At 47.1% G+C, this 60085-nt stretch overlaps 3 protein-coding genes across 7 annotated transcripts; 2 read left to right on the top strand and 1 right to left on the bottom strand.

Moving 5' to 3' along the window:
* Positions 1-4248: 4248 nt before the first annotated feature.
* LOC115466626 (tetraspanin-4-like) lies at positions 4249-22070 on the top strand. 2 transcript variants are annotated; one of them, XM_030197993.1, is made up of 9 exons: positions 4251-4729; positions 10753-10833; positions 11306-11376; positions 17948-18139; positions 18556-18630; positions 20026-20127; positions 20811-20939; positions 21271-21354; positions 21675-22070. In XM_030197993.1, the coding sequence occupies exons 3-9, from the start codon at positions 11308-11310 to the stop codon at positions 21741-21743; spliced, it is 720 nt and encodes a 239-aa protein (XP_030053853.1). In that variant the 5' UTR covers positions 4251-4729; positions 10753-10833; positions 11306-11307; the 3' UTR covers positions 21744-22070. The 2 variants fall into 2 exon arrangements, with proteins under 2 accessions (XP_030053854.1, XP_030053853.1); XM_030197994.1 differs by lacking the exon at positions 10753-10833 and having other exon boundaries at positions 4249-4729.
* An 814-nt stretch (positions 22071-22884) lies between these two features.
* On the bottom strand, positions 22885-28353 carry AKT1S1 (AKT1 substrate 1). The gene is made up of 5 exons (XM_030197992.1): positions 28245-28353; positions 26441-26942; positions 26070-26144; positions 23661-23806; positions 22885-23281 (listed from the first exon to the last, which is right to left on the bottom strand). The coding sequence occupies exons 2-5, from the start codon at positions 26916-26918 to the stop codon at positions 23147-23149; spliced, it is 834 nt and encodes a 277-aa protein (XP_030053852.1). The 5' UTR covers positions 26919-26942; positions 28245-28353; the 3' UTR covers positions 22885-23146.
* Positions 28354-28750: 397 nt separating this feature from the next.
* Positions 28751-49382, top strand: TBC1D17 (TBC1 domain family member 17). Of its 4 annotated transcripts, none has more exons than XM_030197987.1 (17): positions 28751-28797; positions 29752-29850; positions 31155-31229; positions 31446-31566; positions 31817-32027; positions 33081-33192; positions 34663-34824; positions 34992-35123; positions 35369-35472; positions 35575-35669; positions 35862-35978; positions 36285-36385; positions 44100-44199; positions 44354-44451; positions 45842-45958; positions 46073-46159; positions 48410-49382. In XM_030197987.1, exons 1-17 carry the CDS (start codon positions 28756-28758, stop codon positions 48620-48622), a joined length of 1986 nt encoding a protein of 661 aa, XP_030053847.1. In that variant the 5' UTR covers positions 28751-28755; the 3' UTR covers positions 48623-49382. The 4 variants fall into 4 exon arrangements, with proteins under 4 accessions (XP_030053847.1, XP_030053849.1, XP_030053848.1 ...); XM_030197989.1 differs by having other exon boundaries at positions 28791-28868; XM_030197988.1 differs by lacking the exon at positions 28751-28797 and adding an exon at positions 28884-28943.
* The last annotated feature ends 10703 nt before the right edge of the window (positions 49383-60085 follow it).

Raw genomic sequence — 60085 nt, 5'->3', positions numbered from 1 at the left:
AGTCAGGGTGAGGAAAAAATTTTTAAAAATTAGATGCAAGACAAGAAAACTCCATGTGTGTGAGATAAGGGTAAGAGAGAATGAATACAATAATATATAGATATAATCATATTTCCTTTATTGTGCAGCTAGGCTAGTCCAAACCATTGTGTTATAGCCCTTGACCAGCAGGTGGAGGTGGAGATAAAAACAACTTATGGTTGCAAGGTGCAGCCTGGAACCAGTCGGTATTTCTCTACCTGCAGCAGATGGTGCAGGTTGGACTGGTGCAACGGCTCAGGATGCCTGACCCCCCCCCCCCCCCCAAGGTCCCAGGCTATGGCTGGGGGGGGGGGGGTCTCTGTGGTAGGGTAAGAGGATTGTTCTAGGGATAGGTCCATGCACGCTTCCCTGGTTTATTTAAAAAAACAACAACCCACAGGTTACTATTCCTGGTGAGGAACAATCATGTAACAAAAGACAAAAATATCAAAGAACAAAAACAGTATCTGAATTTAAGAGAACTTGGAACAAGTACAGAGGCTCTCTAAGGGCGTATTAGAGAGAGTTGATGGCATGGATGGGTAGGCTGTCTGGTCTTTATATGCCATTTTCAAATAATCTCCAAAAGGGTTGGGGTCTGCTGACAAAAGGCCTGGACATTATAGAAGACATGAATCCTTTTTGGCTTATGACCTGGCCCTTGGAAGGCAGTGCTTGAAATAAGGGGCTACCTGGAATCAGTAGTGGAGACCCTTTTGCAATCTTGGAAGCCCTCTACCACTACTACTACTACTATTTAGCATTTCTATAGCGCTACAAGGCGTACGCAGCGCTGCACAAACATAGAAGAAAGACAGTCCCTGCTCAAAGAGCTTACAATCTAATAGAAAAAAAAAATACATAAAGTAAGCAAATCAAATCAATTAATGTGAACGGGAAGGAAGAGAGGAGGGTAGGTGGAGGCGAGTGGTTACGAGTCAAAAGCAATGTTAAAGAGGTGGGCTTTCAGTCTAGATTTAAAGGTGGCCAAGGGTGGGGCAAGACGTAGGGGCTCAGGAAGTTTATTCCAGGCGTAGGGTGCAGCGAGACAGAAGGCGCGAAGTCTGAAGTTGGCAGTAGATAAGGATTTATTCATGGAGCGGAGTGCACAGGAAGGGGTGTAGGGAAGGACGAGTGTGGAGAGATACTGGGGAGCAGCAGAGTGAGTACATTTATAGGTTAGTAGAAGAAGTTTGAACAGGATGCGAAAACGGATAGGGAGCCAGTGAAGGGTCTTGAGGAGAGGGGTAGTATGAGTAAAGCGACCCTGGCGGAAGACGAGACGGGGAGCAGAGTTTAGAACCGACTGGAGAGGGGAGAGGTGACTAAGTGGGAGACCAGCAAGAAGCAGATTGCAGTAGTCTAAACAAGAGGTGACAAGGCTTATATCAGGGTTTGGAAGATCTTTAAGGCTTGGTGTGTGAGGTAGGATATCTCACCTTGGACAGCAGAGTTACTCTCTTTTTTTTCCAAGCTTGGTTCTCAACTCCTTGAAGATTCAGGGTTGCAGTTCTTGCGTTTGGGGTGATGTTCAGGGTAATTCTATTTTGAGAAGAGTCGAACATCTCCACTGCTAAGGGAGGTATTGCCGCAGTGGCACCTGAATTTGGTCTTGAGAGCCTTGGTTGGCCCTCCCATTGAGCCCTTCAAGCACATTTCGGTGAAAGATGTTTCCTTGAAGACTGCCTTTATGTGGCGATCTGTTTTTGCTGCAGGATTTCCAGGCTCTCTTGCAGGGATCTTTTCTGGTACTTTTGCTTTTTGTTTATTATACTGTTTTCTTTGCATGCACATTAAAGCAGTTTATATAAAAATAATATAATCTAAAAACAGTGATCCAGAAAGGAATGCCAACAATTAGATAACATCTAAGCTACCAGTAACAATCAAGCAGGTATCAAACACACAACACAAACATACATAATGCTCATCTGCAATCCCTGCTGCAGAAACCGTCTAAGCCTAAGTATTATAGGCCTATTGAAAAATAGGTTTTTTAAAATGGTCAAAAGTATGTCTCCAGCCGCTAGTATTGTGGGAGTGAGACCCATAGTGCAGAAAAAAAAAAATAGAAAGCACATGATCTAATCTATTAGTAATTTTCACAAGACTGTAGTTTTATTTACTATGTAAGCCGCATTGAACCTGCTAGATGTGGGAAAGTGCGGGGTACAAATGTCATAAATAAATAAATTAGTAAATTTAAAACAAATCGGTGCAAATTTTTCTTCACCCAACGCATAATTAAACTCTGGAATTCGTTGCCGGAGAACGTGGTGAAGGAGGTTAAAAAGGGGTTAGACGGTTTCCTAAGGGACAAGTCCATAAACCACTACTAAATGGACTTGGGAAAAATCCACAATTCCAGGAATAACGTATAGAATATACATTTGGGAAGTTTGCCAGGTGCCCTTGATTGGCCGCTGACATGGACCCTGGGCTCGATGGACCCTTGATGGAGCTGGGCTCGATGGACCCTTGGTCTTTTCCCAGTGTGGCATTACTTATGTATTTATTTAGTGAACAAAAGATTGTGTCGCTTCACATGGTTCCCTCCTTTTTGCTGAAGGTGGTCTCTGCATTATCTGTGAAACGTGGTTTCCTTACTGGTCTTCACTCCGTCATCAAAGACAAGTTCTGTTTATGTTTATTAAAACTAAATTGAACGCTGCAGAAAAGTCAAGAGAGACAGCAAGTACTGTCTTATCTTGGTCAACCTAGGAGTGGGCATCACTAAGAAGTGCTATTATGACTGTCAGTGCTAAAATGCCATCTGAAACCATAATCAGGACTTGAATAGGGCGTCGTGCTTAGAAGATCAGATTGCTTATTTGTGCTGTTTCACAGGCCATACAAAAGGAGAGTTGGCCTCTAAAGCATTAGTTTACTTAATGGATTGAGGCAACCTATGTTTTGACAAATAAAGTGGTTCTAGTCAGGCTTAGGATTCATTTAGGCAGAATATCAAGTGATTTCTCTGGAGGCAGCTTGGACCTCTGGACAATTAACAAGGAAGTTTAATTCACCTTATTTTCTTTCCTTGAATCCCTGGAAGGTTTTGGTTTGGGGATTGTCTGTGTAGAAGCTGTGTGTACTGTGGTCTCTGTTTATTTTTCTGCCTCCTTTCACATTCTGGGCTTTGTTTAGTTTCCTTGGTAGCATCAGTTTGTTGGTGTGTCCTGCAGAATTAATCTTGGTTTGGGGTAAAAGAATACTGACTGGCTCCAGGCTATATCTTATCTAGTATTGTGGGAGTGAGACCCATAGTGCAGAAAAAAAATAGAAAGCACATGATCTAACCTATTAGTAATTTTCAGAAGACTCTGTAGTTTTATTTACTATGTAAGCCGCATTGAACCTGCTAGATGTGGGAAAGTGCGGGGTACAAATGTCATAAATAAATAAAATCTTATACTGGTAATGCTTTCAGAAGCTGCCTCTGCCTCTACCCCCTCCCCCCCCCAAAAAAAATTAAAATCTGGTTGGGGGATATAACCCACTGGTTTGGACTGATCTAATGGGACTCAAAGTAAATTAACAGGTAAGATTAAATTTCAACATTGCCTGTATCATACAGTGTAGGGAAGAAAGACCATCCCTGGTATTTCTGTCTCACCGTATCACACACTACAGGGAATAACGACATCCCCAGGCATTTTCATCCCTTCTATTCTGATTATCACATACTATAGGCACTAAAGACCATCCCTGCTATCTCACTATATCACACATTGTAGGGAATAATAAAGTGTACCCCAGACATGACCATTCCAGGCATTTCTATCTCACTATATCACTGCAGGCAATATTGACCATCCCCAGACACTCGTATCTCTTCTGTCTCGCAAAGTGAGGTACTAAAGACCATCCCCGTGCATTCATCTTCCTTCTGGGTAGTAATAATAAAGACCCTATGCAAGAACTTATATCCTTTTGTTTTGTATCGTAGTGTCAAACCAGCTTGAACTGGTCTGCAAGAAAGTGGTACCATAGCATCAGCAGGGGAACTTTTCCCTCTTATTTTCCATCTGGAGCATTGAGGCTGTCAATTCCTTAAAAAGCAAGCCCAGCCCTAGGGACATTACTACTGCCCTTCTACAAACTTTCAGTTATGAGCCAAATTCACTTCCACATATTTTTCACATTACACAGCCCCTCTTCCCCTCCTCTTTGTCAGCTGCAGTCTCCTCCTCTCTCTTCAGGAAGCCCCCTCTCCAGTTGCATCCTGCTTCAATAACCCCTCCTAAAAGCAGGCGAACAGAGACCGTACTCTGAGCAACTTCCAGAGGTCTGGAGTGACTCCAGCCTGGGCAGAGAGGGAGGGACAAAATCCCAAACAACAGTGCATTGCTCCTGCCTTCTTAATGCACAGGGACCACCCATCTCACTGCATAAGTCAATAACACAGCCTGGCCGAAAAGCTGCATTTTGGAACTCGGACCCACACTTTCAAATAGCAATTCTTTACTGAACGCAGAGATCTGGGATCTGGAAGAGTGACGTATGCTCTACAATCCAGACCATCTTCTGGAACCTGGTGGTCTACACTCTGGACTACGGTGAACCGTGCTTTTGAACCTGCTTGTGTTCTGGAACCTGACAATTCACACTGTGGCCTACAGTGAGCAGTGCTGTAGAACCTGGAGTGTTGTCATTGATTTACCTTGGTTTTTGCAACATCCCCAAGTTTCTCCTACAGCTGCAAGAGGTGAGTAATTAACCACCACCCTCCCAACATCTGGCCCTTTTACTGATGCTAGTTCTGCATGGAGAAAGTCTCTGAACTAATATGAGGAAGCATTTCTTTCGTGAGAGATTAAACAAAACAGTGGTAGCGTTCATGCATGCATAGATGGATGTTACAAGTCCAGACATCCTAAAAGGTTTTCTTTATTTTCCAGTTTCACTGGGGAAAACATTGCTTTAATACAGTGCATCCTGCAAGTGGGTAGTGGTGAAGGCAAGGGAGAGGAGTTGTAATTGGGTAGTTTGAATGGGCCAAGAGGCACTGACATATGGCAAAGGCTACTGTGTCTGTCTTGTGACCTTGTACACAGAATAAAGCACCATCACGCCGTGTTAAAGCAGGAGCAAATGTTACTGTCTAAAATGTTGGCAGTTAAGCATGTAACATATTTCCATGCATTTTGCACATAAGTGTATTATCTGCCAACCTGCATGACCCCCTTGCAGTTAAGGCCTCCTTAGGGAACAGCACCTAACTGCTTTTTCCATTTATTTATTTAGATTTTGCTCATACCTTTTTCAGTAGTAGCTCAAGGTGAGTTACATTCAGGTACACTGGATATTTCTCTGTCCCAGGAGGGCTCACAATCTAAGTTTGTACCTGAGGCAATGGAGGGTTAAGTGACTTGCTGGGGGGGGGGGGGGGGGTGTATCTCAACGTGTAACTGCAGTGCATTCAGAGTACACAGAGCTTATAACACACCTAAATATATTGCAGTGAACGTGTACATTGCAGTGCACTCAGTATACAGAATGTATAACACTGAGAATGTACACAACACACCCAAATATTTCACAGTGAATGTGTACACTGCAGTGCACTCTACTAGCACTGAGAATGTACACAACCCAAACAAAATGTATCACAGGGAACATGCACTGCACTTAATGCACATGGTGTATAACACTGAGACTGCACATAACACATGCACAAAATGTATCTGTATATACATTAGTTCACATAGAGGCTTATTTTCAAAGCACTTAGCCTCCCAAAGTTCCATAGAAACCTATGGAACTTAGCCTCCCAAAATGCTTTGAAAATATGCCTCACAGTATACACAGTGTATAGCAAAACATATCAGAAAATGTATCACAGTGAGTGTGTACACTGCAGTGCATACAGTATACAGAGTGTATAGTACTGAGAATGTACATATCACAAAATGTATCTCAGTGATTTATACTCACTATAGCACCGACCATATACACAACACACAAAATGTATCTCGGTGAGTGTACACTGCAGTGCATTCAGTATACATAGAGCGTATAGCATTGAGAATGAGTATACAGCACTCAGCATATATATAACACTGCACACTGAGGTGAGGGGGGTAATTTTATAGTGGACCAAGGCTTCTATTCATATTAAAATTTGTGTAACAATGCATCCATACTATAGGCCTATCTAAACAGTGTGGAATTAAAAGAATAGGAACCAACAGAGCAGAGAGGAATACAGCACAGAAGTGTAGTGAAAAGTCAAAAGGTGCAGTCAGCGGGTAGAGTTTTGATAACACTCAATCTTAAGATAGCAGATCTAACAGACATGGTCTCAATGGAACTGGAAACTAGACTAGGTTCTGGTTCTGAATAAACTTTGTCTCCATATGTACTTGTGGCCTACCTCGCTTCTTTTGGCATTTTTCAGTAAAAACATTTTAAAAATTAAACACACATTTCAGGTGGATTTAGAAACACACAGATATAGGCCCTTTCCCTGTACCTGACACTAGCACAGACTGAGGGAGCTCCTTTCTCTCCACACTAGCACAGATTAAATTTAATGTGGACAAATGCAAAGTGATGCACATTGGGAAGAATAATCCGAATCATGGTAACCTTGGGAGTCAGCACTCCAGAAAAAAAATTTAGATGTCATTGTAGACAATTTGCTGAAATCTGCCCAGTGTGTGGCAGTGGCCAAAAAAGCAAACAAGATGCTAGGAATTATTAGAAAAGGGATGGTGAATAAGACCAAGAATATTATAATGCCCCTGTATTGCTCCATGGTGCGACCTCGCGTTGAGTACTGTGTTCAGTTCTGGACAGGGCTGCTGAGACAAAGCTGGGCCTGGGGCAAATGCCCCCTCCAGGCCCACCACACTTAGTTGTCCTGCTCTGCCTCCTGTCACTGTGCACAGCAAACTTCCCCAGGGCCCGGTGCTAGCATTGCAATGCTCTCCTGTTCCTGTGAGTGGCAGCGCCACACAGCAGGGTTCTTCCTTCCTGCTGCGTCCAAAGAGGCTGTTTGGACACGGCAGGAAGGAAGTACTCTGCAGCACTGCTGCGCCCAGGATCAGGAGAGCAATACTAGTGCCGGGTGGGCCCCCTTTGGAGGCCTGGCCCTGGGGAATTTTGCCACCCTCCCCTCTCGGCATCCCTGGTTCTGGATGCCGTATCACAAGATATATCAGAATTAGAAAAGGTAAAAAAAAAAAAAAAAAAAAGAGTGACCAAAATGATAAAGGAATGGAACTCCTCCTGTATAAGGAAAGGCTAAAGAGGTTACGGATCTTCAGCTTGGAAGAGAGACGGCTGGTGGGGGAGGGGGGGTGGATATGATCGAGGTCTATAAAATCCTGACTGGTGTAGAACGGGTAAAAGTGAATCGATTTTTTACTTTTAAAAAAAGTACAAAGACCACTCAATGAAATTACATGGCAATACCTAAAACAAATAGGAGGAAATATTTTTTCACTCAAAGAATAGTTAAGCTCTGGAACTGTTTGCCAGAGAAGGTGGCATCAGCGTTTTAAAAAAGTCTGGTCAAGTTCCTGGAGGAAAAGTCCATAGTCTGCTATTGAGACAGACATGGGGGAAGTCGCTGCTTGCCCCAGGATTGGTATCATGGAATGTTCCTACTAATTGGGTTTCTGTCAGGTACTTGTGACTTGGATTGGCCACTGTTGGAAACAGGATACTGGGTTAGATGGACCATTGGTTTGACCCAATATGGCTATTGTTATGTTCCTAACCCGCTGCTTCACACTGGCACAGACAGAGACCTCCTCCAGGGTGTGACACAGAAGGCTTTGCATTTGCCTCAAATTGTGGGATTTTGTTGAGCATTTTAGGCCCTGTATATAATGTCTCTTGTTGCACAGAAATCCTGGGACTGTGCACTGCGCATGCTGCACTGACTGGATTACCCTGAGAGCATTCACCTCATTGTGCACAGGTTATTTATTTTCTTGTAATGCTGCTTGTGCTGAGCATCTCCCCTTTCCAGCGCTCATTGCTCATTGGTTATGTTACCCTCTATCCTTATTGCCCCTGCTTTCCCCTCCCTACTCCTTGTTTCTCTTTTCAGCAGTTGCTTGCCAGTTTTCCTCAGGTTTTTATCCTCCCGTTCTCTTTTCCCAGCTTCATCAGTTCCTATATTTAAGGTTATTATTTTTGCTTTTCCCCTGTATGGTCCTCTCTCCTTCCTTACGAGTCCCTGCATTTGTATATTGCTCTGCCTCTCCCTGTCCTGCCTTTTGGGGCATGAAGGAGGTAGATATGCAGGGCGGTGTCTGGAAAACAGGATGCAGGGTGCCTAGGCCAGGAAGGGAAGGCTGCACAGAGCTATTGTGTTCCTGAAGGTGTAGCATGTTTCTGCCTGTTCTGTACTGGGGAGTCTCACCATACTATGTGTCATAGCCTGTAACTGGGACACCCTTAGAGAGAAGGATAGCTAATGTCTGGAGTCCTCTAAACAATGTCACGAGACCCCTTGAGGGAAGGGGTGACAGTTTTCAAGATAGACTAAATAGAAAGCTAGTATCCAGTGGTCCCCTAAACAGTATTATGAGATTGGGGAGACACCTCCCAGGAGACCCTAAACAGAAAGGGAGCTAGTGCTTATGATTCTCTAAACAGTGTCACAAGACCCCTTGAGAGAAAAAGAGATCCTAAATAGAGAGCTAGTACCCAGCAGTCTCCTAAAAGTGCTACGAGACCCCTAGAGAGGTGAGACATGTTAATATGGATTGGATCTTGAATATCCACTGGAATAGTGGTAAGCCAGGTTACAGGACTTTGGTCAGCAGAGAAACCTTGACTAGGCCTGATAACCCACTAATGGTATAACAATTGAGAACCTGCAAACGCAGGACTATATGATGAAGTCTTAATAAAACCTGAAACAAATTACAAATTGAATATGGCATATATGATGATAAAAGAATAGATAAAAATGGTTTGTAAAATCTAGCTTGTATCTGTATAACATGGCACGCAGGTCATAAGATTATATAAAAAAGGTTATGAAACTGCATGTTTCTATAAAAGATAAAAACAAGATGTTCAGGGTGACAGGAAAGATGTGAAGTTTTGAAATAGCACAAGCAAGAGATGTGTACCGGAAAAGACAGTTGGGTACAAATAGATGGACACCTGGGCGGAAAGGAGATATTTCAAAATAACTAGAACAGGAAAGACGTTGGTACAAGATGTTGCAAAAAAGTACAAATGACCATCTGCCGGAAAAGTGAAAAAAAAATTGGTACAGAGATATTGGCCAATAAGAATGAAGAAATAGGTACTGCCATAGGCATCTATTGAGATCTATGCCTATAAAAGAGCAAACATTTAGACAGAAAAGTTAGAAGCTTCTTCAACTCTTGACCGACCGCAGAGCTCTGTACATTTGAACCCAGATGTATGTATTGAACTGAAGACATTCTCTTGGTAAGAATAAATAAGATATTATTCATGAAAACTATCTTTGTCTTTATTATATGCACTCTTTCCTTATCCTCTGCTAAACACAAATAAGCCACACACACTGAACCACAGACTAGATTAAAACATATATGTATATATATGTGGGAACATAAATGGCCCAGAGTACACCTAGATCCAGAAAGACAGAAAGCAGTGGTCATGGGGATCAGGTTTGAATTACGGCAGCTGATGCCTCCCCAGAACAAACCCCCATGGGACGGGGTAACCCTGAAGGTTAGGGAAACAATTCAAACCCTTTTGGATGAGCTAACGCTCTTTGTGACTCCGTGTAGAGGAGTCAATAAGGGGTCTAAAAGAGGTCCAATTAAACAGACAGCTCCCAGGAGCCCCCAAACAGAAGGACAGGTAGTGTCCAGAGTCCATTAAACAGTGTCACGAGACCCCCTAGACTGAGGAACCTGCTGATGAGAAAGGGACATAGTACCCAGGGGCCCCTGCAGGGAAGGGGAGAGGCTATCTCTACCCCATTTTTGTGCCTTTTAATTATTTGAGAATCTCTTCCCTGTTGTTTCTTTAGACTCTGCTGCTCAGGAAGTGAGATCCATAATTGAATTATTTTTAACCTGTGCTGAAGAAATGGACTGTATTCTGAGGAAGGAAGTACTTACCTCCCCTCACACCCCAGCAATATTGCCAGTCTCCACACACCCATTTCATAAGCACACTCGTGCAGCCCTAGTGACCCACAACTATACACACCCTCCACACCAGAGAGACCAACAGCTACACCAACTGAAACTACAGATATACACACGTCCAGAAACCCACAGATACACATTATCTAAAACCCATCATGGCTACATACACATACACACACACACACCCCGCTACAAACACCCAGAGACCTATAGATACAGAAATAGAGACTCACAACTACACACACATACACTGACCCACAAATATACAAGGACACAAATACACAGCTGTCCTATCTTGTTCTCTGTCTGAGAGCTGGGAGGAAGGTGAGGACAGGCCTGTGAGAGCTTTGAGCTTATGAGAAGGAACAGAGTGAGGAGATGGTTATTCTAGGCTGGAGGAGAAGGGTTCTCAGCAGTCTGACAAAGGTTTCAGAGGCCTGAAACTACATGCAGCTTCTTCTGAGGTGTTGTCTCTTACCTCATGGCATGGTGCCAACCCTTGTAGACCTGCAGTTGCTCTTGTGGCTTGCTATCACCCTTCATAAGATAGAATCGCCTGTAATTACCCACTTATCGAATGAATTTTGGGGTTTCTTCTCTTCCCCTTTCACAGCCCTGGAGCTGGACACTTCCAGAGATTCAAGGAGTGCAGACTGGGAAGAGACGCAGCAGACGGGCTAGCAGGAGACGAGAAGTAAATTTAAAGGATATCTGTCATCGCTGTGTCCAGTGAGACCTCAGCATTACACTGGCTGATGCCTGTTCAACTTTACTTTTTCTATCATATTGTTATAACTAGCAGGAGTATAACACCTGGCCTGTGTAATCTTCATAGGACTTCCACTGCCCACACTTTGTGCAGTCACTTTGCTCAACATGTTTTTTAAATGCTGGCCAGAGCAATTAAATAAAAACTTTAGAGTGTCTGGCTAAAGCCAGCTGCACTGCCACTATCCAAAGTTAGATCAGCTTTTTTTCTGTTCTACCTTTAGCTAGATAGTTATCTGGGAAATGGCCTGAATGTTGCCACTCTCCTAGTCCAGTGCATTATCTGTGCTGTAAGAGATGTACAGTACATGCAGCTTGTCCTTTCCAGAAGTGGGCTCTACAAGGGGCTGTGAGAATAATTATTGTGCTGCAGATGAATCTTTTTTTTCTCCTCCTAGAGATGGGTATAAGCCGTGGTTGCCTCCTTTGCATCAAGATCAAGATGTTTATCTTTAATCTCATCTTCTGGGTGAGTTCAGGGAAAACATCATCATTGCATGGGGTGTAAGACTTGAGAGATGACTTGCATAGCAAAAACAGTGTCATTACTGCAAGCAGGGTAAAAAAAAAAAAAAAAGGTAAAATTATGTATAATCATACCTGATAATTTTCTTTCCATTTATCATAGCTGATCAATCCATAGACTGGTGGGTTGTGTCCATCTACCAGCAGGTGGAGATAGAGAGCAAACTTTTGCCTCCCTATATGTGGTCATGTGCTGCCGGAAACTCCTCAGTATGTCGATATCAAAGCTCCATCCGCAGGACTCAGCACTTAGAGAATTACACCCACGAAGGGACACTCTGCCCAGCTCACCACCGCCGAAACGGGGGAGGGGAATTAACCCAGCTCATCCCCACACAAGTGGGGGAGGGGAATCCGTCCAGCTCATCCCCGCGGAGCGGGGGAGGGACACCACACCCGCCGATGCGGGGGGATCTGGCTTATCCTGCAACCGCAACCGCGGGAGGAGCTGACTGACCCTAACACCGCCGAAGCGGGAGGGGTACAAAGCTGCCCTACAGCCGCACGAAGCGGGAGGGAGTGCCGGCAGAATTTTAAGTCTCAATCCAGCCCCGTAAAACGGAGGGGAGAGGAATGCAGCAGCTCACTGTAACACAAACTCGTCTTAACTCTTGAAGAATCCAAGTGAAAAAACTTGAACACGAAGTCTTTCTGAAGTAACTGAAGACTAAACTTGAACCTGAAATGCAACCAGAATAAAAACAGTACAGATATCTGGGAGGGGCTATGGATTGATCAGCTATGATTAATGGAAAGAAAATTATCAGGTATGATTATACATAATTTTACCTTCCATATCATCAAGCTGATCAATCCATAGACTGGTGGGATGTACCGAAGCAGTACTCACCCAGGGCGGGACATTGAAATCCCTGACCTCAACACTGAAGCTCCAAACCGGGCCTCCGCCCGTGCAGCCACAGTCAAACGGTAATGCTTGGAGAATGTATGAGCCGAAGCCCAAGTTGCCGCCTTGCATATCTCTTCCAAGGAGACGGATCCGGCCTCTGCCATCGAGGCCGCCTGAGCTCTCGTGGAGTGAGCCTTCAGCTGGATAGGCGGCACCTTCCCCGCGGCCACATAAGCCGCTGCAATGGCTTCCTTGACCCATCTTGCCACTGTAGGCTTAGCAGCCTGCAGACCCTTACGAGGACCTGCAAACAGGACAAACAGATGATCCGATTTCCGGAAATCATTGGTCACTTCCAAGTATCTGATGATGACTCGTCTCACATCCAGATATTTAAGAGCAGAGTACTCCTCTGGGTAGTCCTCCCTACGAAAGGAAGGGAGACAGAGCTGCTGATTCACATGGAAGCGAGAAACAATCTTGGGCAGGAAGGAAGGCACTGTGCGAATAGTCACTCCTGCCTCAGTGAACTGCAGAAAAAGCTCTCGACATGAGAGCGCCTGGAGCTCGGAAACTCTTCTGGCTGAAGTGATAGCCACCAAAAAGACTGCTTTCAACGTCAGGTCTTTCAGAGATGCCCTCGACAAGGGTTCAAAAGGCGGCTTCTGCAATGCTCTTAGTACCAGGTTGAGATTCCACGCAGGCACCACTGAGTGCAGAGGAGGGCGCAGGTGATTAACTCCCTTGAGAAAGCGCACCACATCTGGCTGCGAAGCCAGGGAAGCACCCTTCAGGCGGCCCCTGAAGCAAGCCAGAGCCGCTACCTGGACTTTAAGGGAACTGAGCGACAGGCCTTTCTCCAGACCTTCTTGCAGGAACGCCAACACTGAAGAAATTGGAGCAGTGAAGGGAGAAAGTGAGCCTGCTTCACACCACGCTGCAAAGATACGCCAAACCCTGGCGTAAGCAGTAGAAGTAGAGCGCTTCCTCGCTCTCAGCATAGTGGCGATGACCTTGTCTGAGAAGCCCTTCTTCCTCAGACGCTGCCGCTCAATAGCCAGGCCGTAAGACCAAAGGGGGAGGGATCCTCCATCACCACGGACCCTGATGTAACAGGCCCTGCTCCACTGGCAGCCGCAGAGGATCGTCGACTGAGAGCCTGATCAAGTCCGCATACCAGGGACGCCTGGGCCAATCCGGACCCACCAGGATTACCCTGCCGGGATGCTTTGCCACCCGGTCTAGCACCCTGCCCAACATGGGCCAGGGCGGGAACACATAGAGAAGCTCTTGTGTCGGCCACTGTTGGAGAAGAGCATCTACTCCCAGGGATCGAGGGTCCCGTCCTCTGCTGAAAAAGCGCGGCACTTGGCAATTGGCCGATGACGCCATCAGATCTAGGCTCGGCTGGCCCCAGCGCTTCGTGATGTCCAAGAACGCCTGAGCAGATAGCTGCCACTCTCCGGGCTCCAAGGTATGGCGACTGAGAAAGTCCGCCTTGACATTCATGACTCCGGCAATGTGGGCCGCTGAAAGCTGCTCCAGGTTCGCTTCCGCCCACTGGCAAAGATTCATAGCCTCCTTGGCTAGAGGGGCGCTCTTGGTACCTCCCTGGCGGTTGACATAGGCCACAGCCGTGGCATTGTCCGACAGGACCCGTACAGGCTTCAACACCAGTACCGGGAAGAACTCCAAAAGCGCCAACCGAATGGCTCTGAGTTCCAGGAGGTTGATAGACCACTTTGCCTCTGCAGGAGACCAGAGCCCCTGCGCTGTCCTTCCCAAGCAGTGGGCTCCCCAGCCCGACAACGAGGCGTCCGTCGTGACGACAATCCACTCTGGGGTCACCAGAGGCATTCCCGCAGACAACTTGTCTGTCTGCATCCACCAGCTCAGCGCCTTGCGCACTGCTGGGTCCAAGGGAAGGCGCACAGCATAATCCTCCGACATCGGAGTCCAGCGCTGCAGCAAAGAGTGTTGTAGTGGTCTCATATGAGCCCTGGCCCAGGGCACAACTTCCATCGTGGCCGTCATAGAGCCCAACAGCTGCACATAGTCCCAAGCCCGAAGGGGAGAGGCTACTAGGAACTGGTCCACCTGAGCCTGAAGTTTGACAATCCGATTGTCTGGCAGGAACACTCTGCCCACTTGGGTGTCGAATCGAACTCCCAGGTACTCCAGGGACTGAGTCGGGCGCAGCTGGCTCTTCTCCCAGTTGATGATCCATCCCAGGGAGCTCAAAAGAGCAACTACCCGGTCCACAGCTTTGCCGCACTCTGCATAAGAGGGGGCTCGGATCAACCAGTCGTCCAGATAAGGATGGACTTGTACCCCTTCCTTTCGTAGGAAGGCCGCGATGACCACCATTACTTTGGAAAAGGTCCGCGGAGCAGTAGCCAACCCGAAAGGGAGGGCTCTGAACTGGAAGTGTCGTCCCAGGACTGCAAAACGCAGAAAGCGTTGATGAGGAGGCCAGATGGGAATATGCAGGTACGCTTCCTTGATGTCCAAGGATGCCAGGAACTCTCCTGCCTTCACTGCCGCTATAACAGAGCGGAGAGTCTCCATGCGAAAGTGCCGCACTTTCAAGGCCCGATTGACCCCTTTGAGGTCGAGGATAGGCCGGACAGAACCTCCTTTCTTTGGTACCACAAAGTAAATGGAGTAACGTCCCTTGCCAAGCTGACTTTCTGGCACCGGAACGACCGCGCCCAGGCAGATCAGATTGTCCAAGGTCTGCTGCACTGCCACAGCTTTGACCGGAGACTTGCAGGGAGAGAGTACAAACCCGTCTTTTAAGGGTCGGCAGAACTCTAGTTTGTAGCCGTCTCTGATGACTTCCAGCACCCACGCGTCTGAAGTTATTGTGGTCCACTCGCCCAGAAACGAGGACAGCCGTCCTCCAATCTGCACTGGGGCGTGGACCAAGACCCCGTCATTGGGTATGAGACCCTGGGGGAGGACCGGAGGGAGCACCTCCGGGACGGCGGTCTCTGCGAAAGGAATGCTGCTTGGGGGAGAAATTCCTCTTGAAGGAAGAGGGGGCAGAGGAACCCGACTTGCCCGGGCGGTACCGACGGGCTTCCTGCAACCGTCCTCTGGAGGTACCGGGACGAGTACTAGCCCGAGCCCTGACCTCTGGTAATTTCTTGCCCTTAGACGTGCCGAGATCGGTCACGATTTTGTCCAGCTCGACCCCAAAGAGCAGCTTGCCTTTAAAAGGCAACCTAGCCAGGCGGGATTTAGAGGCGTGGTCAGCAGACCAATGTTTCAGCCAAAGCCACCGCCGCGCAGAGATTGTCTGAGCCATGCCTTTCGCTGAGTCCCTCAAGACATCATACAGCAAGTCTGCCAAATAGGCTAAGCCCAATTCCAGGGCCGGCCAATCAACCCTCAAGGAATGATCCGAGGGGGAAGCCCGCTGCACCATAGTCAGGCACGCCCTGGCCACATAGGAGCCGCAAACTGAGGCCTGCAAACTTAAAGCAGCCGCCTCAAAGGACGACCTTAAGGCCGCCTCCAATCTTCTGTCTTGGGCGTCCTTTAGGGCCGTGCCACCTTCCACCGGCAACGCCGTTTTCTTAGTCACCGCAGTGATTAAAGAATCCACGGTAGGCCACAGATAGGCCTCAAGTTCACTCACAGCCAAAGGATAGAGGCGGGACATAGCCCTAGCCACTTTAAGGCTCGCTTCTGGGACATCCCATTGAGCCGAAATTAAGGTGTGCATGGCATCATGCACGTGGAAGGTTCTAGGCGGGCGCTTCGTCCCCAGCATAATGGCAGAGCCAACAGGGGCTGAGGGAGAGACGTCCTCCGGAGAGGAAATCTTCAAAGTGTCCATGGCCTGTAACAACAGGTTGGGCAAATCCTCTGGGCTAAAAAGCCGCGCTGCAGAGGGGTCATCCGCTCCATCCGAGCGGGGATCCGTCTCCTCCAAGGAATCCGCAAAGGACCGTTGGGAGACCTCAGACACGCTGCCCTCATCTACATCGGAGGAGACAAATTCCTCCAAGGCCTGGGAATCAACCCGAGGGCGTTTACCTCTGGGAACCTCAACCTCTTTACCAGACGAGGGAGCAGGGGCAGCGTTGTGCATGAGGAAGGCCTGATGCAGCAGCAAAACAAATTCGGGGGAGAAACCCCCCAGACTGTGCACTTCCGCAGCCTGGGCAACAGCCCTAGACGCACCCTCAACCGGCGCTCGCAATAGCGGGGGAGAGACAAATGGCGTCCGGCGCGAAACTCCGCGAAGGAGCCGCGCGGGAAGAACGGCTCTTAACTTTAGCCGCTTCTGTGCCGTCGCCCAAATTAAGGGCGTTCATGGCATTAATGTCTCCAACCTCAAGGGCGGCCCAAGAAGAACCCGTCCGAGCCGCGTGGCCGGCCAAGATGGCGGAGGCGAGGAGCGGGGGATGGGCGTTTATGGCGGGAAAAACCGCCACGCCGGAGGAAGGACCGGGACATTCATCGGTCACGAAACTGTCACCCAACAAGGGCGAATCAGGCTTTAAGACCCCCGCATCCCCTCTAGAAGCGCTCAAGCGACCCGGGGAGCGACCCTTTGCGCCCTCGCCCTCCGACGCCATATGCCACGAGGAGAAGAATCGGGGAACCCCCTGCCCGCTATAAAAAGGTAAAAATTACCTGCTGTCCGCTCCGAGTTGTAACGACCTGGTGTCCCAGTGAGTAGCTGCAATAGACGCTTAAATAAACGTCGAAATAAACGCCTTTAAGGACGTTCAAAATTTTTTTTTTTTTTTTTTTAACGGAGCCAGCGGGAGGGGGGAGAAAAGGAGGGACCTGGCACCACCAGGTTTGCACTTGCTCAAAAGAGCCCTCAACCCCAGGCACTCAACAAAACCTAAAAAATTAGGCTTGGAGGCCTAGCCAGAGCTGCTGCTGTGTGTGACCACCACCTGCTGAGATAGAGAACATACTGAGGAGTTTCCGGCAGCACATGACCACATATAGGGAGGCAAAAGTTTGCTCTCTATCTCCACCTGCTGGTAGATGGACACAACCCACCAGTCTATGGATTGATCAGCTTGATGATATGGAAAAAGTAATTACCACATGATGCACAGAGGCCACAAGGAGCGAAATATAGAAAATGATGGCAGATAAAGGGACACATCATTATTACATGATGTTCAGAGGCACCAAGGATCTTCTATATTGTAAGGATTAAGTCATCATATGGGCTCCAGAGGAATTTGTTGCCAAAAAATGTGGTAAAAGCAGTTGTTAGCAGGGTTTAAAAAAGGTGTGGCTAATTTCCTAAAGCCGTAAGCCATTATTAAGATGAACTAGGGGAAAATGCACTGCATAGTTCTAGGATAAGCAGCATAAAATCTGTTTTACTCCTTTGGGATCTTGCCAGGTACTCGTGACCTGGATCGGCCACGGTTGGAAACAGGATACTGGGCTTGCTGGACCTTTGGTTATGTCCCAAAATGGTGATGCTTGTTTTTATGCTGTACAGAGGTTGTCTCTAATGGACGTTATGATCATACAGTGTACAGAGACCCTGGGGATCTACCAATTCATTATTGTAGCTGGACAGGTGTGGAGTTCTGGAAGCTGGTTCTCAATGCTTTATAGCTGTGTGAGTGTAGTCTCCTGGTGTCACTTCTCTCTCTCTCTCTTTCTCTGTCTTTTACAGTTGGGTGGCTGTGGTATCCTGGGTGTTGGAATTTGGCTGGCTGTCACTCAGGGGAAGTTTGCAACACTGTCCTACTCTTTCCCCTCTCTCTCTGCTGCCAGTCTGTTCATGGTGATAGGCTCCATGATCATGGTGATAGGTTTCATCGGTTGCCTGGGAGCTGTCACTGAAAATCGCTGTCTCCTGCTAACCGTAAGAAACATGAGCGAAGATCTGCCTGTTCCACAGCAAACATGTTTTTGATAAAGCAAAGTCATGTATTCAGATGCCCCTTATGTATATTGTAAATTGTATTTCACCCCTTAAAGGACACTAATGTTTGTAGACTATCTGCCCCCGACTGTCTCGGAAGTGAAGTGTCAATGACCCCCCTCCCTCATAGTTCCTGGATCTATTGTAATAATTTTCTATAAGGGGGGGTGCAGGAGTGCTCTTTCTTTTATGAATGTATTTTTCTTAAAACATTTATCGGTGCAGGTTGTGACATTGTAATAATTTTCTTTAGCAGGACTCTATTTTATGAATGTATTTTTATAATTTTGTTCAGAGCAGATTATGTAATATTTAACAATTTGTATTAAAATGTTTATAAATATATTATCTTGCAGTTCTTCATCCTCCTCCTCCTCATCTTCCTTCTAGAGATTATTGGGATGCTTATGGTCATCATATACAGGGATGAGGTAAGTGTGAGTCCTGGGGAGGGGGGTGTTAGGGAATGGCTGAACCTCACCGCATCCTAACAATGTGGAACATCCGAGATGTCCCGCTAGTGTTTTAGAACAGGATCTGCAGATGTAGACATCCAGGAAAAGACGTGAACGTGGCCAGAACCTCCATTTCACAAGTATCAACATACCAAATATCAGTGGCGACGGCAGAGCAACATCAACATGTTGGTATTTCAGAACAGACATTTAGCCATTTCACAAATAAACATGTTCGTGTTGCCAAAGCTGTCACAGAGCCTGGTACCCTTTGCCAATATTGTTTTGAGGGGGTAGTGGGGGGATTTAAGGGGCGACCTCTCCTAATACCTCCAGTGGAGCACGGCACAAATACTTTCCTAAAACCTAGATGTCCCGAGGAGCAGATGCAAATCCCAATGTTGAAGATTTTGGACAATATACGCTGCTAGTCACTTTCAGTGCTTGAAATTATATTTTATATTTCAAAGGAGAAAAAGGACTCCACAGACTTCTTTGTTGCAAAACTTAATGCAAACATTTAGTCCAAAAACCTCCTCCTTCCTAATTTTTGTTCTTTGTTTTATTCCTTTTATTAGTAATTTTTTGATAATTTTGCTAAAAACTTTCACTACTGGTTTTACTAGCAAAAGTCCCAACTTTTACTCGTTGTGCAGCAACATAAATTGAAAAGTAATTGCAGTAAACAAATGACTTAACTTTTCAATCTTTAATTTTCAGTATTCCACTTTTCCATCGTTCATTCTGAACTAGCTTTACTTCACTCAATGGGGCCACCCCATTTCACTTAATATAGCTTCTTCAGGAGTTGCCAGTTTAGCGATATCCAAAATTCAGAGCAATTATGCATTGAATAGAATTTCAGGAGTCTCTTACTCTATTTCTGGTATTCTTCAGGGATTGAGTCTATTTGCCTCTTTTCTGGACATACATGTGTATCCCCTTTTGAAATACGCAATTCAACTTAACTTTTTGTTGTTTTTTTTAGCTCACCCCAGACTTGTCCAAAACATGCCAGACCACACCTCCATGCTACATGCACATTTTTTCAGGACGTGTATATTCCAGCTTTCTAAAATTTGTGTTTAGATGTTTGCAACCTATATACCTTAATGCCGGTTTATACACATAGGACTTCTGAAATAAGCATCACAATGTACAGAACAAAACACAGTGTGTGGTAGAAGGAGGGCCTCAGTACTGGAATAGCAGGGGTGCTGCAGGGCAGGAGTGAGGTGCATTGGCAGAGCTGTATGCCACAGGGCAGGAGTGTAGTGTAGAAGCGGTGCTGCGTGTTAGACTCAGTAGTAGGATAACAGTAGGGAGTTGGGTGCTTTTGATACTGCCGTTATACTGTTTTTCTTTCCTCAGCTTGATAGTTACGCCCAGGAAGACCTGAAGAAGGGGCTGAGGCTGTTTGGGAAGGAGGGAAACACAGAGCTGACTAACGCTTGGAACATTGTACAAACGATGGTAAATGCTCCCTCTTAATCCTGAGGACGGGCAGTGCTCTTGCACCATTTCCTGTAGTGCCCTCTGCTGGAAGAGGCTGGGACTGCAGGATTTGGAAGTTCCTCCTAAACTCAGTGCTCCTACACATTCCTTACAGCACCCCCAGCTGGGGTAGGCTGGGACCACAGTTGTTAGAAATTTTGAAGGAATGTAATACTGGATCAGAGTGAAGGTCCATCAAGCCGAGTATCCTACTCCTACCCAGTGCCCCTGCCCTATTATCTAGAGCACTACTTGCAAGGACGGGGCTGGGAGTACTGGAGCTGTGAATGCCCCCACCCTCTTGCTCCTGGTCTATTCTCTACAGCACGTCCTGCTGGAATAGGAGAGGACTTCAGGGGCTGTGAACCGCTCTCCTACAATGCTCCTGGTCTATTCACTACAGCACCTTCCGCTGGGAGAGGTTGGGTCTACATGTGCTGATAGTTCATAAGAACACAGGCAAGGCCACTCTGGGTCAGGCGAATGGTCCATCCAGTCCTATTCAGATCTATTGCTCTTGCATTATTCCCAACAGCGCCTCCTGCTGGGAAATGCTGGGACTGCAGGAGGTGGACATTGCTACAGAAGACAATGCTGACTTGTTTAAATCTGTTCTTGGCCCTGTCTGATCCCATGCCCATGTGTGTGTCTTATCTATACAGTTTCGGTGCTGTGGGGTGAAGAATTACACAGATTGGTTTCAGCTGAAGAATGAGACGGAGGTGCCAGATTCCTGTTGCCAGGAGTACAGCCCCACATGCCAAACTGATCCCAGCACCTGGTGGAGAGACGTGAGCAGCGAGGGTGGGGAGGTGCCCGGAGGGTGGGAGGAGGATGTGTGTGAGCAAGTAATGGGACTGTAGGGGAGGAATTAAGAACACAGGTGGGGGTGGGGATTTGTGTGTATCTCTGTGAGGGGGTGAGGAGACTGTAGGGGAGGGATTAGGAGCACTGGTGGGGGGGATTTGTGTGTGTCTCTGTGAGGGGGTGATGAGACTGTAGGGGAAGAATTAGGAGCACTGGTGGGAGGATTTGTGTGTCTGTGTGGTGGAGGGTCTCTCTTGTGTGTATGTGGGACAGTGGATAAGTGACAAATGCATATTGCGACTCTTTCTCTTCTAGCCCTGCTATAAGAAGGTGAAGTACCGACTTGCACAGAATATTTCGGCCCTTGGAGCCTTTGCGATTTGTATTGTTGTTATTCAGGTGAGCAATACACTGCTAGACACTGAGCTCTGTCTTTGCTCCCTCCATAATCCCCATCTGACGCCAGTCTGCCAGTTTCCGTACGTTACAGTATGGAAAAGCCTCCCTCTTCCACCACTGAGGATCCTCTTTGCCCATCTCAGGCTTTACCCTTCACTCCCCCTCCAACTGAAGGTCCTCTCTGCCCATCCCAGGCTTTACCCATCTCTCTATTCCGCCCCCTCTCCAATCGCTGAGAGTCCCCTGTGCCTTTTTTCAAGCATTGTGTGCGCTCAGAATGGGTACACGGCTGTTTTGACGTTTTCTTTCTCTTGCTGCAGGTTCTTGGTCTCATCTTCTCTATGTTTATGTATTGTCAAGTTCTCAGAGCTGAGAAATATTACGACTGAAGTGCCCAATGAGGACAGAACAGCTGAGACTGTCCCACTGCCTGCTACACCTGAGACTCCTGCTGCCTCCTGTATCGCAGACCGAGACTGGCCAAGCAATTCACACCAGCTTGTTGCATTAGAGAGCGCTCTGCTTTCTCCACACAAGCGACTGCCTCCAGCCTGTGAGACTGAGCAGAGGCAGCAAGGAGTCCTCGTGTACACATCCTCCAGCATGCATTCCTGTGTCTGACTATACTCTATCAATACGGTTTATTTTATGTAATGCCTTTCCTGTAAAACATTACAAGGCGGTTTTCAACAAAATACATCCTTAGTACATATTTTGCTTCCAGTGTGCAAAGTTTTTTTTCTTTTTGAAAGATATTTAGAAATTAAAAGGGTGGGATTTGAACCTGCAGCCCTGAGCTCTGACAGAGAACTTGTGCCAGGCTGTGTGCCCAGAGGCAGAGAAAGAAGTGTTTTAGAACCATTTAACCCAAGAAGAGCTGCCTCTAAGGGATAAATCCAGAAACTAAAAAAGAATGCAAGCAAAAATCCAGCCTCCCACCGTCCTGTCACATATGACAGCACAAAGTGCACTTAATCAACAGGTGGCTTTATTAACCAAGAAGCCAAAGGCCACATGTGGGACCCAGGGCCACAGGCTACAAGGGGAAAAGCCTCCTCTGAAATCTTCTGTTTGTACAATAGAAAATTATCCCTCCTCCTGTGCCTCAGGCAGTGACCCCACTCTCACTATGGACAGCGAGATCAGAGTTGGCAGCCATTTCAGAGACTGCTGGGTAGTTAAGGGTGGCCCTGCCGGGACTGCTGGTGACAGGGGTGCTGTTGGGTGAGATAGGGGGTTGAGAAGGGGTGGGTTGGGGGAACTAGGAGTAGCCTGACAGGACACACTGGTGAAGGTTAGGAGGTGCAGGGTCCTCCCAGCCCACTTACTGTCAAGACCTGACCCACTGTCACCCTCCTTCCTGGGGGGAGAGGTGTCGAGGGATTCTGCTTTGTGCAAGCAGGACATGCCATGATTAAAATCAGGACCAAAGGGAAAAAGTGCTTTTGATAAATCAACACCTGACTTAGAGCTGTAGAGACCCTGCTTTCACTTAAAGAGGGTGGGGTAAGAGGGATTTGTTTTCTTTTAAAATTTTAAAGTTCACAGGATGTAGTGAAACTGCCACTGGGGAAGCAGGGTCCTCATAAAACAACACACCCCCTCCCCTCCCCAGTGGGGATTTCTTCAATGCAGAAGGGGAGGGGGAGATCTCAGACATGCTCCATTTTTCCCCCTCTCCCAGAAGAGCTTCCTGAGTTTGTCGGTGGGGGGAGGGGGGTGTCTCTTTTCCTTTTCCAGCGGGTTGGGAGTCTGTAGTGTTCACAGGGCCCTGGGCGAGCAAGGGTTCATCTCAATATTTGCGATATGATTTCTGGAAGTCACCAGTGTTCAGCCGGGGTCGGGGCAGGTCTCCGAAGAGCTGACTGTGATCGGCAGCCAAAGCCCGCATGCTAGCAGCGATCCGGTCCAGGTCTGGAGAGGGCAACTGAAATAGGGAGGGGAGCGGGAGGACAGCATTACTATGGTGTTGGATTAAAGGGAACAGTATCTTCTCCCCCTCCCACCAGAACAAATAATATAGATCACAGGAAATGGGTGGTAGCAACATAACATCTATTCCCCCCCCCCCCCAGCTGCCAGTACAATAATATAGATAATAAGAAATGAAGTGGCCAGCAAGATAGCATCCACTCCCCCGCCAGAAAGCGGCTAGGTGGCACCCCCATCATTAAGACATCTTTTCTCTCCTCCTAAGATCCAGTGGGTTCTCATCAGCAGGTGGCAGGAGACACAATGAGCAGGAAGGGTTATAAGAGGGTTATAAGAGGGTGATATACCCTGCACAGTTCTCCCCTTCTCCTTACCCTGCCTCCTTCCTCATCTGAGGTCCGGCTGTGCTGCCTCCCTTTATACTCCCAGAGCGGCACTGTGACAGGCAGAGACTTGGCATACTGTTGCAAGGACCTCTGAAAGGGAGGTTGGCCTGGTACATCTTCACTCAAGCTTCCATCTGAAAGAAGAAAGCAGGGGCCAGGTGTAAATAGAAGACAGAACCGCTTACGCTAAAACAATTGGATAGATCACGCGGTTAAAAGGTGGGAAGTCTGAGGTCCGGCAAGAAGGGAAAGAATCACAATATTAACTAAAAAAGCGGATGCAGAGCCCACCTCTCTAAATGAATTCCAGTAAGAATGGGAAAGAATTGCAACAGAAACTCAAACAGCAGATTCAGAGCACACCTCTGTATGTGAAGACGGGAAAGAATCTTAATAGAAACTGAAACAGCGGATGCAGAGCATGCCTCTCTAAGTGAAGACTGGGAAGAACGGGAGTGAATCTCTGGAAACAGGAATGAATCTCAATATCAACAGGAGTGAATCTCAATAGAAACTCAAACAGCAGATGCAGAACATGCCTCTCTAAGGTCAGGACCACCTGTGCAGAACAGAAGAATGCCACCTGTTCAGACAGAGATGGGGTGAACTGGATCGCCCTTACTATCCAGGAAATGAAGGGCCTTTTCACCTCTATGGAAAAACTGCAGATAGGCAGTGATTACAGTGGAAATCCACCAGAACGGAAGATGGGCACCATTGATGTTGCTAAAATTGCACTAGGACACAATTATTCTGTCAATAACTGTCCTAATATTTGTCTAGAAAGTGTTAATAAACTGCCTCCAATTTCATGACCCCTACTCTACACCCCATTTCACCACTGGTTAAAAATTCCTGGATTATAGGTAAGATTAGGGTCTCATCAACTGACTGATCTGGATTCACATTCCAGGATCCTGCAGAAGGCTCCAATTCAACAAACCCCTTAATCAGATGGGGGGCGGGGGGATGATTCCTTCTATAGGGGAGACCAGTGAACCCTAAAAGACCTGGTTTTCAGGCCAAACTCGGAAAGATGTACAAGTTATTCAAGCGGTTTCTGTGTGGTGTGAGAGGCAGATCCAGGATTTACACTCACACCAGATGGCAAACCTGTTTTTAAGCAGGGATGTGCAACGTGCAGCCGGTCTGACCAGAGGATGCGACTCTCTTCAGATTTTTAGCAAAAAAGGTGTGTAGGGCTTGGACATGTCCAGTGAGTATCTACTGGATTTTCCATTCCCACCTGGAATCTTGCTACTGTCTGGGATTCTACGTGGAATCTTACTACTCTCTGGGCTTAGTTATATGGAATCTTGCTACTCTTTGGCATTCTGCCTCAGGTACAACCTTAGCTTGTAAACCCTTCAGGGACAGAAAAATACATACTGCAACTGAATGTACATCATGTCGATAGCTTTCAAGCTTGCATGTAGTACATAGGAAATTAAAAATACGTGTTGGGCTGTCCACCTGGTTTCTGAAACCCTTTAGACCATCCAGAAGTTAATGTGCAACTTCTCCAGGAGGAAGGTAGGGTTATGGGTGCAAAACCCTTGTAAGTGATCTTCCGAACTCACAAACGAAATTTGAAAGACTGAGATCGTACACCACATGCTCTGGCTCAGGAGTGTAAGGTTCATTCCTGTCGCATTTTAAGATACTGCCCCTGAGAGAAATATTAGTGGATAAGATACCAGAGTGGGAGATTTGGATTTGATGTTAAAATTACCCATTTTCCAATCTCAAGTTAATATTCGGATACGGTAGTTGTTCCCCCTCCCCAGAGAAGTTACAATGTAAATTCTGGATTAACTGGATTAATCTGAAAATGTATCATCTGCCTTTTTGTCCAAGTGATCAGACACCAATGCACACACTTTGTTTACTGGGGGTCCATTTACTTAGATGAGATGCTGATGCACTTAAATGACACTCTAAACTTGTACCTGACACCATGGAGAGTGAACTGGGTTGTTCCAAGCTGTGTCAATGGTACAGGTGGGATTTGAACCCTTGCTTCCTCGGCACTTAGCTCACTGTGAGTTCTTTTTTCTGCATGCCTCTGACAGATTAAGGCTCCTTAAGTATCAGAATTCAGACTAGACTGGGCCTGAGATAATACAGGGAACCAGTGAAGACTTTGTCAAACTGGTCTGCTCCTGGTTAAGATTTGAGATGCAGAATTTTGGACAAGTTGTGGCTTGTGAATGGTTTTTCAGGCTAGATGACCTGCGATTATTATAATTCGGATTATACCAAAGCTCACATATCAAGCTTCAACTTTGCTCTCTGACTGTTCACTCTTGCCAGCAGAGGTTCTAATCTCAGTTCTGCAGCTGATGAGACTTTCTGCACATGCGAGGGTTCTCGGAGACGCAAATCTAGTCAACTCACCATCTGTGCTCTCTTCAGACTCAAAGAAAGGAGGGTACTCGGCTCCAGGAGAATCCTCGTCCATCACAAAGAGACCTGCAGGGAAAAGCCACAGTCAGAACTTGAAGGCAGGAGCCTAGTGAGATCCCCCAGGGATGCAAAGAGAGGCAGCAGCCCAGTGACACAGCTGCAGGGGCATGTTGGATACAAGAACTCAGAGGAGGCTAGTGGCGGAAGGATGCTGGAGGTGAAGTCTGGGTATTTAGGTCAAAGTGTGGCACTGGAGATGTAGTAGGAAGGGCATAGTGGTCCTAGAGATGGAGGGAGGGCCTAGAGCTTTATAGATAGAATCTGGGGCTGTAGTGGGTTGGGGCACAGTAGTTGAGACCCACCAGTGGTATCACTTGGGTTCTCCTGCTCTATGGTGCGATCCAGGCTCAGGCTGTTCTCATTGTCATCCTGCTCCTCTTCTTCCTCTTCTTGTGGCTGCAGCGGTGGACTGCTGTCAGGAGCCCAGAGTGGAGGATGCTGCTTGACTCGCTCGTTGTCCTCACTGGCATAGATGGAGGGATAACTCTTTGAGTAGGAGTCCTGGCCCGTGGCTGGTCCCTCATTGCCACTGAAGGTGCTCATGGGCGTGGGCCGGGCAAACGCTGTGGCCTTGTGCATGACTGTAATATCCTCTATGTAGCGCTGCACAGCATCCAAGAGAGCGCCTCTGCCATGGGATGTGTACAAGAAGCCCGACTGGAAGTGAGGCTTGTAGGCAGTGATTAGCACCACATCATGGCCCGTTTGCAGGCGGTACTGCTCTGCCGCGCTGATCAGTGCCTCCCAGCTCTCCTTGTGATTATCCGCCATGTCTGTCATTGTGGTTGCTGATGGTCTCCAGGCCTGGAGAGGGAAGAAAAGAAGAATTTGGAGCTCCGATACTGGCAGATGAAGCTTGGGTTCAAATCCCACCCCTGCCACATAGCAAGCGACAAGAGTCTGTAATCTGCTGCGACTTCAGTTTAAGTAGAGTCCTTGTTCAGTGTGTGGAACCTTCTTAAAATACACCCTGCCCCCTAAAGGATGAGCTTATCTCACGGCACAAACCTTTATAGATATTTAATTGATTTAAAAATAATCATGCACCCAGGACAACACCTTTTCTGCAGCAAGAGGGGCGAATATCAGTAAACCTCCATGGTGGCGTGCTGGGATTTTGACATGTCCTCTGCAAAATTAACAGTAAGAGCCCATGTACACAAAGAGCCATGTACAAAAGAGCCATAAAAACAACGCATGACTTGGCAGCCTTCCGGAAAGTACTAAAGACTAACTTGTTTAAGGATACCTATCATAAGGATCCTTCTCAAACGAACTGACATCAAAACATTTACTAGAACAAGTTAACACTGAACTCTTCTTTTAATATTGGTTTCTTTATCATACTGTCATTATGGGACGTTATATACTGCCCTCGTTCTTAAATAATTGAAATGAATTGTATATCTATTTTCTTCTAAATGGTATTATATTTTCTGTTCCTGAAATTTTACAACATTCTGTAATTCTCAGTCCGGAAATAGTGATCACCATTACGGCCTATTGTAAGCCACACTTAGACTGCAAAAAGGTGGGAAAATGTGGGATACAAATGTAGCTAATAATAATAAAATATTAACTATTATACAATTGTGCAGTGACTAAGGAACACAGCTCCAAATAAGAAAAAGACCTGAGGTTGGGGGTGGGAAGGGAAGGGAAGGGAAGGATCAGCATCTTTAACCCCCCCCCCCCCCCCCCCCCCCCCGAGTAGTAGCAGGAGCTAGAGAATCTGCAAGCGTGGGGAGGGCAAAGGGGGGCTGTCCAGGGTGCTTATTATAACAAGATTTCCAGAAAAGAAGCAGAGAGAATGGGACGTGTGGCAGGGCTCTCTGCAGTCTAGGGTAATTGGAAGGATTGGCAGGTTATCCCTGGATGGGGAATAGTAGATAATAACAGGGATTCTCAGGGATAGGGGGAGGGGAGTGGTGGGTAATAATAGGGATTATCAGGAATAGGGGGGAGTGGTGGGTAATAACAGACATTATCAGGGATAGGGAGGGGAATGGTGGGTAATAATTCAGGAATGGGGAGGGGAAGGAGTGGCGACTGTTCACTAGATTCCGAGGATTGGGGGTGGGGGGGGACTCTCCGGTCGCTCTTTACCTGCGGAGCCTTCTCGCTATTCTGGCCTCTCTCGCTCCCCTCCAGCGTTCTGGTGACGTCACCGGCTGATCTCTGACAACGTCATTCCCTCTGCCCACAGTGAGGCTTGGAGGAGGAGGAGGAGCGCACGATCAAACTGCCCCGCACAAAGATGGCGTCCGGGAGACTCTAAGGTAAAGTGGCGATTCTTTATTAGCCTGGGGAGCGAGAGACGGGAACTGGAGGGGAGACAGAGCAGCAACACTCCTGCTTGTTGTCAGCGGCTCTGTGTCCTTGAACCCGGACTCCGCCAGACTAATGCCAATGGTTGCCCCTTACAATGATGGCGGAGCCTGGGGCGGACCGAGGAAGAGGTCACGGGGCGAGCCTTAGAATGGGGCGTGGCCTGTTCGCGCAGCGGCGGGACCAAAGAGGTTAGATTGAGAACCTCCTTGGGCGGGAAAAGGAGGATTTAGAGGCGTAGCCAGTTGGGCGTCAATGAACACGGGCCGAAGCGGAAGTTGGCGTTGCTATGACAGAGCGTGTGACCTGTGACCTTCTCAGGCGGCAGCTGGTGCGGAAGTGACGTTGAGGGGCGGGCCTGCTGTGTGGTATTTTTTTTGGGTGATGGAGGCTTGTGAGAAGGTGAGGGAAGAGAGAGAGGAGAAGACTGGGGGCTGGACCTGGGGACAGATGGAGGAGGGGGTAGAGATCCTCGAGGCAAGAATCAGGGCAGGGGGAGCGTGGAGAGGGAAGGGATGCTGGAGGTAGGACTAAAAGAGGGGCCAGACCCGAGAGGTAGGGAAAGGAGAGTCTCGGGAAGGAGGGAGGTGACAGGTGGTTGAAGGCGGGGAAGCTGGAGGCAGGAGTGAGGGCTGGAGGGAAAAGGAGTCAGAAATGAGGGCCCTGGAGTGGCAGGGGAGGGGGTCAGAAATGAGGGCCCTGGAGTAGCAGGAGGGAAAAGTGTATCTTTCTGCTCTGATTCAGAGAACTTTCTAGCTATAAAACTGTAGAAATAAAAGCAACCCCCCCCCTCCCCCCCAGCTTGGGATTCACTGAGCACTGGATTGTGTTGGGAAGAGGTAGATGGTTTGTGGCTGAGTACTAGGTGTGGTTTGTGTAGAGATTTGTGTGCCACTCAGATATATATGTATCAGGGGGTGGGATAGTAAATTCTTAATAAACTTGGTGGATATTTGGAAAAAGTTTGGAAGTTGTAAACTCCCAGAATCTGGTGTCCACTGTTAGGGAAGGGAAATGGGACTTGATATACTGCCTTTCTGTGGTTTTTGCAACTACATTCAAAGCAGTTTATATTCAGGTACTTATTTTGTACCAGGGGCAATGGAGGGTTAAGTGACTTGCCCAGAGTCACAAGGAGCTGCAGTGGGAATCAAACTCAGTTCCCCAGGATCAAAGTCCACTGTACTAACCACTAGGCTACTCCTCCACTTTAGGGTTCATTCCCTTGAGCTGCCTAACTGCTGCCAGATCATTTTTTCACCAAATAATGTTTTTATTTTTCCAGGTGGTTTTTGAGAAGGATGGAGTGTTCCTCCACACCAGTGCAAAGAGACAACAGGACCAGGACTCGCTGATCCCTGGAGTTATCCGCATTATTGAGAAGGTAGGAACTCCCTGATGTCTCCTACTCTTCTGGCCTGACAGTAACCGTTCCAGTTTAATAATGTGTTCAACCTGAGACTAAAACCCAGGTGGTTTATATTCGGGCCTGATCTTGGATTTCTGTAATTGTTTAAGATGGCAGATGCCATAGTTTCAAGCGTTTGGGAGTTTCATGAAAGATGAGTTTAATCAGCACAGATGGGCACCCTGGACTCCTGAGAAGACATTAACCAGTATTGTTGCAGTAGCTCAGACTCCGAACCAGCTCTGGCCCTACGCATACTTTTTTCTCTGGTTTTCAGGAGCACAGCTCAGTGTCTGGTACTAGGTCACAGCCATGTGTTCTGCACTCTGGCAAATATATTTAGTGAAGGATCTGGTGTGGCTCAGTTTTAGCAGAGAGAGAGAAGCATCAAGCAAATCTGATTTCTGTGGGTGGCTCGAGACTAGGCCCCATCTGTGCTCTCTTCAGACTCAAAGAAAGGAGGGTACTCTGCTCCAGGAGAATCCTCGTCCATCACAAAGAGACCTGCAGGGAAAAGCCACAGTCAGAACTTGAAGGCAGGAGCCTAGTGAGATCCCTCAGGGATGCAAAGAGAGGCAGCAGCCCAGTGACACAGCTGCAGGGGCATGTTGGATACAAGAACTCAGAGGAGGCTAGTAGCTGCATGTGATTTATTTGGATTTCATCACAGCTTTTGACAGTGTGTGCACAGAACACGTGCAAATAACCGGAGCAGTCCAGGGCTAGTTTAGATAAACGGGGCAACTCTGAGGAGAGAGCAGAGATTAGTGGAGCGTCTTGGGGATCAGCCCTGGGATACGTTTTATTCAATAACATTGTCAGCATAGGGTTAGAAGGAAACATTTTTCCTTTTTCTGGATGACTCTCGAGAGCATAAATGGAATTAGAAGTAAAAGAAATACCTAGAATAGGGAATCATGATCGGAGGAGCAATGTCTTAAAACACCTTTTTATACAAAAGGTGGGAAATGTTTAAATGGATGAAGGAGACTGAAATAACTGACTTCTAGGAGGCATGGGGTAAAAATAGAGGAGATTTTAACTAAATAAAATAGAATTAACGCTTAAACCTTTCTGGTAGGCTGTGGCCAGGTTGCTGCAGCAGGTGGTGTACTGGGTTTCATCTAGAGGGGCCACCAGGTTTTAAGTCTGCATGTTTGGGTAATAGCTGTGCTGGAGGCTCATGGGATTGTGAAGGGACATGGAAGGGAGGGGATGCTAGAGATTTTGGATGGGGCTTGTTAATGCTGCTGGTTTCCTCACTGTTCATCTATTCTCAGACCTCAGATGTGGTCGTACAGTGGATGCCAGTGAATGAGATCGGTGATGCACCCCAGATTGTCTACTCCAAAAAGGTGACTGCACGGACCTGCAAATACCACTGCTTTAAACTAATCCTAGTCAGGTTTACCTGTGTCTCTCCCTTCCTTCCTGACAAAATGTCTGTCCTTAGTCTCTCTATACTGAGTGTTGCTGCATCTCCTTGTCCCTTTCTGTCAGTCTTTGTCCCCAAAAGCCCTTTATGCTGAGTGGTACTATTTTGATAACTTTTTTTGCTTTTGCGTCTGCAGGAGTCCCCTGGGAATGTGGTGTGCCGTGCAGAGGAAGACCTGTATGACCCAGGCTATGAACCAGACTGGGCTGTGATCAGCACTGTGGGGACGAGAGCCCGTGCTTCGGAGGAGATCCCAGGTAGCTACAGTCCAGAAGTGGCTGTTGGGTTTCAGTGAGGAATGTTATGTAACATGGTGGTGTTGGTGCAGATGTTATTTTGGGTAGGGTAAAAGTTTGACAAGTCATCTGGTTGCAGCAGAAATTGAACAGAAGTAGAAGGAGCTAGTATGCAGGAAACTTCCTGTCCCATCAGTGGCACCTTTCTTCGCTCTTTGGGATCCGTAATGTATTTTGTGGGTGTCCTATCTGTGTACATCTTGTGTTGCAGCCCCAGCAGTGAAGGCTGGGCCCCGCGGAAAGTGGGCCTTCTCCCTCAGCTTGTCGGAGCTGAAGTCCATCCGGAAGAATAAGCCAGGCCTCGGCTGGTCCTATCTCATTTTCATGACCAAGGATGGAGTATCCATTCAGGCCCTGCACTTTCACCACGGTGGCACAAGAGCTCTTTTGAAGGCCCTGTCCAAATATGTGATCCTGGCCACGTGAGTGTGAAAAGAGGGAGGGAGCACCCTGGAGCAGTGGTTCCCCTATGAAGTTGCAGCAAAAGAGCTGCTCCTCATCCCTCTGGACCTCCACTGAGACTAATGCCTAGTAGAGGCAGCCAGCACGAGGCCTGTGAGTCTGTGAATGTTCACAAGACACTCTGTTCTTTCCTGTTGATTGGTTCTGAGGTCTGTGAGCGCACATGGACACACAGGCTTCTGTTGTGACGAGGGCCACCATAGCAGTTGTTGCTGTTAGCATACGTTATGGAAGGAGGAAGTGGATGAGAGAGAAGGGGAGGTCTGCTATTTTATTTTCATTATCACCCATGGTTGTATGAATTTTAAGGTGTTTTAAAATGGGATTACACTGGATAAGTTTGGGAAGCACCGGGCTAGAGGGTTACAGGTACTTCTGATTTCCAAAAATACTAGGACTAGGGGCATGCAATGAAGCTACAAAGTAGTAAATTTAAAACTATTGAAGAGAACTTTTTGTCACTCAACATGTAATTAAACTCTGGAATTCGTTGTCAGAGAATGTTGTAAAGGCGGTTAGCTTGGCAGAGTTTAAAAAAGGTTTGGATGGCTTCCTAAAGGAAAAGTCCAAAGACCATTATTAAATTGGACTTGGGGAAAATCCACTATTTCTGGGATAAGCAGTATAAAATGTTTTGTACTTTTTTGGGGAGCTTGCCAGGTATTTGTGACCTGGATTGGCCACTGTTACAGGATGCTGGGCTTGATGGACCTTTGGTCTGTCCCAGTATGACAATACTTATGTACTTATGTAGAGCAGGCAGTAGGTAGGTCAGGAAGAGCTAGGGAAGAGAGCAGGGAGGGAGTGGTCACAACCAAGAGAGGAGGTATGGGGGGGGGGCAGGGAGGGAGCGAGTGGTCACAACTGGGAAGGAGGATAGGGAGGGAGCAGTCACAGTCATGAGGCAGAGGCACACATATTGCTGGGACAGCTAAAGTAGTTCCTTTGCTGCTCTTTGGGCTGGTATTGGTGGTCATTCTGGTGAGACTGAGCATCTGTTTCTCTTGCCACAGCTCTCCCAAAGACTCCCGCCTGTACTTGGTTTACTCGCATGATTCCTATGCTCTTTCTCATTCTTTTGATGAACTCCAGCTCTTTGATGATAATTCTTCCCACCTTGTGTCGGTAAGTGCACCTGTGTTTTGTGTGAACCTGTTTTTCTGGCCTGGTGCCGGTGAATGCACGGGAGTTTTGAACGGCTTCTGGCCTGCTGCTGGTGAATGTATGTCTGTGCTGGTGAATGTACGTCTGAGGATGACAATCTGGGCAGAACTAGTACAGAAACGTGTTATTCTGCGTGGGGACCAGGAGGTGGCTAGAAGAGAGAGAGTGTAAAGGTATTTGGATCAGAAGAGGAAGCCTCGGCCTGTGGGGGGTAGGGGGCTGCTGCAGTGTGTCCCTAGGGAGGGGGATTGAGCTGCGGCTTGCTGAGGATAGGAAGTAAAGGTGGGGTGAGGTCGAGAGCTGGGGGTTGTCTTGCTATACCATGTGCCTGGAATAGACTTCCTGAGCCGGTATGTCAAGCTCCATCTCTGGCTGTCTTCAAATCTAAGCTAAAAGCCCACCTTTTTGATGCTTCTTTTAACTCCTAACCCTTACATCTGTTTTAGCATTCCTGCCTTGTATATTCTTTATTTGTCCTGTTTTAGATTGTAAGCTCTGTCGAGCAGGTACTATCCCTTATGTGTTCAGTGTACATCGCTGCATACGTCTAGTAGCTCTATATAGAAGTAGTAGTAGACAAGCTGGGGGAAACTGTGGAGAATAAAGCCAGATGTGGGTGGGTGGGCGAGAGAGCTGAAGATATTCCCTGTGCGAAAGGATGGAAAGGTAGCTGGACTATTGAGCCTATGGGTGAACAGTTGGGAGACTGAATTTAGGGGAGAAGCTTGAGACCAGGACCCTGGGGAGAGGGTATTATCAGGTATTTATCAGGTATTAAACTAAGCATTATTCAGACCATGATTATATTCTGCTGTTCTGACAAATGTGTTTGAATTTAAGTATTTATGTGCAGAATCCTCTCTCTTCGCCCCCCCCCCCCCCCCCAAGGTTATATGGACACGCGTGTCTTTGGCCACATTGCATCTTGGCTCTGTCTTTAATAGAGGAGTAGCCTAGTGGTTAGTGCAGCTCCTTGTGACTCGGGGCAAGTCACTTAACCCTCCATTGCCCCAGGTACAAATAAGTACCCGTATATACTATGTAATCCAAGACAATATATCAAGTCCCATTCCGTTGCTACTATTTGAGCTTCTAGATGGACTGTTGCTATTGGAGGAGTAGCCTAGTGGTTAGTGCAGCAGACTTTGACCCTGGGGAACTGGGTTTGATTCCCACCACAGTCACTTAACCCAGGTACAAATAAGTACCTGTATATACTATGTAAACCACTTTGAATGTAGTAGCAAAACCCACAGAAAGACAGTATATCAAGTCCCAATCCCTTTCCCTTTAATCCAGTTTCTTTTTCTATTTTTTTCTCATACACACACTCACACATACACGGTTTGCATGTTTTCTCTCACCGTTATTTCAGTCTCTATTGTAAGTAATCTCCGGGTGTCTATTTTTCCTATCTGCTTGTGGTTGCAGCGCTTCTTACAAGACCCATATTCTGCCACTTTTGGAAGCTTCTCTAAGGTCACCAACTTCTTCCGAGGAGCTCTCAAGCCTCATGATGGGTCCCAGCAGAGGCCTCTGTCGGAGATGGCCATGGGGCTGGAGGATGAGCCCGGGTTTGAGGTCATCACCTGTGTAAGTATGATCAGAGGATTGGAGGGAACGGGGTGAGCAGGCTGGTGCATAGTGTACTGGTGTATAATCTGCTGTTGAGATGCGGGGTGTGTCCTGCTGTCATGTTATGATGGTGGAAATTTTAGTTTTCATCCCTGTTGTAACACTTTTATTAACGGGCGCTGCAGCAGGCCAACCTGGGCGACAGACCGAGTGTTCAGCGTCAGCTGGCAGTGACTGAGCAGGAATGGGAAAAACATGTGGATGCAGATGGCAGAGTCAGTGGTGTGGAGGACCTGAAGAAACGCATATTTACTGGGGTAAGTGTACATCTCCTCTCTACGCTTCAAAGTCTCTCTTCTTTGCACACCATGGCAGTAAGCCTGTGTCTTTTCTCCTTCGTGCTTTCAGTGAACAGGGCCTGTTCTCTTCCTTGCAGGGAGCTCCTGGGATTGTTTTTTCTCTCTTCTGTTACTTGTCATTTCCTGTCAGGCTGACTGTACTTGAGGGGTAGGTTTACTTTTTAACTGCTTGACCCAGAGCTGTCACCTTGCCTCCGTGACAGGGTTTGAGTCCTGGGCTGCGGAAGGATGTGTGGAAGTTTTTGCTGGGCTATTACCCCTGGGAGAGCACATCCGAAGAGCGCAAGGTACTGCTGAGAAGGAAGACGTGAGTACCGACTAATTTTCCTTATGTGGAACCTCTGAGGCTGTGTCTGTCCTTGCCGTGGTGCGGGGGGCAAGAGGTACTCACCCATGTATCTCTCCTCAGGGATGAATATTTCCGCATGAAGCTACAGTGGAAATCGGTGTCTGAAGATCAGGAGAAGAGGAACTCGTTGCTTCGAGGATACCGTAGCCTCATAGGTGAGTGAATGAGGAAGGAGCAGGCTTGGGGGTTACTGTCAGTGCAGCCTCGTAGATAAACTCTCAGGCCTGCAACTTTCTAATCGGTTCATTTCTGTGCAGCTTCATAAGTGAGGGCGGGAGGAGGCTGGGGGTGTGCAGCACAGTTTTCAGTTTTCTCATTGTCCTTGCCCCTTGGATTTTTTTTTTCAGAGAGAGACGTTAGCCGGACTGATCGTAATAACAAGTTCTACGAGGGAAGTAGTAATCCGGGCCTTGTGCTTCTCAATGATGTACTTACGACTTACTGCATGTTTAACTTTGATCTGGGTGAGTTATCCTTGATCTCGTTCTTCCAGTATCTGTGCTGTGTGGTGGTGATTGGTCCGGGGGTCTCCAGTGTCTGCGCTGTGTAATAACTAGCTCTCCTGGTTGTAATGGATGTTATATGTACATTTCACTCTATCTCTCTCTGTCTCTGTGTCTATCTATCTCTCTCTATCTCTATGTTCCTTCTGAGCCTGGCAGTCTGTCCCTCAAGTTCTTGTCCATATAACCTGGTGTGCTAGCGCTTGGGTCTGCCTCCTGCAAGCCCCCACCTCTCTCTTGGTTCTGACACCATGTCTTTGATTGCAGGGTACGTGCAGGGAATGAGTGACCTGCTCTCGCCCATCCTCTACGTGATGCAGAATGAGGTGGATGCTTTCTGGTGCTTCTGTGCCTTCATGGAACTGGTGGTGAGTGAACGGGAAGGACGGGCGGATGGGGCACATTGCTCTCAGAGTGGGACTCTGTTTGGAGGGCATTAGTATAGTCCCCTGCCTCTGCGCCTTCAGACTTGCATCTGAATGCAACCTCCCACCCACCAGCCGGGGTCCTACATGCATCTGGGCAGGTATTCCCCTGATGGTTTCTGGGGACACTGTAAGTCTCTTCCCCCACCCCCCCAAAAAGATTCTGAGGTTCACAAAATGTGATGTTCCATTACGTAGCTTCTCGCTATTCCAGAACCTGTGGGTAATAAGTGCAAGGCCTTGTGGAAGGGAGTCCTTGCTGGGAAAGACATGGGTCCCAGGGGCTCAGCAAGCTCACATATCATCTCCATCCCGCTGCAGTGGGTCCTTGTGAAATTTCAAGGTACCAATCTACTACATTTCTTTGAAGGGGTGAACAAACATGTGGATAAAGGTGAGCCGGTTGATATTGTGTATCTTGATTTTTAGAAGGCATTTGACAAAGTACCTCATGAAAGACTCCAGAGGAAATTGGAGAGTCATGGGATAGGAGGTAGTGTTCTATTGTGGATTAAAAACTGGTTGAAAGGTAGAAAACAGAGAGTAGGGTTAAATGGTCAGTATTCTCAATGGAGAAGGGTAGTTAATGGGGTTCCCCAGGGCTCTGTGCTAGGCCGCTGCTTTTTAACATATTTATAAATGACCTAGAGATGGGAGTAACTAGTGAGGTAATTAAATTTCCTTAGCGTCCCTCCGGACCGGACCAGGATTGGACTGATGGGTTGTGCACGCCTACCAGCAGGTGGAGACTGAGAAAGTTCTAAGACTAGAGAGCCCTGGCCATGTGACCCTAGCCCCAGTATTTTCTCAGTCTCCCAGCAGGTAGGAAGCGAGCCCATTAGTCTCTCTCTTTATCTTTCTCTTTTAGAGGTTAATAATAAAAACAACATTGCTACCTCTTCTTCTGTGCCTAGGAATTCTCTGTTAGACACTGGTCAGGTAGGGACTTCTTTTCCTTTCTTTCTTTTACAGCCTCTGGGGGTGTCAAACTCGGATGTCTCCGGGTCCCTCCCCCCTTCCTCCCCATCTCCCATACGTAGCTGGGAAGGACTACCCTTTGTTTAGAAAGGTGTATGTCTTTGGGAGAGGCAGCCACTATAGAAAGTTAAATCTTATAAGCATTTTAAGGAGCAAGCTATATCCCCCGGCTTCTAACGAGCAGACAGCTCTGTGTTGTTCTATTACTCTTCAGCGGAGTTTTCCACATTACTTTAACGAGCAGGCAACTCTGGTTGCTGTTTTGGGTGTCTATATTATCTAGCTGGTTAAAAAAAAAAAAGAGGCAGCAGTAATTTGGAGTTTAGGTATAAAAAAAAAAAAGACAACTTGTCCCCACTGACTGAATGAGCAGACAGCTCCGTTTGATTGCATGGGAATGCTGTGAGTCAGCTGTGTAAAAAAAAAAAAAGAGTAAGCTGCAGCTTTTTGTTTTCAGCCCTCTTTTAGAGTTGAGCTGTATTTTATTTAGCACTGCCGTTTGTGTTCTTCCCTTAGCGGTTTGTTCGGCGGAGCAGGGCTTTAAAAAAAAAAAAAAAAAAAGAGTTTGGCGCGAATCGGGTACGCGCATTACAGTCATGTCCGAGAAGCTGAGACGCTGCGCTGTAGGCCAGCGTCGGGGGATCTCCTCTTCCGGCTCCTGTAAATATTGTGCGCCGCTGGGGGGTGCATCGGGACCTTCTCTTTCGCCGTCTTCGGGCTGTTTGGGGCTGATCTTCCTCAGGAGTCGCCTATGTTCTTTAGGGGGGGTCATTTCTTTGCTTTTTATGTTTTTAATGTTGAGTAGCTGGTTGCTGTAGCCTAATAGTCAGCACTACAGTCTCTGAAGCTGCTACTACTACTGTTTATAATTTCTAAAGCGCTACTAGAAAAATGCAGCACTGTACACTTGAACATGAAGAGACAGTCCTTGCTCCTCAGATCTTACAATCTCATTAGGACAGACAGAACAAACAAGAGATAAGGAGATTTTAAAGTGAGCAGGTTAAAATAAGGGTTCTGAACAGAGTGAAAAAGGGTTAGGAGTTAAAAGCAGCATCAAAAGGTGGGCTACAGAACTGGGTGCAGGTCCCAGTTTTAGCAATTTATTTCTCTCTGGGACTCCTGTATGTCTGTGTCCCACTATATATACATCACTTGGCCAGCCTGTTTGATGTTTGTTTCTTTATAATCTCGGGTGGCGTTTGTCTGTGGGCTAGGAGCCAACTTTTCAAAATTATTGGGGGTGCTAAGTCCAATGGAAATGACCCCTCCCTGGACATATACATGAGTTTTTCTCAATATTGGGGGTGCTCAAGCACCTACAGAGTCGGCTCCAATGTCTGTGGGAAGGTAGTTCACAGTTGTGTTTTTTTTTTTTTTTGTTATAGCATTTTTCGAAAGGTTGCTTTCCATACCAGGATATTTCCTATATGTTAGCTATACGTTTGTTCTTCCACAGGCATGGGGCCAGTAAGGATGTTATCATAGGTACATGCCATTGTCACCTGTTTAACTTTGTGTCATGAAATCATAGTTGCAGGCTACTCTTACATGACAGTCATCTTCTTATTTCCTCTGTCCAGGAGTTCTTGCGGTTTTATTTTTAGATGGTTATGCTTTTCATTTTGCCTCCTTTCTCTATCGCTCTCACGGCAAGGCATGTGAAGTAGGGGTCTCCCTACATAGACTCTTGGATCTTAGACCATTTTCTCTCTTGATTCTTCCGAATGCAATTTTAATTTCTAGTTCCTAAGAATGGATCTCCCTTCCTCCTATTTGGAATCTCACTACTATCAAGCGTACTCTCAATGTCTCAAATCTTTATCACAAGAACCTAGTTCCTAAGAAGGAATTTTCCTTCCTCCTATTTCAATTCTAAATGCTGTCAAGAGCGCTCTCAAAGTCTCAAGTCTTTCATGAAAGCCTTCGATCCATAGTGAAGCTTCGTTCAGCACATTTTTTGATTCAAACGTTTCTGCATATTTCTCTTAGGAGAGTTTCTGAGAAGGATAGAGCCCGGTGTGAAGGAAGCTAAGCAGGGTCCGCCCGGGCTGGGTCCTGGAAGGGTGACCAGCTCACAATGCGCAATAATGTTCCTTCTCAACACTGTTTTCCAGTCTCTAAAAGTTCATCATAGTTATGCTACCCCTCAGAAAAGGGGAGATTCTTCTTCACTCATGGCGAGTCAGCTAGCTATTTAAAAAAAAAAAAAAAAACCTCTTGTCGACAAGTCAGCAAGTCGCAGACCGAGAAGTGCAATTTTTATGGTTCTCAGGATGCCTAGTACTGGTGGCCAAGAGTCGTCTAAATATTTCACAGTCTCCACAATATTTTGGGGTTACGTGCGACATAGTTGCAAGGCTTTTTCCCTGGGCAATTGCCTTTTGCAGTCTCATGAGCTGCACTCCTGTGCTCTTTATCTTTTTGAGTGTTCTGAAGCATTTGCAGCTTCCCTTTTGTTTTTTTCCTCAAGACTGCTGCTCTTCTTTTCGGCATTAGTTGAGTAGGACATTCCTCCAGGCATTTGGTTGTTACTTCCAGGACTACCGTGTGGTCTGTTTACTTTGCAACTTAATTTTTTCCTTCTTGGCATTCGGTTTGCTTTCAGGATTACCATGTGCTCTCTTTACATTGCAACTAGGGGACTGTCAGTCGCTCTCGGAGCAAGGAGGTATCCCTGAGGGCTAGTGTTTTATTCTGAGCACTCTGTCTTTGGTCAGCATTGTTGCCATGTTATGTTAGTCCGGAATGCTCTTTCTGTACTCTCATAGGACTGTTATCATCTTAGGTTACTTCAAAGACTCAATCCTGCTCTCTGGCAGGACTGTTTCTAGCTTATGTTCTTTCAGAATGGTCTTCGGTCTCCTGGTAGGTCTGTTGCCTTCTTAGGCTACATATTGAGGCCCCTGGTAGGTCTCTGGTCTTGTGTATTGAAGGTACATCCTTTCCTCGGACAGTTCTACTATCTGGTAATTCTGTTTCTTTACAGGGCTTGCATGTGCCCCCCCTTTACACGATTGACATATATGTCATTTTATTTTTGCATGTTTTCACTTTTCTCTGTAAGCTGCCTAAGGGGTAATCTAGTGAACAGTGCAGTGAGATGTCATCGGGGAGGCCCAGCTTCGGTTCTCACTCTGACTCTAGTCGTCCTGCCTCCTAGGTGGGTTCACATCCGCACTGATGTTTGGTTTATTTCATGGCTGATGTCTGTTTTATTCAAGGGGAGTCACCATTGCCAATTCCAGGCTCCGCTCATTTTCCCTTGCCTCACCCTATGCCTGGAACAGTCTTCCTGAATCCCTACGCCAAGCCCCCTCCCTACCCATCTTCAAATCCTTGCTTAAAGCTCACCTCTTCAATGCTGCATTCGGAACCTAACCTTTCGAACATATAGGTTGCCCCAATCTGTCTGACCTATGTGATTAACTGTACATTTGTCTTTTTAGATTGTAAGCTCTTCGAGCAGGGACCGTCCTTCCATGTTAAACTGTACAGCGCTGCATAACCCTAGTAGCGCTTTAGAAATGTTAAGTAGTAGTATTTGTATGGATCTACCATCTGACCAGCCCTGTAGCATGCCATCCCCTTCTGGCATGGTGGCCTTCTCTTCAGGTCGGGCATTTCTCTTAGATATTTGGATCTCAGGGGCATAACCCTTATGTTTTTTTTTTTCCTTGCAGATATACCAGGCTGCCTTTTAGGTTGTCATCTTGACTTTTTATGGAGCCGGGGGTGGGGGGGGTTCTGTTTTCTCTAGAGGACCTTCTCTCTTCCCCAGTCCGGCCTCTTTGTTTCTCTCTTGCTTAGGCTGGTGCATGCTCTCAGTCTGGGACAGGTATTCAGCCTTGCTAAGCAGGATGGCATCTTTTGTAGTTGCAGTATTCTCTTCTCAGCTTTTAGCCTCTGTGCCTTAGTGACATTGTCAGAGGGACAGGGTGGTGTTGTTCTTCGTACGATAATTCAAAATCATCTTGTTTAAGGTTTCTTTCTCCTTTCAGACACTGTTAGTAGCCATGGCTTCAGCTAGCAGGGTCAGAACTGCAAGTTTCTCTCATACAGGTTTTTTTTTTTTTTTCCAAACAGCTAGTACGTCTAGGTAAGAAGTACTTCTTCACCTGGGTATTTCTTTTTCACTCTACTGTAGTTTCCCATTTTTCATCTTTTCCAATCACTTTTTTCTTACTGGTCTGGACTCTTCTACTGGCGTTCAAGATCACAGGAAATTATATGCTTTATATATGCTTTACATATTAAAACAGATCTTATATATTTAGAGAGCTGTTACAAGCTATTTGGTCCTTCCTTTTGGTACTTCTAGTCAAGATAAGGTTGCCGTTGTTTCGGCCTCACTATATCTCGACGGATTAAGGAATTCATACCTTCTATTTGTCTACTCACTGGGGGACCATTTCCTGAGAGTGTTATAACATATGCTCCATCTTGAGAAGCGGGGTTCTTTCCTTCGCACAGCGATTTTTGGTGCACTAGGTGCACATTTTGTACGGTGCCATTTTGAGCTTAGCTTCATTCTCTTTTGATTGATATACACTCTACATGTTCATTGTCGCCAGGAGGTGATCTATGCAACTCGGAGATGCTTAGGGGTTTGAAAGGGTCCCTCCCTTAAGGTTACTGCTTTGGTACTTCCCATCAGTCCAATCCTGGTCCGGTCCGGAGGGACGCTAAGGAAGGAGAAATTAGATCTTACCTGCTAATTTGCTTTCCTTTAGTCCCTCCGGACCGGACCAGGCCCCTCCCATATTTTGTCACTTTTTCAACGGGGTATTAAAAAAAAAAAAAAAGACGCTTGTACATTTATAGGACTTTAAGTGGACCATGCCACGTCTCTGGTCGGAGTTGCTGGTGGGTTCAGTTGCTGGAATATATATGTATGTATATATTTATATATCTATATATGTATAGAACTTTGAGGTCCTTAGCACTTCTGTGCTGAGAGTTGCTGGTGAGTTCTAATTCAAGTGAGCCATACCACTTCTCTGGTAGGAGTTGCTGGTGAGCTTTCCTACAAAAGGGGACACACCACTTCTCTGGTGAGAGTTGCTGGGGTAAGCCATGCTAGTATATATATGTGAACCTTTAGGTAAGCCATGCTAGTATATATATGTGGAACTTTAAGTGAGCCATACCACTTCTCTGGTGAGAGTTGCTGGTGAGCTATAAGACAAGTGAGCCATACCACTTCTCTGGTGAGAGTTGCTGGTGAGCTATAAGACAAGTGAGCCATACCACTTCTCTGGTGAGAGTTGCTGGTGAGCTATAAGACAAGTGAGCCATACCACTTCTCTGGTGAGAGTTGCTGGTGAGCTATAAGACAAGTGAGCCATACCACTTCTCTGGTGAGAGTTGCTGGTGAGCTCTAATACAAATCGGGCCATACCACTTCTCTGGTAAGAGTTGTTGGTGAGCTCTGATACTTGGCCTTGCCGGGTGCTTTGTGGCTGCTAGGATTCCATGTGGCACAGAAGTCTCGTATTTCTTTCTTTCCTGCTTTTAGTCAAATACTGAGGCTAGGGTCACATGGCCAGGGCTCTCTAGTCTTAGAATTTTCTCAGTCTCCACCTGCTGGTAGGCGTGCACAACCCATCAGTCCAATCCTGGTCCGGTCCGGAGGGACTAAAGGAAAGCAAATTAGCAGGTAAGATCTAATTTCTCCTTGCTGATGACACAAAGTTATTCAAAGTTGTTAAATTGCGGGAGGATTGTGAAAAATTTCAAGAGGACCTTACGAGACTGGGCGACTAAATGGCTGATGACATTTAATGTGAGCAGGTGCAAAGTGATGCATGTGGGGAAAGAGGAACCTGAATTATAGCTACGTCATGCAAGGTTCCACGTTAGGAGTCACGGACCGAGAAAGGGATCAAGATGTCGTCATTGCTGATAACGTTGAAACCTTCTTCTCAGTGTGTTGCTGCGGCTAAGAAAGCAAATAGAATGTTAGGTATTATTAAAGGAATGGAAAACAAAAATGAAGATGTTGTAATGCCTTTGTATCGCTCCATGGTGTGACCGCACCTCGAATATTGTGTTCAATTCTGGTTGCAGTATCTCAAAAAAGATATAGTGGAATTAGAAAAGGTGCAGAGAAGAGCGACGAAAATGATAAAGGGGATGCGACGACTTCCCTATGAGGAAAGGCAAAAGCGGCTAGGGCTCTTCAGCTTGGAGAAAAGGCGACTGAGGAGAGGTATGATAGAGGTCTATAAAATGAGTGGAATTGAACGGGTAGATGTGAAGCGTCTGTTCACACTTTCCAAAAATACTAGGACTAGGGGGCATGTGATGAAGCTACAATGTAGTAAATTTAAAACGAATCTGAGAAACTTTTTCTTCACTGAACGTGTAATTAAACTCTGGCATTCGTTGCCAGAGAATGTGGTAAAGGCGGTTAGCTTAGCGGAGTTTAAAAAAAGGTTTGGATGGCTTCCTAAAGGAAAAGTCCATAGACAGTTATTAAATGGACTAGGGGAAAATCCACTATTTCTGAGAGAAGCAGTATAAAATGTTTTCTACTTTTTTGGGGATCTTGCCAGGTATTTGTGATCTGGATTTGCCACTGTTGGAAACAGGATGCTGGGCTTGATGGACCTTTGGTCTTTCCCAGTATGGCAATACTTATGTACTTATGTAGATTTTTTTTTTTGTTTTCTTTCAGCACCATAACTTTGAGGAGAGCCAGGAAGGAATGAAGAGGCAGCTGCTTCAGCTGGGCCTGCTGCTCCACGTGCTGGACCCTGCACTGTGCGACTTCCTGGGTACATGTGTTTATCTTGCTGTAACTTGCAGCCTCTCCCACATTAATCTGCCACCAAGCTTCACCGTGTTTCCTGCCACGTGCTGGCCTTGCTATTATACTGCCCTATGTCCATCTCAGCATACTGACCACACGTGTCCTCGATCTCTCCACAGATGCCAAGGAGTCCGGCACGCTGTGCTTCTGCTTCCGATGGCTCCTCATCTGGTTTAAGCGGGAGTTCTCCTTCCCAGATGTGCTACAGCTGTGGGAGGTAAAGCCTTCGGCCTCGCTTTCTTGGAGTTCTCTGCCAGCAGGGGCATAGTCAGCTTGTGACATGGTGTGGAGGGGAACACGCAAGACCTAGAGACTCTAGTGTATTGGAACTTGGTATACTGTGTAGCCAAAATTAGGTCTTGGTGGCTTACAATATAACTAGTCATTAAGCCCGTAACAACGTGCTAGTTTTTGTTTTCCTATGGCCTCCCCTTCCCTCCCTGCTGCCTCCTCCTCCGATTTCCACGCCCATGTCCAAGTCCTCCTCCCTATTGGACTGTACTGCTGGTGGAGGCGGGGCTTGGACTTCTACACTCTCAGCGTTCCGACTCTACTGCACATTTGCAGGTGAGCCGGTCACTTGCCGTTTATATGTTTGATAATTTAAAACCCCTCCAAAAAAACATTAACATAAAACATACAGAAGTAATAGGAAAGCTTATATCGCACACGTAAAAGGAAAATCACACAGGACTGTACTATGCTGCACCTTTGAAACACACAAACCTGCAAATAGGACATCTCTGGGGAAAAAAATGGGCTTTTAACAATCCCTTGGGCTTAATGAAGGTTGGTTCCATCCTAAATCCTTAAACGGGTGCTTTGACCTGCCAAGTTGATGATGGTCTCAGAATACTGTAGTTAGTGGATACTCTGTAAAGAAGTGTTAAAGTGGCAGAATTAGAGACAGAATGAGAGAGTTCTATAGAATGGAAAGTAGTTTTTAAAACAGTCTGCCTGGCAGCCCTGGTAAAACCAGCCTGGTATGTGAGTGAAAATATAACAAAAGAGAGGGAACGAAGTACAAACTAAAGTCCAAACAAAAAAAACAGCACCACGGGCCTTTAAAAATGGAACACAGTTCTTTAATGAATGAGCCTTGACAAAAAGACCCGACACGGGCCGTGTTTCGGTGACTAGCACCTGCGTCAGGGGTCACAGTGATGACGTGGAAAACTTGGGGAATAACTCGAATATATTCCTCTACAATATATTATTCCTTACCCCACGTCTCATATAGTAAAAGCTACAAAGCACCAAGGCACTTTCACTTTCTGTATCCAAATGGATACTTTCACTTTCTGTATCCAAATGGATACAGAAAGTGAAAGTGCCTTGGTGCTTTGTAGCTTTTACTATATGAGACGTGGGGTAAGGAATAATATATTGTAGAGGAATATATTCGAGTTATTCCCCAAGTTTTCCACGTCATCACTGTGACCCCTGACGCAGGTGCTAGTCACCGAAACACGGCCCGTGTCGGGTCTTTTTGTCAAGGCTCATTCATTAAAGAACTGTGTTCCATTTTTAAAGGCCCCTATGTGAGTAAAAATACACATGTTGTTGTCCCTGCGACCAACACTTTTTTTTTTGTATTGCATCGGTAGGTCCTGTGGACAGGTCTCCCTGGACCTAACTTTCACCTGCTGGTAGCTTGCGGCATCCTGGACTCTGAACGAGAAGCCCTGATGAGTTCCGATTATGGATTTAATGAGATCTTGAAGGTAGGGGGTAACTCGTCTTCCAGTTTCCTGTTTTCTCTTTGATCTGCTTTTCTGGCATTGCCCGATTTTACTTCTCCTTGTCGTGCTGAGTTTGCTTCTTTTCTGTTTGTGCAGCATATTAACGAGCTGACCATGAGGATGAGTGTGGAGGACGTTTTGTGCCGTGCTGAAGCTCTGCATCAGCAGCTGACGGCTTGTCAGGTAGGTGACTTGTGTTGGCATCTCCTCAGTTTCATTGTGGATCTTTCGGTCACTTTGCTGTGCATTCAGGTGGGAGCTGAGTTTAGCAGAGCAGGTGGGACTGCAGCTGAGAAGAAATAGGAGTGGCAGCAGAGGGTCAGAGTTTGTTGTCATTCTCTTCTGTGCCACTGGGATCTCTGTCTTCCCCAGAGTGAAGAGGACTCCCTTCCCTTGCTATCCCCGTGCAAGATTTACCAGGACTTAAACAATTTCAGGCATACTGGGAACTTTTCCTGCCCTTTAACCCAGACTGAAGGGCTGAAGCCCTTTGTGTTCACTTGACAGGGGAACATAAAGGCAATTTTATAACCAGATATGCTTTTAAATGCACAGAAGTAACGCCATAAGAACATGCATGAGTGGTATCATGCATTAATGCAAAGGGATGGACCAGTGGGCATATCTCCCAGGTACAGGCATCTCCTGGAACATAAATTATACCCAGTGGTACCAGGTCTATGACTGGTGTATCCTAAGGCCCACTGATGCCGATTGTTAGCATTGTAGAACAATCTGGGCAGCCAGTGGCCTACTGGGAACGGCAGTTAAGTTAGTGCTGGTCTAGTGGGAAGTTTTTGGAACAAAGGGTTGTGAGTTCAAATCCTTTCAGTGAATAAATGTCTTTATTTGGAAAATGAAAATAAACAAGAGGTATATAAGGTGGAAGAAATTCAACCAACACATTGTCAAGTTAGTGGTGGCCTAGTGAAAAAGTGAACATGTTTTTTCAAGGAAGACTTTACGAAAAAAGAAGACTGGGTATCCAAGTGGTAGATGAAATTTAATGTGGACAAATGCAAAGTGATGCACATTGGAAAGAAAATCCGAATCATAGTTACCTGACGCTAGGGTCCACCTTGGGGGTCAGCACTCAAGAAAAAAGATCTAGGTGTCATTGTAGACAATACGCTGAAATCTGCCCAGTGTGTGGCGGTGGCCAAAAAAGCAAATAGGATGCTAGGAATTATTAGGAAAGGGATGATAAAAGGCCAATATTATAATGCCTCTGTATCGATCCATGGTGTGACATCACCTTGAGTATTGTGTTCAATTCTGGTCGTCATATCTCAAAAAAGGTATATTGGAATTAGAAAAGGTTCAAAGAAGAGCGACCAAAATGATAAAGGAGATGGAGCTCCTCTCATACGAGGAAAGCCTGAAGAGGTTAGGGCTCTTCAGCTTGGAAAAGAGACGAAGGAGGGGAGATATGATTGAGGTCTACAAAATCCTGAGTGGTGTAGAACGAGTACAAGTAAACTTTTTTTTTACTCGTTCCAAAAGTACAAATGATAGGGGACACTCGAGGAAGTTACATGGAATAATTTTTAAAACAAATAGGAAATATTTTTTTCATTCAACAAATAGTTAAGCTCTAGAACTCTTTACTGGAGGATGTGGTAACAGCGGTTAGCATATCTGGGTTTAAAAAAGATTTGGACAAATTCCTGGAGGAAAAGTCCATAGTCTGCTAATGAGACAGACATGGGAAGCAACTGCTTGACCTGGGATTTGTAGTATGGAGTGTTAACATGATTTGTGTTTCTGCCAAGTACTTGTGACCTGGATTGGCCACTGTTTGGAAAACAGGATACTGAGCTAGATGTACCATTGGTCTGACTCAGTATGGCTACTCTTATGTTCTTAATAGGTTCTCCCCACAGGGTGTGGTATTATAGAATACTTCCTCTGGGGAGTGTAATGTTATCTGACAATGTTACGTAGCATTATTGTTTAGGAAGCCTGTGCACTGGGCTCAGATGGAGGCAGGGCCTAAGCGATGCTTGCTGAGACCTCCAAGTGACCAAGGGGTAAATCTTGCATGGGTGTTAAGAGTAGATCTAAGAGAGAGAACAGTCTGATTATTGTGGTCCCTTCCAGGTAGCAGTGCAGCTATGAGAGAGAGAGGACTGTCTAATGCACTGGTCCCTTTCAGGTATTGGGGTAACAGCAGGCATGACATGTTCTGGAGCAGAGTGTGCAGGGTCCAGTTGAGCTGGGTGGAATGGCAGGGAATAGAGCCCCCCCCCCCCCAGGCTGTGTGCACTGTGGGTGAGGAGGGATTTATATGGTCATAGAAGTTGGACGCTTAGTTCTCTGCTATGCAAGGGATAAGCCATCAGTCTACTTTGTCTATATTCTTTTTCTGTATATTTTTTTCTTTATTGTTTTTTCTCTTTCCCCCTCCCCCCCCCCTTTTTAAACAACTCGCAGGAACTGCCTCTTAACGTTCAGGAGGTTCTGGGTCTTGCAAAGGTGAAATCCCCAACCCACAGCACTGAGAGTGATGGCTCCCCACAGCCGCTGTCCCCCAGTCAGACTCAGGAGCTGGAGCTGACAGACAGTGTGTCTCCCAGCCAGCCTGATAGCAGCATCGAGATTCTACCTACGGAAGACACTGCCACACCACAGAGCCTGTCGCCCTGAGCCTCCATGCCCCTGCTCAGCCCTCCAGCCAGTCTGACAGCATCAGGAGCACATAACCACACTACAGTGCTTCTCATCGTGAACCTTCCTGACTGTGCTTGGCACGCCTCATCCAACCTTACAGCACAATGGAAAACCAGCCCATCGATGGCCATGCTGTGCCACAACATGTCACCCTGACATCACTGCCTACACATGGCTCTCTGTCCCCGCATGGGAGTAGACTATGGACTCTCATGATGGAACCATACAGAAGACTGAGGGAGCAGCTCAACACAGAAAGGAAGACAAGTGCACGAGCAGCTCTTAACTGACTGCTCTGAAGGCAGTTCCTCCTGACCCAGCTCAGATGTACTCTACACGGCGCCGCTCTTCCTGACCTTAGGTGTATTAAACTTCACTGCACACAGTCTGACCCATGCTGCTGCTGAAGGGAGGTGCATGGAGCAACTTGATGCCTGCTCTTCCGTCCTGTTAATGCATACCTCTAAATGGCTTTTCTGTTCATCTGTGCTTCAACATATTCATTGCACTTTAAAAATATGTGTATATATATCTATATACATGTGTGTGTTTGTGTCCACGCTCCTGTCTTGCAGTGTGATGATTCTCACCAGTTCTGTCTGTTTTTTTACTTGGTGGTAGGTAGGTCTGCTTAACTTTGCTTTCTGGAGGGGAGCAAAGGAGCAGAATTCTGATATGACTGATCCTGGAATGGGCTTCCTTTATACAGTGCAATAAAGACTAATTCATTTTTAAATTACTCTTCTCTATTTGGATGTGACACATTTTATTTAGAAATAAGGTCCTTTTCAGAAAGGGGCATGTGATGGTCAGGTTCCTTACTGGTACAGTGCTGTATACTGCAGCTGATCTCTCTCCTTAATTTTAGTGGTCCTCTGAGCTGATCCCAGGCTTTTTATGAATTCTGTTCATATCGATTCACCCATCACCCTTTCCAGTGCTGTTACTGCTGTCTGCTCCCTCAGTCTGAGAGCAGGACCATTTGTCTTTCCTTAGCATCCTCAGCAGACCAGTCTAGAACCTGTGGGCTATATTTGTTAGCCAGCAGGTGAGAGATGGAGAATAACTATTGTCAGCTCTAACCCTATAAGAACACAGTGCAGTTTGAGTTCTTGATATTTCTGTCTCCAGCAGATGGTGACGCTTAGCTCAAAGTCCAACCTAGAGAGTCTTAAAGCCAGCCTTAAATTATGATGAATCCAGCCTGCGATGCAAAGGTAGATGGTAGGGGACATCGTGCTAAAAGACGAGCAATAAATCCTTTTACGTTACATCTTACGGTGAGTAGGGACTGCAAGAAGGATTTGAGAGGATGAGTGCTTAAGGGATGGGAAAAGATTTTGTCAAAGATTTTGTAAACCAAGGTTCCAGTATAGCGATGACTGTGTGGTATATCAAGTAATGACAATGATATGGGGACTTTGGTGTCAAGGCTCATATTTTAAATGTGGTCCTGTATAACGGGTAGAGTCCGTGCTGCACTTTCAGGAGAGGGTAAACCAAACACTCGAATACAAAAATCCCAAAATGCAGAGTGGCACAGTTGGATGAGAGATCTCATGAGCTGAGGGGAGAAATGGGGTCTAGGGGGAAAAGGCATTTCAGAGAGAGAAAAATCCTGTTTTGATAAATCAAAGTAAAATGCACATTCATTTGAATTGTACATATTTTATCACTTACTGACATGTTTCTATTGTTGACGGTAAGCAGAGGGTATACATGTAATGGGTCTAGTGTAGTAATGGAGCTGCAGTGGGATAACATTTGTTAGTGAAAGAGGAAGCTGGGTACATGTACCCTGTCTCTTCAGTCACACCTTTCCCCCCCCCCCCCCCCCCCCCCCCAGTGCTCTGCAGCCCTGTCTCTTCTTCCCTGATTCTGTTTGGTAACACACAGGCTGTTGGGATCCTGTAGCTCCATCCTTAACCGCTTGGGATCAGGCCGTAGATCGACCTGACAATATATTGAGGTTTGGCGTTTTTACCACATTTCACCTTGAACACAAACACTACCACGATAGAGGGCTCATGGGCCTTGGTTTACGTTAATTTTTGAGAGAGGAACATGCAATGGAGCTGTGACGGGGGTGTATTTGTGTGATGGGATTTTGGAATAGGGTTTGTGCTAATGTATGGAGAGGAGCGTGGAATAGAGGCTTGTGTTAGTGTATGAACAGAATTTTATTTTTTATTTTCAAAATTTATATTCTGCTTGATTTCCAAAGCGGGTTACAATAAACACATTAATAAAATCATAATTTCATTTAAAAATAATACAATCTCTAGGGGAAAGTACCAGAAAAATCCAAAATCATTCATCAGTAAGTTTTCATAAAATACATCTTCAAATATTTCATAAATTGTTGTCTGTTTGAAGAAAGTCTTAAAGACCAGGCAGATGGTTCCATAAATTTGCTTCTGCAAGGGAAAAAGCTCAATAGTGTGTATCAGAAAAATGACTTACGCCCTACATAATTTCTTTGCTGCCCCAGACCGTAAGGCCCGATTTGGTTGTTACACAGTCAGTATGTTCATGAAATACTGTGGAACTGTGGCTTACACTCGGTGTATCAAAACCAATACTGTAAACAGCACTTGAAATTCCATTGGAACCCAGTGCAAACTCTTCAAACTTGGTGGAATGTGATCAGATCTTTTTATACCAGTATGTAACTATGCTGCTGCATTTTGAACAACCTACAGTGTCTGGATTATGGCTGTTGACATGCCCAGGTATAAAGAATTGCAGTAGTCCAATCTTGTTATTACCAGGCTCTACACGATTGTTCGAAAACCACAGGCCGTATCATACCTTTCAACTTACTAAGGACATGAAGTTGAGGGGGAAAAAAAGAAGTTGTAATTACGTGATCCATTTGTTTTTGCATAACCAATTCTGTAACATCACAGAGAGGAGTAGATGGAATGGGGAAAGCTGGTAGTGTGTTAGAGGAATGTATGGAGTTTGTGTGTAACGGAAACATGGCATAGGGGAAGCTAAAATCTCGAGAGAATATTTTTTGTTAATATTGGGGGTGCTTTTTATGAAGTTTTTCTTCATGGGCAAACTGAATCAGCCACGCGTGGGTGTTGTCATCTGACAGTAGCAATGTGCAGACTTAGTTTTCCCTAAAATATTTTTCTGAGCAATTCTGCCCTTACGTTCTTTTCTTAATCCCCGCAGTCTATTTTAGCCATTAGCAGGGTTATTCCAGGTCTCTTTCTCACAAGAAAAAAAAAAAAGAGGTGATTTGATCAAGAAGGCACTTTAGAAAAGAACAGTGAACAGCACCTAGTCAGTTAATATTACAAAAAAAGGAAAAAAAAAGTCGATAGGCTGTTTAGTGAGTGGACCCCAAACTGGGGTTTAAAAAGTGTTTGTTTTGTACTTGATATCTGCTGCCTTGTCCAACGAGCAGGTCAAGTTGGTGAACAAATTCTGTAAAACCATAGAATAATTAAAAGGAAAAAAGTGCCATTAATAAAAGGATAGAAGCTGTGATGAGGTCTGCACAAACGCTCTCAAAGTACTGCGATGCCAAACTCTCAAGTCAAATCTCCAAAAGCTTCACGAAAAAGTGTGTCTTAAGGATGCTTTACATTTCTAGAAGCATTGTTCAGAATGGATATGACCTGGAAGATCATTTCATAACTTGGAGGCTAAGAAATAGAAAGCTGAGTGTCCAATAGACTCAAACTGGGCCTGCCTACAATTGGTAAAATAAGACAGTGTGAATTAGTGATTGTAGGGTGTGAGGTGGTGTGTATGGTAAGATCAATGATGTCAAGTAGGATAAGAAACCTAAATAATATGCCTTGTGGGTCAGACACAAAATTTTGAAAAGTATGTGATAGTGAAGCCTCTGTTTAAGCTTTCCAAAAATTCTAGGACTAGGGGGCATGCGATGAAGCTACAATGTAGTAAATTTAAAACGAATCAGAGAAAATTTTCTTCACTCAACGTGTAATTTCATATCATCATGCTGATCAATCCATAGACTGGTGGGTTGTGTCCATCTACCAGCAGGTGGAGATAGAGAGCAATCCTTTTGCCTCCCTATAGGTGGTCATGTGCTGCTGGAAACTCCTCAGTATGTTCTCTATCTCAGCAGGTGGTGGTCACACACAGCAAGCAGCTGTGGCTAGGTCTCCAAGCCTAATTTTTAGGTTTTGTTGAGTACCTGGGGTTGAGGGCTCTTCTTGAGCAAGTGCAAACCTGGTGGCGCCAGGTCCCTCCTTTTCTCCCCCCTCCCGCTGGCTCCGTTAAAAAAAAAATTTTTGGACGTCCTTAAGGGCGTTTATTTCGACGTTTATTTAAACGTTTATTGCAGCTACTCACTGGGACACCAGTTCGTTACAGCTCGGAGCGAGAAGCAGGTAATTTTTACCTTTTTATAGCGGGCAGGGGTTTCCCCGATCGATCTCCACGTGGCCTATGGCGTCGGAGGGCGAGGGCACGAAGAATCGCTCCCCGGACCGCGTGTGCGCTTCTAGCGGGGATGCGGGGGTCTTAAAGTCTGATTCGCCCTTGTTGGGTGTCAGTTCGGAGGCCGGTCAGTGTCCCGGGTCTTCCTCCGGTGCGGCGTTTTTCCCGCCATAAACGCCCATCCCCCGCTGCTCGCCTCCGCCATCTTGGCCGGCCACTCTGCTCGGACGGCTTCTTGGGCCGCCCTTGAGCTGGGAGACGTTAATGCCATGGCCGCCCTTGATTTGGGCAACGGCAAAAAAGCGGCTAAAGTTAAGCGCCGTTCTTCCTGCGCGGCTCCTTTGCGGAGTGTCGCGCCGGATGCCATCTTGGATGCGCAGCATGTTTCTCCCCCGCTCTTGCGAGCGCCGGTTGAGGGTGTGTCTAGGGCTGTGGCCCAGGCTGCTGAAGTGCACAGTCTGGGGGGTATCTCCCCCGAGTTTATTTTGCTGCTGCATCAGGCCTTCCTTATGCAAAACGCTGCCCCTTCTCCCTTGTCCGATAAAGGGGTTGAGGCCCCCGGAAGTAAACGCCCTCCGGTGGATTCCCAGGCCTTAGAGGACTCTGTTTCCTCTGATGTAGATGAGGGCAGCGTATCTGAGTTCTCCCAACGGTCCTTTGGGGATTCCTTGGAGGAGACAGATTCCCGCTCGGATGGAGCGGATGACCCCTCTGCAGCGCGGATCTTTCGCTCAGAGGATTTGCCCAACCTGTTAGTGCAGGCCATGAGCATTTTGAAGATTTCCTCTCCAGAGGACATCTCTCCCTCAGCCCCTGTTGGCTCCGCCATTATGCTGGGGACGAAGCACCCGCCTAGAACCTTCCACGTGCATGATGCCATGCACACCTTAATTTCGGCTCAATGGGATGTCCCGGAAGCGAGCCTCAAAGTGGCTAGGGCTATGTCCCGCCTCTATCCTTTGCCTGAAAGTGAACGTGAGGCCTTTCTTTGGCCTACCGTGGATTCTTTAATCACTGCGGTGACTAAGAAAACGGCGTTGCCGGTGGAAGGTGGCACGGCCCTAAAGGACGCCCAAGACAGAAGATTGGAGGCGGCCTTAAGGTCGTCCTTCGAGGCGGCTGCCTTAAGTTTGCAGGCCTCAGTTTGCGGCTCCTACGTGGCCAGGGCATGCCTGACGATTGTGCAGCGGGCTTCCCCCTCGGATCCTTCCTTGAGGGCTGATTGGCCGGCCCTGGAATCGGGCTTGGCTTATTTGGCAGACTTACTGTATGATGTCTTGAGAGCCTCGGCTAAAGGTATGGCTCAGGCAGTCTCTGCGCGGCGGTGGCTTTGGCTGAAACATTGGTCTGCGGACCACGCCTCTAAGTCCCGCCTGGCTAAGTTGCCTTTTAAAGGCAAGCTGCTCTTTGGGGTCGAGCTGGACAAAATTGTGACCGATCTCGGCACGTCTAAGGGCAAGAGGTTACCAGAGGTCAGGGCTCGGGCCAGTGCTCACCCCGGTATCTCCAGAGGACGGTTTCAGGAAGCCCGTCGGTACCGCCCGGGCAAGTCGGGCTCCTCTGCCCCCTCTTCCTTCAAGAGGAACTTCTCCCCCAAGCAGCATTCCTTTCGCAGAGACCGCCGTCCCGGAGGTGCGCCCTCTGGTCCTCCCCCAGGGTCTCGTACCCAATGACGGGGACCTGGTCCATGGCCCAGTGCAGATTGGAGGACGCCTGTCCTCGTTTCTGGGCGAGTGGACCAGGGTAACTTCAGACGCTTGGGTGCTGGAAGTCATCAGAGACGGCTACAAGCTAGAGTTCTGCCGACCCTTAAGAGACGGGTTTGTACTCTCTCCCTGCAAGTCTCCGGTCAAAGCTGTGGCAGTGCAGCAGACCTTGGACAATCTCATCCGCCTGGGTGCGGTCGTTCCGGTGCCAGAAAATCAGCTTGGCAAGGGACGTTACTCCATTTACTTTGTGGTACCAAAGAAAAGAGGTTCTGTACGGCCTATCCTCGACCTCAAAGGGGTCAATCGGGCCTTGAAAGTTCGGCACTTTCGCATGGAGACTCTCCGCTCTGTTATAGCGGCAGTGAAGGCAGGGGAGTTCCTGGCATCCTTGGACATCAAGGAAGCGTACTTGCATATTCCCATCTGGCCTCCTCATCAACGCTTTCTGCGTTTTGCAGTCCTGGGCCGACACTTCCAGTTCAGAGCCCTCCCGTTCGGGTTGGCTACTGCTCCGCGGACCTTCTCCAAAGTAATGGTGGTCATCGCGGCCTTCCTGCGAAAGGAAGGAGTACAAGTCCATCCTTATCTGGACGACTGGTTGATCCGAGCCCCCTCTTATGCAGAGTGCGGCAAAGCTGTGGACCGGGTGATTGCTCTTTTGAGCTCCCTGGGGTGGATCATCAACTGGGAGAAAAGCCAGCTGCGCCCGACTCAGTCCCTGGAGTATCTGGGAGTTCGATTCGACACCCAAGTGGGCAGAGTGTTCCTGCCGGACAATCGGATTGTCAAACTTCAGGCTCAGGTGGACCAGTTCCTAGTAGCCCCTCCGCTTCGGGCTTGGGACTATGTGCAGCTGTTGGGCTCTATGACGGCCACGATGGAAGTAGTGCCCTGGGCCAGGGCTCATATGAGACCACTACAACACTGTCTGCTGCAGCGCTGGACTCCGGTGTCGGAGGATTATGCTGTGCGCCTTCCCTTGGACCCAGCAGTGCGCAAGGCGCTGAGCTGGTGGCTGAAGACAGACAAGTTGTCTGCAGGGATGCCTCTTGTGACCCCGGAGTGGATTGTCGTCACGACGGACGCCTCTTTGACGGGCTGGGGAGCCCACTGCTTGGGAAGGACAGCGCAGGGGCTCTGGTCTCCTGCAGAGGCAAAGTGGTCTATCAACCTCCTGGAACTCAGAGCCATTCGGTTGGCGCTTTTGGAGTTCCTCCCGGTACTGGCATTGAAGCCAGTACTGGTCCTGTCGGACAATGCCACGGCTGGGCCTATGTCAACCGCCAGGGAGGTACCAAGAGCGCTCCTCTAGCCAAGGAAACCATGAATCTATGCTAGTGGGCGGAAGCGAACCTGGAACAGCTGTCTGCGGCCCACATTGCCGGAGTCATGAATGTCAAGGCGGACTTTCTCAGTCGCCATACCTTGGATCCCGGAGAGTGGCAGTTATCGGCTCAGGCGTTCTTGGACATCACGAAGCGCTGGGGCCAGCCAAGCCTAGATCTGATGGCGTCATCGGCCAATTGCCAAGTGCCACGCTTTTTCAGCAGAGGACGGGACCCTCGATCTCTGGGAGTAGATGCTCTTCTCCAACAGTGGCCGACACAGGAGCTTCTCTATGTGTTCCCGCCCTGGCCCATGTTGGGCAGGGTACTAGACTGGGTGGTAAAGCATCCGGGCCAAATAATCCTGGTGGGTCCAGACTGGCCCAGACGTCCCTGGTATGCGGACTTGATCAGGCTCTCAGTGGACGACCCTCTGCGGCTGCCAGTGGAGCAGGGCCTGTTGCATCAGGGTCCCGTGGTAATGGAGGATCCCTCTCCCTTTGGTCTTACGGCCTGGCTATTGAGCGGCAGCGTCTGAGGAAGAAGGGCTTCTCAGACAAGGTCATCGCCACTATGCTGAGAGCGAGGAAGCGCTCTACTTCTACTGCTTACGCCAGGGTTTGGCGTACCTTTGCAGCGTGGTGTGAAGCAGGCTCACTTTCTCCCTTCACTGCTCCAATTTCTTCAGTGTTGGCGTTCCTGCAAGAAGGTCTGGAGAAAGGCCTGTCGCTCAGTTCCCTTAAAGTCCAGGTAGCGGCTCTGGCTTGCTTCAGGGGCCGCCTGAAGGGTGCTTCCCTGGCTTCGCAGCCAGATGTGGTACGTTTTCTCAAGGGAGTTAATCACCTGCGCCCTCCTCTGCACTCAGTGGTGCCTGCGTGGAATCTCAACCTGGTGCTAAGAGCCTTGCAGAAGCCGCCTTTTGAACCCTTGTCGAGGGCATCTCTGAAAGACCTGACGTTGAAAGCAGTCTTTTTGGTGGCTATCACTTCAGCCAGAAGAGTTTCTGAGCTCCAGGCACTCTCATGTCGAGAGCCTTTTCTGCAGCACTGAGGCAGGAGTGACTATTCGCACAGTGCCTTCCTTCCTGCCCAAGATTGTTTCTCGCTTCCATGTGAATCAGCAGCTCTGTCTCCCTTCCTTTCGTAGGGAGGACTACCCAGAGGAATACTCTGCTCTCAAATTTCTTGATGTGAGACGCGTCATCATCAGATACTTGGAAGTGACCAATGATTTCCGGAAATCGGATCATCTGTTTGTCCTGTTTGCAGGTCCTCGTAAGGGTCTGCAGGCTGCTAAGCCTACAGTGGCAAGATGGGTCAAGGAAGCCATTGCAGCGGCTTATGTGGCCGCAGGGAAGGTGCCGCCTATTCAGCTGAAGGCTCACTCCACTAGAGCTCAGGCGGCCTCGATGGCAGAGGCCGGGTCCGTCTCCTTGGAAGAGATATGCAAGGCGGCAACTTGGGCATCGGCCCATACCTTCTCCAGGCATTACCGCTTGACTGTGGCTGCTCGGGCGGAGGCCCGGTTTGGAGCTTCAGTGTTGCGGTCAGGGATTTCAATGTCCCGCCCTGGGTGAGTACTGCTTCGGTACATCCCACCAGTCTATGGATTGATCAGCATGATAATATGGAAGGTAAAATTATGTATCATACCTGATAATTTTCTTTCCATTAATCATAGCTGATCAATCCATAGCCCCTCCCAGATATCTGTACTGTTTATATTCTGGTTGCATTTCAGGTTCAAGTTTAGTCTTCAGTTCCTGTTCAGGAGGACTTCATGTTCAAGTTTTTTCAATTGGATTCTTCAAGAGTTGAGACGAGTTTGTGTTACAGTGAGCTGCTGCATTCCTCTCCCCTCCGTTTTACGGGGATGGAGTGAGACATAAATTCTGCCGGCGCTCCCTCCCGCTTCTTGCGGCTGTAGGGCAGCTTTGTACCCCTCCCGCTTCGGCGGTGTTAGGGTCAGTCAGCTCCTCCTGCGGTTGCGGTTGCAGGATAAGCCAGATCCCCCCCGCATCGGCGGGGTGGTGTCCCTGCCCCGCTCTGCGGGGATGAGCTGGACGGATTCCCCTCCCCCACTTGTGTGGGGATGAGCTGGGTTAATTCCCCTCCCCCGTTTCGGCTGTGGTGAGCTGGGCAGAGTGTCCCTTTGTGGGTGTAATTCTCTAAGTGCTGAGTCCTGCGGATGGAGCTTGGATATCGACATACTGAGGAGTTTCCGGCAGCACATGACCACATATAGGGAGGCAAAAGGATTGCTCTCTATCTCCACCTGCTGGTAGATGGACACAACCCACCAGTCTATGGATTCATCAGCTATGATTAATGGAAAGAAAATTATCAGGTATGATACATAATTTTACCTTAAACTCTGGAATTCGTAAAGGTGATTAGCTTAGCGGAGTTTTAAAAAGGTTTGGACGGCTTCCTTAAGGAAAAGTCCATAGACCATTATTAAATGGACTTAGGGAAAATCCACTATTTCTGGGATAAGCAGTATAAAATGTTTTGTACTTTTTTGGGATCTTGCCAGGTATTTGTGACCTGGATTGGCCACTGTTGGAAATAGGATGCTGGGCTTGATGGACCTTTGGTCTTTCCCAGTATAGCAATACTTATGTAATTGGTAACCACTGGAGATGGAAGAACAGGGGTGTAAGATGATGGTATCTATGAGCATGATGGAGTGGTCTAGCAACTGTGTTTTGGAGTCTTTGTAGATGGTGGAGTTGCTGACCGGAAGAAAACCGCACAAACAGAATTACAGTAATCCAAGTGAGAGGTAAGTAGGACATGAAGTTGTGTCTGGAATGCAGATAACGAAGTCCACATAAGAAGAAACCTAGTTATGGGTAAGTAACTTTGTTTTGTTATCCCTCTTTTTGTTCCTATTTTCTCCTCCCTTTCCTCCCCTCCCCTTTTTCTGTTTCCCTCTCGTTCTTGTCTTCTTTTTCTTGGTCAGATTCCTTTGAACTTTCTTGGCATAATAAGCAGTTCTTATACTGCTGATGTTGCTGAAAAGGCTGCAGCTATGGCCACTTAAAACTGCAGCCAACTGCAACCTGCTGGGTTTTTTTTTTTTTTTTGCAAGTAATTACTCCAAGTAAAGCAAAGAGTTTGTGGGCATTGAGGTACCCCCTGCCCATGGGAGCATCTCTGCTAAATGCATGTGGTGTGGAGCTGTGCCAAACACTCTCCTTCATATAGGGTGGACTATTTTCACAGCTGCAGTACATTCTTTATTTTGTGTTAAGGGCCTTAGCATTACCCTCTCAATGGTCCAAACATGGAAACTGGACAATATGCAATTACAGTATGATGACAAACTGCAGTGAGAATGGTTGCAAGACTTCTCTGATTCTGTGGCTGAAAGTGCTGTGTCTTGCTTTTCTACCTTCCTCTTCCTGTTCTGCTGAGTCTCCAGTTTAGCCTCTTAGGTTGTCATTGCTTTTCTTTCTGCATTCAATTTCATTGACAGTAAGGACATGCAGTCTCTGCTCAAAGAGCCAACTCTGCAAGGGAGTGTGAGGGAGTTGGAGAGCAGTGACCTGCCCCACAACTACATAATGCTATGAGGCAAGTGCCATCCTCAAAACCATATCATTCTGTGAAGCAGAGAGAGAACTGACTGCTCCAGAGCCATATCACTGTGCAAAGCAGAGAGAGAGCGGCAACAGCTCTAGAGTCACTAGTCCATAAGGCAGGGAGAGTGGTGACTGCTCCAGAGCTACATCCTTCTGTAAAACAGAGAGAGAGAGAGAGAAAAAACTGACTGCTCCAGAACCAATCACTGTGTGGGCAAGGAGGGCAAATGGATAAAGAAGTCTGGCTGCTGCGTTACAGAAGAGAAAACGTGAAGTCTTAATAATGTGTAATTCCCAGGGGCCCCGGGATGATTCAATTATTCAAGAGGAAACCTCAAATTGACTAATTTTCTCTTCTAATTGGACTCGGTTTAATCTGTGGTTTCAATAATTT

Source organism: Microcaecilia unicolor, chromosome 3 (assembly GCF_901765095.1).
Source record: "Microcaecilia unicolor chromosome 3, aMicUni1.1, whole genome shotgun sequence".
Lineage (NCBI taxonomy): Eukaryota > Metazoa > Chordata > Amphibia > Gymnophiona > Siphonopidae > Microcaecilia > Microcaecilia unicolor.
This window is presented reverse-complemented; position numbering and strand designations above follow the sequence as displayed.

What these genes read in the sequence shown, in the direction of transcription:
- LOC115466626 (XM_030197994.1), top strand. Translation starts at nt 11,308, where the DNA reads ATGGGTATAAGCCGTGGTTGCCTCCTTTGCATCAAGATCAAGATGTTT. An exon ending in TCATCATATACAGGGATGAG is followed by an intron (nt 18,631 to 20,025) that starts GTAAGTGTGAGT and finishes TTCTTTCCTCAG; the next exon opens with CTTGATAGTTACGCCCAGGA. An exon ending in GGAACATTGTACAAACGATG is followed by an intron (nt 20,128 to 20,810) that starts GTAAATGCTCCC and finishes TTATCTATACAG; the next exon opens with TTTCGGTGCTGTGGGGTGAA.
- AKT1S1 (XM_030197992.1), bottom strand. Translation starts at nt 26,918, where the DNA reads ATGACAGACATGGCGGATAATCACAAGGAGAGCTGGGAGGCACTGATC. An exon ending in GAACCCAAGTGATACCACTG is followed by an intron (nt 26,145 to 26,440) that starts GTGGGTCTCAAC and finishes TTTTCCCTGCAG; the next exon opens with GTCTCTTTGTGATGGACGAG. An exon ending in CAGATGAGGAAGGAGGCAGG is followed by an intron (nt 23,282 to 23,660) that starts GTAAGGAGAAGG and finishes TCCCTATTTCAG; the next exon opens with TTGCCCTCTCCAGACCTGGA.
- TBC1D17 (XM_030197987.1), top strand. Translation starts at nt 28,756, where the DNA reads ATGACAGAGCGTGTGACCTGTGACCTTCTCAGGCGGCAGCTG. An exon ending in GTACTGCTGAGAAGGAAGAC is followed by an intron (nt 35,473 to 35,574) that starts GTGAGTACCGAC and finishes ATCTCTCCTCAG; the next exon opens with GGATGAATATTTCCGCATGA. An exon ending in ATGTGCTACAGCTGTGGGAG is followed by an intron (nt 44,452 to 45,841) that starts GTAAAGCCTTCG and finishes TTGCATCGGTAG; the next exon opens with GTCCTGTGGACAGGTCTCCC.